The 60948-nt window shown below is 38.1% G+C and overlaps 1 protein-coding gene across 2 annotated transcripts; it reads left to right on the forward strand.

Moving 5' to 3' along the window:
• The first annotated feature begins 25915 nt into the window (after positions 1-25915).
• KIF5B (kinesin family member 5B) lies at positions 25916-59650 on the forward strand. 2 transcript variants are annotated; one of them, XM_058831536.1, is made up of 26 exons: positions 25916-26281; positions 33631-33718; positions 35276-35349; positions 35777-35881; positions 36279-36327; positions 36627-36682; positions 36796-36883; positions 38293-38417; positions 39912-40016; positions 40409-40554; positions 42116-42264; positions 43604-43797; positions 44701-44769; positions 45861-46067; positions 47804-47947; positions 48615-48803; positions 49659-49776; positions 50108-50169; positions 50279-50388; positions 50572-50673; positions 52706-52766; positions 52871-52942; positions 53120-53224; positions 53716-53932; positions 55608-55737; positions 57106-59650. In XM_058831536.1, exons 1-26 carry the CDS (start codon positions 26156-26158, stop codon positions 57110-57112), a joined length of 2898 nt encoding a protein of 965 aa, XP_058687519.1. In that variant the 5' UTR covers positions 25916-26155; the 3' UTR covers positions 57113-59650. The 2 variants fall into 2 exon arrangements, with proteins under 2 accessions (XP_058687519.1, XP_058687520.1); XM_058831537.1 differs by having other exon boundaries at positions 48618-48803.
• The last annotated feature ends 1298 nt before the right edge of the window (positions 59651-60948 follow it).

Consider the following 60948-nt stretch of genomic DNA (forward strand, 5'->3'; position numbering starts at 1 on the left):
CACACCTCTGTAGTGCAGCTGACTGTCTTTAGCATTTGAGTGCCAAATTCTATAGTGGATAAAGAATAGAAGTTCTGGAACTCTGGGAACACTGGAGTTTAGAGCCCAGGCATTCTGCATGGTACTGATTTCTGTCAGTATTTTACTGCCCTGAGCTAGGAATGGTTCACAGTGCTGCAGATCAACCTATTCTAAGTATAAACATAGCTGTAAATTAAAACAGTTTATTAAAAATAAAAAAAGGAGAATGAGAAGGAACACAACAAAAAGCAAGGTGGGAGCAGGAGTCTGAAAGTAAAGTGATCTTCAAACCCAAGAGGCTGAGGAGAGTCACACGGCATCCATCAGCATCAGCCCAGCCTCAGCAGCAGAGAAAGGGACAAAAATAGGGGTTAGCACCCACATCCCCCTCTTGCTGAAGACAGGGGATGAGCATGGATTGCTGGCAACACCATGGGAATATCAGCTCACAGATATTCCATATCTGTGCAGGGTGGTGCTGAGGATGTTTTGCTCTGGAGCAGCCCACAACTAACACAACAAAGGGTTGGTGCTTCCTGTTAGAGCTCTCCTGACTTCTGCTGCAGCTCCATGGCTAAAGATGCAAAGCCCTTTGCCTCTTACAGTGCAAGCAGGATTTGGTTTCTACACCTGACAAACAGCTGATATGAGAGGGTTCACTATGACTCTAGCAAAGGAACTGCATTGTACAGTAAACTGAAGTAGTTTAAAAATTACTTAAACACTTCAGAGCTACACACAGATAAATAATATAAATTGATAATAAGATAAAAATGTTTAAAATTGGGCTATACTTCATTCCTTTGTTCACAAGTTAAGAGCTTCTTGTAATTCTTAGTAATATCTGCAGTGCACTTTGAGGGAAAAAAAAATCTTTCTGACCTACCTTTCCCCTTTAGCTGTCATAGTCTTCAAGCCCCCTGGAATTGTAAATGTTCTGAGTCCTGAAAATTGCTCCATCACTGCTTTTAATTTGCCTCATCTCTTACTGTGTTGGGCTTGAATCACAGTTGAATAATTGGTCTCAGTACAGAGCATGAAAAACAGAATCCTAGGGAAAGTAAATTAATGCATCCACTACTGCAGGTACAGTTCACTAATGAAATTATGGACTAGAAGCTCATGTCCTTGTATCTGCCCTTAATCAGCAACATAAATGTTCATTGAGAACAAGGCAAAATTCAGCTTTTTATTCAACTGAGTCTGTATCTTTGAACAAATGTCACTTCCAAAACTAATTCTTTTGATTGCTAAAGTGAAAGATAACTGAAAAAGCATTCAGAAAATGCTTTTATATTTTAACTGTCAAATTGGAAGTATTTACTATTTCAAGCTTAGTAGGATATATTGCTCTTACAGAAATTCATAATTCATTAATTTGGTGAAGTTGAATCTACCCAGAAACTAGACATTTCCATACAAGTTATAGAAATAAAAATAAAAAGTTTAAATGTAATATTAAATATCTTTTTAATTTATTAAATTTAAAAAAGGAAAGTGTACAACAGCAAAGATACAACAATTTCTGAGCTATTCAACAAGTATGCTTTGCTTGGAGGAAGGTTATATCTGTTATGGAACTGACAGTGACATGCTGACCTGGCTGCAGGGTTTGTTTTCATTTAAGGGGAAGTTGAGAAGGTCTCTTCAGTGAGTGACCATAGACCCCACTGAAAAACTCAGGGTACCTTTTATTCTCCCTTAAACCCCTTACAACATAAACTCACTGTGTTAGGAAATGCCACATTCCCTAGGTCCCAGTGGGTAAGTTCGAGCTGAGCATGGAGCAGCCCTAGTACCACCAGAAGGAGAAGGAAGGATTAACTCAGGGGCACAGGCAGTTCAGGTTCAGGCTGCAGTGGGTGCAGAGAAATCCAAACTTCTTGGAGGCAAAAGAGAATTTCTCCACCACCACTGAATCAAAATCACTCTGGCCACTGTCTCCAAAGCAAATTTCTTGTACTCCTCCAGTACAATGTGGCTTTTACTGGAACCTCAAATGTGAGCGCTAGCACCAGTCTATCTGAGGAGCAGGCCTTTGAAACTGTGGTTGTAAATAATTTTGGCAAGATTTTGAAGTGAATTTCACTGAATGTGTAATCTAAAATCTTAACAGTCTGGCCCTGACTGATGTAATGGAAGTGAACAACTATTCCGAGGTAAAATTAATGCTGTGCAAGACACAAACACAAGGTCTAGGAGCCAGAATGAAATTTGCTGCTCAAGAAAGTGATTTGTCTCCATAAAAGCCTGAGATGATGACATACACACAAATGGACCGGGATATGTCTTTTTGGCAATAGAAACTGGTTCTCCAGGTTACCGCTTTCTTCAGACACCAACAACCAGCCAAATCCCAGATTTGCAACAGAAATTATCATGGTCTAGTTTCTTGATAGTGTGTTAGAAATCATGCTTTCCAAATTGGCCTTCTGGTTTAATAAGTTTCTGGGATAAAACAGCTTTTATCCTCAAATAATTCAAGTTGAAAAAAAGAATTGGTTTAATGTGTTTGATTACATAATTGAGACTATGGATAAAATGGGATCAAACCACCTGAACAAATGCACTTCTATGTTCAATAGTGTTCTCTAAGAACAAAGATGGCATCATCTTAAGAGTAATATTAGTTTTGATATATGCACATATTTGAGATATGTATTTCATAAGGCTTGAAAGTTTTCATTCTGTTTATAATTGCACAGCTCAGTGTGATAAACCTTTCTCTCAAAGTATGCTTGCGCACAGACAAAGGAAACCAGCCACATAAAAAATCTGGACAGAGATAGCATAGCACAGCATAGATAAAACTGAATCTTGGTATCTGCTGGGAGTTCAGAGCTTGTTTAATTCTTTAGATTAAGTAGTTTGTGATTCATTGATGTCATCAGGAGAGCAGGCATAACTTTCAGTCTCAAAAAATGCCTGATTTAAAGCTCAAAGCATATGGCAATAGCTCTTGCTTTAGACCAGGAGACTGCCACACATAGCTGGAATCTGTGGTGTGCTTTAGTATTTTGTCAGCAATATGATCAAAATGAAGAGTTTTGGAAGAAAAACCTTCTGAGTTTTGGTTGATTTAACATTTTGCTTGTGGTCCAGAGATAATCAGTATCATTTGTATCTTAGAAAGTAAGGCTCAGGAAGGGTAACAAAGTGTGTCCACCAAGAAATCATCTATTCCATTCTTCCTTTCCATAACTATCCTCTTTATTTGTAGGAGCTGTCAGCAGCAAATGCTTCTGCACGTTTGTGTGGGTGTGCCCCAGCACAGCCTTGCTGGCCAGGATAATCACTGTCCCTTGGGATCGCGGCTGGCCAGAGGGCAGGGTCCTTTCTGCAGAAGGCTTGTGTCAGTCTCTGTGGGTTGGAAAGAAGGGTGGGGGGAGAAGGTTGCCCAGGAAGAGGAGACGGATGTGGGTAAACACTGAACAAACCTGGAGAATGAAAATTAGCAGCCTCCTTTGCAGTTTCCTTGGCGCCGGCACTTCCTGCTGGAGCGCAGCCTTTGGCAGGCGCCGGGATAAGCAGTTTGTCAGATGCCTTGTCTTGGTGCTTTGGAGGAATGCCTGACTCTGGCTGCAGAGAGCAATCAGATGCCATCAGCCAAACCCACTTTTTTTATATCTCGTATTTCCAACTGTTTGTCCCTGTTTCTCTCCTGGTGTATGGCTCAGAGATCTGCCCTCCCAAGCTGCTCATCAACCACTGACTTTTCTCCCGCTGTTCCTTGAGATTTGGCCACTGTCCCTGGTTGTCTCTTGGCCTTCTGCTTTACCTTATTGTTTCTCTTGTTACAGACAACATTGATAAGTATTCTGGTTTGGAGACTTAAGATTCAAAAGCATTGCAGGAGGGTAACAGGGGTTTGTCCTGAGGGCGTTTGTCTGCTTGCAGCACAGGCCAGAGCTCATCAAAGGGCATCTTTTAGCTCTTTGGTAGCAAAAAAGTGCACAGTTTGTCTCAAGTCAGGTCCTGACAGACATGGATCATCATAATCATTAAACCAATTACCACAACTGCAATAAATTTGGACCTCTGTAAGCAGACATGTGAGTTTTGGTGATACAATCTCAGTCCTGAAAAAATAATGTAAATGTACTTCAGTGCTCTGCATTGAAGATTCAGCTTTTAACAGAGCCAACACTGACATACCAGCTCCCTTTCACTAGGAATCTACATTTTCATTTCCCACGTCAGATTTAGCAGTACTAAAGTAATGCTGCACCTTTGCATCAGGCAGGTGTAGGAAACAAGAACTGTTTTATGTAAGTAAAAGCACCAAAAAGATGGGTTAGGGATGATACACTAAATACTATGTTATTATCTCCTTGCTGATGATCTCAAAAAAACCTTCCCTCAGAATGAGTCAAGTGATGACAAACATTATTTCTCAGGGATTTACTACTTTCTTTCATTCCCTGTAAATCAGGGTGACAAGATAATTATATGGAACACTCTATAGAGAAGAAGTACATTCAGCAAAGATCCACAGAAAGAGGCAAGCAACAAGGCAAAGCAGCAAGGAAGATAACATGCACAAAAACTCTACTGAATATTGACATACTAGAAAACCAAATAATCAAATTGGAATTAGGACCAACTTTGTATAAAATGTAATGCTGAAATTATAGCAAGAACAGGAGAAATCTTGCTGACACTTGGGCACCTGATACTGTTGTTTCTGATGATCCCAGGGTAGACCTGAAAGAACTCTCAGCAGCAAGAACAATTTGGTTGAAGGTGGTCTTCATATACTGCCTATTCTAACAGGATTCTACATTGCACCTGGAAGTTTCAGGGAGGCATCTCATAATCTATTTTTCTATAATACATCCAGCTCTGCCAGATCAGCTGAACAACTTTTAGTGATGAGATTATTTGTATAAAAATACCATTAAAATTGCACTCACTGAAGTATGGAGACCTGTCAAGATTTTGTGCCTTTTTAGATACATTAGACATTATAATGAAAATATTTGATTGAATGAGATGCAGAAGATAACCCAGCTGGTGACTTTCCATCTTGTCAGGAACATTAAGCCTATTCCTTGAAATAAATTGCTAGTTCAGTTTCATTTGTCTGCTGGGGCTAAACAGCCTGTTACTGTAGGATGGAAAAAGACAGATTGAGCAGCAACCACAGAAACCTGGCCCAAAATAATTTGGCAGAGATCAGGCCTTGGGTTGGCGCAGTGCCTGGGAGTGAATTACATCCATGCCACCAGACTTAGTGGCCTTTCTCATATGGTCATTGCTATATGCTCCTACAGTGACTTAGCATCTGCCTCCATTTAGGTACTTACTTCCTCAAGTATCTTCAAAACACAATTCCATAACTATCAGAAGATTTCTAGTGATTACGTGCTTGGCACCCGGAAGTCTCATCTCTCTAACCTAGTTTGATTTCTATGCCTCCCTTTGATGGTAATTTTGGATAAATTTTGCTGTTCTCTGTCCTTCCCACTACATTTCCTGGTACATATTTCTATCGATTCTCTGTGAATATGGGTTTTTCCAGGTCTCAGGCATGAGAAAGCTTCAGTGAAAGTACAGCAGAATTCTAGTCAGAAAAGCACAGAGATTAGGGGAAAGAATCCAGAAACCCAGAACAGAAGTCTGACTTTCTGCCAGGAGACTGACTTTGCACTGGCTGGCAATGGAGCTGTACTGTCTGATAGCAGCTGTCACTCTTTGCAAAGAAAAGGATTGGGCATCTTCAAGGATGTGCAGCAGGCCCTCCTGGGTCACCATTCCCTGTTGAGGGAATATCACAAGGGATATCAGGACACTTCAAAGAGAGGAGCTGTCTCACCAGCCAGCACTAAACTGGGTTGTTTTCAGTACTGGTGAAGCATCACAAGTACCTTTTTTTCTTTTTTTTTTTTTGTTTCATCTTGAGGCTTTTATTCAGGATATGGCAAATGGGATCATTGTGACCTCAGCTCAGCTCCATCTGCTGATAAAGACTTTATTTTTGGCCGTAATGTCACAATTGCCTTAAATAATTGAGACTGAAAACCTCCAGGATGATACCTGCAATGGAAAACATAATGCTTCTCGTGGCATCCTGCTCTGGGACAAAGTGGAGGTGGAAGTTGAAAACCTGAGCTGAGCCTGCACATAGGGAAAGGCTGTGCATGGAAACTCAGCTGCTGTCTGCAATGCAGAGCAAGTTCTTGAGCTGGCCCTGGGTTAGCTGGCCAGGACCCCACTGTTTCTCAGGAGGTGGATTTGTCCTGGCACAGCAGCTGCTCTGTGCTGTGCTGGGAGACACAGAGCAGTGTCAAGATCCTGAGGGCATGTGCTCAGAGGGGAGAGAAAATAGAGAGACGAGGCAGGGCAGCACAGAGGTGCAAAGCTTACAGGAATCAGACCAAGGATTCGTCTGGTTGTCTAAATTTGCCTCCTGCTTTAGTTAATTTAGAATCAACCCCTTACATTTTTGAAGGATAGATCTGACCACATACTTCTACTTCCTTAGGCTGAACTCAAGTTAGCAAAAGAATTATGACTGGCTGAAAACAAATAAAACACACACACTGTGCCTTTTGGCTCTGAGCCAGTGGGGTGTACATTCAGTAGTTTTTTCAAAGATTTGAGACATGCTTCTTATCAAGAAAATCCCTGAAAGCGAAAATTCCCACAAGACTATCAGACTGGATGGGTTAGGCAAAAAATACCTGATGTTCCAAATGGTGCTGTGGACTAAAGGCAGCTGAGAACACCAAGCTGCAGGAACACAGGACTCCATCAAGTCTGGATTAATTTGCTTATTTGTGCTACGGACAAGGATCACAACAGCCAATGTCTATCCCGTCTCCATCCACACACAGTACAACATGACTACAGTTACAAGTCTGCAATGGTGTCTTTCTGTGTCAGCTTACAGGCAGGTTTCTTGAAACACAGCTGGTTTTGTCTTTTGAACAACAGCCAGCACTCACTGAAAGCTGTACAAAGTTTTTTAGGGCTTTAAGAGTTGCCTGTCCTGTTCCCAGTGCATGTTGTCCCTGCCACTGATGGCAGAGTCACATGGGCAGTATAAGTAAGTTTCAACAGAAAAAGACTGAAGGGGCATAGACATTAAATTCACATCCCTCTCTTGGAAATTATTTCTGTCTAGTGTAGTGAAGCTGGAAATAATAGTTTTGATGTGCATTGATAAAGAAACTTCATAGACACTACCCATGTTAAACATTTCAGTGGAGGAAACCTCACTCTGTAAAAGCTACTCATGTCCTAAGCAGCTTTTTCAATAAGGAACTCTCACTGAAATTGCTGAAGTGGAAAAAACAGTCTTGGTTAAGGCAAGGTATATATTTCATTGGAAGTAATTCTAGATACATTTAAATTACTTGCAAATTTAGTTTATTTCAACAGGATGGGACTTTGGCCACTTTTGATGTAGCAGAGATTAACTCCATAGGATGGCAAGTCATGTAACTTTTCACATGTTTTAGTGCAGGAATTCAAAGTAAGGCATCCCTCCTAACATGTATGTAATGAAGCACAGTCACTGTTCTGGTGTTCCCAGTCTCTTTACAGTCACAAGCTAGGCAGAAATCAGCTGCTATCTGATCTCACATATTGTCTTTGATGCCAAAGTTGTATTACATGACCAAAGAACTCATGAGCAGTTATAAATTAATTAACACAGACACAATTCAACACTAAGCAAATGGGGTATTATGTCAGTCTAAAAATATCTTAAATTCCAAAAATCCCAGGTGACTCTCCACAGCAACATATCTGGAAAACTCAGTTTTTGCTCTCTCCAGTTACAGCTCACAGAGCTGGATCCCAGTCCTTAGTCTAGTCACTCTTCCTAAGCAGATGTCCTCACCTACGCCTTCTGAAGCCAGCAGGCCCCTGTACAAGCATCAACAACTCTTTTCCTCAACAGCAGAACTGAGCCAAAGCAAGAAAGAAGGAAAGAAAGATGGAAAGAAAACACCTCATTTCTGATAAATCAAATAGGCTAATCAAATATCGTGAGGAAAGGCCCTGCAGAAATGTATTAATAACACACAGGATGTCAAAAAAATCAGTGACAGAGGGAGAATGACTTGAGCAAGTTAAGTGTCCAAATAATCCACCAGGCTTTGAGTTGGCAAGAATGCTACAGGACCAGATGTAGGCTGTGAATCAGCAACTTTGGAATGCCAGCACAGAAAAAATGGCAAGAGTGATCCAAGGGGGGACAGAGGCATGCAGAAACTGCTCCAAGACCATTTTAGCAAAGCATGTATTTCTAACATATATTTATGTCCCTATGATGGTAAAGTAATGGCTCAAATGCTTACTAGCTTAGCTCTTCAAAGCATTAATTGAAATCAAAAAGACTTCCTGATGTCTAAGGCAAACTTTACAACTTAAAATTAAAAAATATGCTTTAGAAAGCATCTATTTGCTGGAGAGTGGAAGTAAAAAATGCTGAATTACTGCTTCTTAGTTTCCAAAATCTTCATTCCATAGACTGACTTCTGTCTTGGCTGTCACCAGAGCAGGATGAAGAACAAATGGAGAAGAGCTGTCCCATGCTTTTGGCAATGTGGTGCCAAGGGCAGGATTCCTTTCAGTGGGTGGGGAGGAATGACATGCTGAGGGCATTTGTTCCCAGCTAACTTTGGCCCTGTGCTAAACAGCCTCAGGATAGATGTGGGTCCAACAGGAGGGCTGGGTGGGTATCACCCTACCCACTGCTCTCTCTCCTTACCCATGGGGGATGCAGGATTATTGCGCTACCCAGACTTCATTACTAAAGATCTTTTGCACTCTGTGAAAAGATACTTCACAGCTCACTGGGAGTCCTTATACCATTTTCTTTTTGGCAGTATCACTCCTTTCTTTAACCCTATGAGAGGTGAGCAATACTAAAACAATTTTTGTCCTCTTTGTTCCATTGGAACTCATAGTCCATGTGTCCTTCTAGAGAAAAATCAGACTACGTTCACTAGAGAAAGCAAATGAAGTGTCTTTTTCTAGAAACAGGAAGAACACATGATACTGCTGGAAGAATTATCTTTATTTTCTTGAATTAAGCCATACTTCAGGATATTTTGCAAGGGTTAGAATATATCTATTTCACTTCAAATGTCTCTTACTGATTTTATGATTAATTTTTCTTTTCTTTCCTTTTTTGTCTTGAATGGGAAAATAGTAATTAATTTCTAAAATTTTAACAATAACTTCTCCAACTTTCAACCTGAGGAAAAACCTTTAAAGTAATTTCTCTATCAGCTGACTGACTGTGAGTATACCCTGGTGTGTTCAACATACAAAGACAGCATTGTCAACAGTCAGAAAACACCTCTGCACTTCAAACAGAAATCACATGAGAGGACCTTCCTGATGCCCAGATGGGTCAGTTGGCAGGAGGAGGACTGATAGCAATGAGAACCCTACTTTGCATGTGTTTATAATTACCACACAGGCTGCTTAGGATATTTTTATTTTTTTCTCCTGACTCTGCTGTCAACAAAGTCAAAAGTCTTTATGGCTTCCATAATGTACCCAAAGATGCATCTTCCTTGAAATCCATTTCAGCATTACAGGCAGGAATATTCCTGTCACCAAGAAGGCAGGAACTGTTTTCTTCTTTCAAATAGAAATTAGTTCTAGCCCTGACTAGTTTCTCAAATTACTTTGATCTAGTCCAGAATAGCAATACTGAGTTCTTTTCAGACAGCAGGATAGCAACACTCCTTTTTCTATGCTAGTGAATTCTCTGGATGGAATTTGGAGGAAGACAGGACAAGGAAAAAGAAAATTAACAAGAAAAGGGAATTTCAAGTGTTCTGTTCTGCTTCTCAGGCAAAAGATGGTAATGCACTGGACCATGGGCTGTGGTCAGGAGGAGAACATTGCTTTGAGATGACAATTGCAAAGCTCCATTCCTTAGACTGGAGCTGTGCTGTGCTCTGGAGCATTTGGATCAATGACATTCATTTCAGTCCCACTGTGCCCCAACTGAGACCTGGGGAAATTTAGTAACAGTCTCTGTGGGCCCTCTGCTCACTGCATCCTGCAGCAGCCTGAATGGAGAAGCAGCAGAAGCATTTTCCCCCACTTCTAATGTATCTCAAACCTAACTTGAAAAGACCACAGGTAGGATGAGGAATTTATGTCACTCTTGTGTTCAGGCTTCACTTGCTGCTGCCCAGGTTGCTGCCATGTGTGACAAAAGTGACAGTTTGGCTTCTGAGGACACCTCTGTGCTGGGAACTGGCCCATGGCTCATTGCAGAGCACCAAACAAATACCTGGCAGCAACGTGCTGCTGCCAATGGGAGAATTGATCCAAACTGTTTGTCAGAAGCATAAACTGTGCCTCCCATTGCAAAGCACCTGGGCATTTAGAACTCTGGAAGTGGTTTTTTTTGTACTGTTTAAACATGAAAGGAAGCTCCTCAAGTGAAATTTTCAGTTTCAGTTACTGTATGGTGAAACAAATCCTGACCTTATTAAAAAAAAAAAAAAAGCTGGCTCCTGTTCAACACTTCTCCTTTAATAAAAGAACTTGAAATAATGTAAATAAAACTAAATAAATCAGAATAAAAAACGACAGTGTATATTTCACATGAAGTGAACCTGCTATGCCTGCTAAATACTTACAGGCAATATGTGATCTGCTTTTGATTCATCACTTCTTTAAGTAATGCACATATTTTGCTCTCCAAAGTAATAGGCAGAAAAGACAAAGTAAAACAAAATGTAAAAAACCCAACCAGGTCTATGCCTAATGGCTTGTGTTTTCAGGTCAAATAAAGAAGAACCCTTTACAACCGTTTCTGAAAAGCTTATGGGTTTGGATATTACCTCACCTAGCAGAAAATCACTGAGAAATGTTAAATTTAAGAAAGACTTCATCAGCAAAAGTGTGACACCTCGATAAATTGATTAAAATAAGTTGATCTGCATCTTGAACTAGAGATCAGCAGTGTGACTCTGGGTTTGATCCTTTGCCATTTGTGCCACTGGGAATTTGTTTTTGCACTTGTAACCCAGGCAGAGAAATGGCATGCAAGGGAGAAAAGTTCTGGAAAGGCTCATTAATGCTTCTGTAAATAGCTGTTCTTGCCTTGTAAAGGCACTGGGAAATTTTTTTTTCATGAAGATTGGGTGAATACCCAAGCAGTCTCAACACTGATGGGCCTTGAATTGCTTTACAAACTTTATACAGACATAAAAGGGAAGAGGAAAATGTATCTGTAAAGTATCTCAGTTGACCTGCAGGTAGACTTACGTTATTAATTAACATTTTGATATCAACAGGTTTTTTTACCTTCATCCTGTGGTAGCCACTAGCTAAATTAAAAACCCAACTCTTGGGTCTGCTGGTACAAAAGAGAGTGGATGCAAGGCACACAGAATGATTATGAGTTTGACTGAGTCTACACTTCTTTCTGTTGCATTCCCAGCCTGAATTGCAATATCAGAGATGACAATCATAATTTCACTTTGAGAAGTTGAAATACATGCCCTAAGAAAAGAAAAGAGAACAAAACAGTTTGTACATTCCAGATTGAATGAACGATCACTGACTCATGGCAGTTTGTGCAGAATTGCCGTGGTAGATTGTCAGACATCTGGCAATCAGCATATTGCCAAAACAATATAATACAGTCAGTTGTACAGACCTGAAGTTTGTGACTTGAAATTATATAGCTTGCTAGAGCAAATGTTTCAAGTTTTGTCAGTGATATATTTGTCCTTCTGACAAAATAATTAAGCATTCTGTTAAATAGAGTATTTTATTGTGGAAACCTCAGAAATAACAGAACATCTATGACACAGTTCCATCACATTCATTTGCGCAGTTGGAAGGCAAATCATCTGTCATCTGATTGATTATCTCCGTGACACAGAGCTCCATTAACATTATTTAAAAATATAAGTTAGTGTAATGCAGTCAAGGAGTTTGAATTTTGGCAGTGTCATCATATGCATGTAATGTTAAGAGATGATACTTATTAATCAGTCATCAATCTGACTCATTTAAAAACATCATATTCCAAAGCAGAAAAAAATAAAGGAAACAAACAAAATAATTATTTTATCTTTTGATTTCAGTAAATTAAACTTCCATAGTCTTATTCATCAACTTTCTTTGATTTTTTAGGAAATCAAAAGCATTGCTGCAGGGTTAAAATTGGACAAAAAAATTCATAGAGAAGGTTTGAATGAGGACTATTGCATTTAGATGTATCAGACTGTGAGCACTTGTTTAGGAAGCCTGGAATAAAAATACTAAACAATTTCCTGTCTTCAAATCCTGTATCTTGAATGATGTGGAATTCATTATTTTCACTTACAACCCAGCAGTGAAAACATTCTCTTACTGGGAAAAATGAACTTGAAAAGACTGTAGAAATTTTAAAAATATTGATATTGCCCTTCTATTTAAATTTAATTTTGATTGCATATGCTAAGAATTTTATGATTTGGTTTTAAACTCTTGCAATACTTTAAATTATAGTAAGGACCATTTTATAAGCTCCATTTTATGAAAATTAACTGTGTATTTAAAGAGAAAGAAAAGAGCAAAAATACCCTCTAACGTAAGATGTGGTAACTTATTTTTCATGCAATTATCTTTATTTTCCCTTCCAAAAAAGCTGATCACTTTGATAATCACATAAAACAGTATATAAATTAAAACGAAAAGTGCATGCTGTGCCCTGCCAGTGGAACTTCTGATTTTGATCATTGCAAAATGTCAATTAAATACTTATAATGCACTGGCAGATCCATTTTTTTTAACGCTGTGTAAGTAGATAACTTCACCACACTATTCTGTCCTTAGGGTTTGTTTCCACTCAATCTGACATGCATTCATTGGTACTGATGTTTCTGTTCCCACCTGGTGGGGAAAGCACAGAGTAGGCCACTAGTGGCAGGCTGGTTAGTTAATCTTTAAAGGATTCCATTTTGAATCTGATTGCTCCTTACTTTTCTTTCAAATATACCACAGGCACCTGCCAAATTTATCTCTTTGACATAAAAATAGAAGGCTTCTTTAAAATATTTAAAAATCTAGTTTCAGTTGGGCTTTTTCTTTCATAGAGAAAATGCAATGATAGGGTGGGAAAAGCAATTGATAACTCAGGCACAGGGAAAAGGGGACAGATGTACTTGAATGCCAGAAGTGCAGTTATCCCAGAATCATGGAATAGCTGAGGCTGGAAGCGAGCCCTGGAGAGGATCTAGTCCTGCCCCCTGCTAATGCCCAGTGCCTTTCACTATGCACACTAATACCATTTGGTAGCTTCTCTCTGCTCATAACTCATGTCAGAGTCTAATCAGCCCTTTCAGAGGGCTAATGACAGAGCTCTCACAGACAGTACTTCAGCACAAAGTTTGAATCAATAATGTTTTAATGGATTCTATTTGATCTTTGCAAGATACAGAGAACCAATCCAATTCTGCGTCATTTGAATGCTTTCCTTCAAGTGAATGCCAAATACAGCCTCTGCTTTGGAAAAGACTGCTCTGAGGAGTGTACTAAATGTGTTCAGAACATCTGAGACTCTTGTGTGGTTAGAAATGTTCTGAGACTGATGCATTGCTGTTACCAATATATTGCATATTGCTGCATATCTTATCACTGTTTTCTGGAAGTCTACTTAAGGTGGGTCCAAATTTACATTTAAGGGTTCTGTAGGTAAACTTAAGCACCTGACTAAAATTACCCCACTAAGGAGTCCAACTCAGTCCTCATCTGCTCTGAGTTGTAGGCATCTAGGACTTGCATATCCAAAGCTAAGTTAGATTACTTGGGCTCTTTGGCAGTCAATAGAAGGTACATGGGCCTCTCCAGAGGACAATTCATCTGACCTACCTTGCAGTGACATAAATCACCTTCTGGGCCATTTAAATTTGTTCATAGACTACAAGAGGAGACTAAGAACACTAGATTATCTGCTAGCTTAAAGATGATTGAACAGGTTAGATGAAATCTGCTCTATGTTTTAATTGGTTTGGTTGTTTAACACTCTAGAAATCCTCCTGACCAAGACAAGGTCAAAAAAAGAACATAACACCTCTCTGGCAGACAAAACTTCAGCTTTCCTTGGTCAGAATGCTGAAGAGACTTTCCTGGACACCAACCAGACTGCAGAACATGAATACCGAGGTTCCTGTATACTGTGGTATATGATGTTTCCTTAGACAATCTGTTTTCCCTTGCTATTTCTTAAAAAAAAGTTATTAGCAGAGGAACGGTGTTTCCACAGATAAAAGATTACTATTTTGGCTGTTTTTTCTTTGCAGGAGCAAAGTAATCTCAAAAAATTAATAATCAATTAACCAGTTGACAGCAACTTTAAAGTCTTGTTTAAGTGATTTTTGCCTCTTTTAATGTTGAACATTGAGAAAAGATCAAGGCAATAAATATTGGTAATCTCACGGGAAGCCTGTCTGAAGCAAACCAAACCTTTGCTCCTTTTTCTGTGTACTCATTAAGTTACATAAATATCCTTGCTAGCAATGCAGTAAGTTCTGTTGGCTATATATAAAAAGGAACAGAATTCAGCTTATTACCTAAGATGTAGTTACACTGTCTAGCAGGAATAAAAAACAAAGCAAAATTACTTTTTTTGCTTGTGTGTACAGATAAAATCCTTACAGAACAAATAAATGGGTTTGCTAAGTAAAAGTCTGTCAGGTTCGTATAATTTTTTTCTTGGAGCAGAAATACTCTTTAAAGCAAAAATCTTCTACACATCAGAACACACTGGTGTGAGAACTCTGCTGTACTTTCATTCATGCACATGAGATTTTCTGGAAGGGTTTCCTCTACAATCTTGTATATCTCATAAAATCTTCAATGATCTTAATGAAGACTTATATCACATTGGACTTCTTAGTTAATTTTAACGTGATGTGACCAACGTGCCCGTACTTGTCTTTTTTAAAGACAAGTCATGCTGCTGAGCTGGGAAGTACAAGCAAGGGAATGCCTGTCTCTTGGGGAAAGAGCTGCGCCACTACCTACATCTAGATACAAAAAAGAGAAAGGAAAAATGTACTTTGCACTTGAAGTCAAAACCAGCTCTTGTGGCATATTCAACATCCACAAAACGCTCAGTAGGGATTTCTGGAGAAATCTTTAATTTGGCCAAGAAGAAGAGCCCTAAGCAGGTCAGAGGCACAAATAACAGCATTCCAAGCTTACAGGCACTGCTTCTTATTCTCTGGGTTCAGGTCTCAGCACAGTCTAGAACATAGTAACAGAGGATTGAAAAAGACTACTTAGGTCACTGAAAGATATCCCAGGCAGTCCAAGAACAACTGCAACAGATATTTAGTCTTTAAAGATCCATACAACTCCTCCCCACACTTCAGCTTGAATGCTACTCCTGATTCCCTGTGATACTGAGACACAAAGGAAAAGGAGTAAAGCTGTACATCTGGGGTACCATGAGAAGAAAGTAGGAGTGGCCATTTCCAAACACCCTAACAGCAGGAAGAATTGGAGATCCTAAATGGTCCAAGAACTCCTAACACCAGAAACAACAGCAGTGCCTGTCACTGATCACTCAGCCCAGGATCCACTTGACTGCCAGAGCTAAGAACAGAAGTCCTGTAATGGGAGGCTTAAGCATTGTAAACACACACAATCTCCTCTCTAACAAGCATTTGGGTACCAGCCCTACCAATAAATTGATACAAAAGAGCCATGATCTCAAGCTTTAATTCTAACTCCACAGTCAATCTTATCTTGTTTTGGGATCCCCATCCATAAACTTATCAACCTCCATCTTAAACACTTTGAGTTTCTTATAACAATGTACCATTGTTGTCTACCTTTTCCCAGGGAAAGCTAGCCTTGGGGAATACAACAGGAATGTGTTGCATTTTTTTTTTATTTAAACAGCATGAACTTCTGTGTTAACCCCTTCATCGTTCTGCTAAATATTATACATTTAAAATAATAGTGAGCACTGCTGTTTTCTGTAGACCAGGCTGTACCTTTGAGCAATGGAAGTAGGGCTGATGTACCTGTAATCAGTGTGATCTGTAATCTTTACACGGAAAGGACAGATGCTCCAGATAATCAATTCATACATAAAATACTGCTACAATTGAATTCATAAGTCCTAGATTAAATGCAGAACACATACAAGCATAATTTTTTTCAAGACATACTAGGTACCCACCTAAGCCACTGTGACCCATGAGATGATGATAAAGAGGGAGGATTTTCAGAAACAGTGACAGGATTGAAGAGGCATTCCTTCCTCCTCCATTTTTAAATTAATTTGAGGAATTATATCTGCTCTGGATACTTGATCATCAATTTTATTAACAGTGAGAAGTTTATATATTATTTTAATATCACACATAATAGTATATTATAGTATATTTATATGAGGCTGATCTGCCAAATTGTAATGACCAATGTACCACATGCTAAAACTTCAGCCACCTCCCTCTAAGCTCCCAACCCTCCTCTTACATTTTAACCCTCACACACCCTGCAAGGTAAACTTTTAATCCCATGGCATTGAACTGGATTCAGAGGAATTCCTTGTGTGCTGCCTGTTAAATGCTGGGCCAGAGCAAAGGGCACAAAGAAAATTTAAGTTTTACTCACACTATGTTACTAAGTTCCAGCCATTGCAAGGGGCACTGTTTTCCATTCAAACAGAACATAAAACCATTAAACATAATAAACCCTACTGAAAAGTTTATTATGAGTTCTTCCCTTTTACCTGGTGACAAGTGTAATGCTTTTGGGGGGCTCCAAAATTGAAGACTACACCAACCAAGGAATAAATTTCCTTGTTTTTCTATCCAAGTACAAGTGCTCTCTTCTGAGCTATAACCAAGGAAGGAAGAATTCTTTGCCAGGAATAATGATACTATTGTTTCTGAAAGAGATGCATATGGACAAATCAGAATATAATTATTCAAGATGTGTGGGAATCACAAACACAATTTCAGTTTCGGTATTCCATTTTTCCTCTGTATTTTTGGAAATGTCTTAAAATTTTCTACAAACAATTAGGAAAACAACAAGGTTGTTGATGTCTGTGGAAAAAGAACAACTCAGAGTACCACAGTCAAAAGGATTAATAGCTTTTAAGATGAATCCATGTTATCTTAACATCAGAAATATAAGGGTTTCGTAAATTCTCACTGTTCTCACTGTTCTTTTGTCTTTGCCCATATTATTCACCATTTTGTAGGCATCATGAGAGAAGTCATTCTTCCAGATTATTTAATTGCTAGGATGATGCAGTAGAAAGCATTGCTGCAACTCTGGGAGACAAACTGTACCCTATGCTCTACATCGAAGAAAAGAGAACAGGAAATTATGACCAGAGGCAAGGACAGAAAAAAAAGAGCAGCAAAGTCATACAAATCATGAACCAATGAAACAAATGATCTTTAGTGTTGTGAAGGTACTTGAGAAAGACTGAATTAAATATGTGGGGGCAAGAAAGATTTTATTAGTAGCTATACTTTTTTTTTTTAATTGTTTGAGGTGCCTGATGGATATTGGGGAAACAACAATGTATCACGGAAAACCATTACAAGGCTGGATAGAGAGAGTAGAGCTGTATTAAAGTTGAAAAGTGACCACCTTCATGAATGAAATAGGGATGAGACAGAAGTTTACTTAGGATAACAAAAGCTCTTTAGATGTTGCCAAAAAAGGTGATTAGTAGCTGTCTCATCCCTTACCTGATTTTCTTTTCTTTACTCAGCCACTCCTTAGTGTGCTAAATCAGCAGTTTAGCACCAAAGCTCCTGAATAACCACTAAGAACTGTTGCTTTCCCACATACTAAATCCATGTTGTAAGAGCTGGCAAACATCCCGAGTAGGAAGAGAAAAAAAAAAAAAGATTTTTACTAAACAGTTTGAAAATCTGGTGTAACCCCTCTACTGTTTCCTGTAGGCAGCATGGTAAATGAGCATGATAAAAATGTGACTGAGATGGAGAAAACAGTATGAACTGACACACACATGTGCATGCAAGCACACACTCCCCCACTCCCCCTCACTGCCTCCACCTAGGGCAACACACATCCATTTATGGGAGGATTGGAAGTCAGGATGGTGAGTCTGTGTGAGGTCAGCAGGAACTTCACAGGAAAGGTTGTTTTTTGAGGTGCAGTTGTTCCACCCTCCCACTCCTCATGAATGGTGCGTTCACCATTACCAGAGAAGTTTGTTCTGCATGCAACTTGAAAAAGCACTCTCAGCCTGGCAGTTTTAAATTGAATTCTGAAAGTCCTGTTGTGACTATTGCATGTACTGTCACCAATGATAAATGTCAGAATAGAGAAATTTCTGTTGATAAAAGAACTAGAAAAAATGCTCGATTCTTCTTTTCCAGTATTGTTTCTTCAAAGCTTTAAAGAAATTCATAAAATATCATTTTGCCAAGAGATTTTAGATATGAATTTGAGTATAAGCATATTTCAAACTTGCTGAGTGAAAAGCTATGTATGTTCATCTTTTTAAAAAGAATTATCCCTACAAAATAAATATGAATTTTAGTCACTCTGTGTGTGCGTGCATGCGTGTGTGTGTGTGTGTGTGTGTGTATAATGACTGTGAAAAACACACTTCACTTCAACAGTCACAGCCTCTGATGTTTGATGTTTTTTGATGCATGAATTGGACAAAAAGATCTAGTCAGGTACAATTTTTCAGAACAATATCAGTGAGAGACAAATCCCATTGATCTTAAACTGGTTCTGACTTTAATTTTTACTGGCTAATAGAAGCATGTCAAGCTTGGCTGGTTAGCTGCAAGAATAAAGAAACAAGAAGGGCACTATGGGATCTCTGTTCAAGCACACTTTTTAGGTCCTCCCCGAAGAAAACAATAAGGCCTTCCCAAATATTACTGTCTTTTGAGCTTTAGATTTTAAAGAATCATATAAAGAGATGGGCTTTAACTGCTACATTCAGGAGCTTTTTATTCCTTTGATACTTCTAAATTCAAATTCAGAAAACATAAAAATTTAGATTTTTTTTTTCACAAGTGCCCAGTAAAATACCCTCAATGACAATGGAGAAAAGTGTCAGAGAGAACTCCTCAAACTCCATCAAAAGCCTTTTTTCAATCACTGAAAATAAGATCTTGCTGAATTACCTGCACAATCTCAAGATAGAAACTTAAAAAAAAAAAAAACAAAAACAAACAAACAAAAAGAAATAGACCTAGGGGCCTTGGGGGATTTTTTTTCACTCAAAATGGGACATTGCATATCATTTCTGACATCCTTATAGACAGTTATATAAGATCACTGGACAGACTCTGATGTGCTTGGAAGTGCACAGGATATATGACTAATGTATTTTGATAGATAATACATGTCATGCAGATTTATGGTCATAAAATACATAGCTTGATATTTCCTTATCATTCAACCTACTTTTTGTACTCTTCTTTCTCCAAGTTTGGGGTCTGAAGGACTGCAAATTAGCTATGACCTAAACCAAATTATATTAGAGTGGCAGGGGGTTTTTGGCACATGAAAGCACTTACATTAATAAAGCAAGGTTATCCATAGACCATACCAATGAGGAGCTGTGACTGGCACTTTAAAATCAAGAATAGATCCAAAGATTGATCATCCTTTAATGTTCACTATGTAACTTGTGCTCCCTAAATTTTTGTTTGCCATTTAAATGTTGAGAAAAAAAGCAAGGCTGCATTTTGAAGAACAAGGCTTCAGTTTCAAATGTAGATCTTTTAGCCATAATTTTGCTGCTTCCAGGCAAGGTTATCAAGATATGCTCCTTCAGAAGAAAAACACTGCAGTGAAGAGAAGGAGGAAACAAAATTGAGAACAAATGCGGAGAAAAAAGAAGAGCAAATCCAAAATGGAATCAAAGAAAAAGTTGCATTCAGAACACACTGGTGTTACATAGTTAAGGCTGACTTTCATTTCACATTTCAGGTAAGGCTGTAGTATCTGCTTCCTGTGAAATAGTAGTTTCCCCACCAGCTAAGTATGTAACAGAATGATCATCTCAGTGGGATTTCTTGCCATTTCTGTATGCAACCTGAGGTGCAAAGCAATGATGTTCATAGTCACCGGTGGTTTAAAATCAGGTCATTGTGAGACCACTACTCCTGTCAATACCAGATCTTTACATGTGGATCAGCCAAGAACAATTTTATGCTCTTTTGAACTCTTTGGATACTAATTTTTGCAAAGTTTGTTCAGTGTATAATTTTTTTGTCCTTTAAAAAGCATGGAAATTCCTCTCTATTTCTATATATTGCTATATTATAATACTGGCATACATTTTGTTCTGCAGTGCCTGAGCCAGTTCTTTTCTGGAGTGCCTCAATAAACCACAGACACTCTCATTATCACACTTTGCCCCTGCCCTTTCCACTAACAAAGCCTATGGCAGCTATAGGATGGTGTCCTTCTGAGTGTACAAAGCTTCGCTTGCTTGCTCCATGTTTCTTTGCCGACAGTAGAAAATGAGGACTCATAAATCCCATTCCTGATGCTGGAAGAGCTCCTGCAGACATTACAGGAATTTTTGCATGGTTCTTCTGTGTTCCCAAACTGTTTTCTGCTTTGCCTCTTCTATCCCAACCAGTTTTCTTGTTTCCTTCTCTAAATAAAGCATCTTCCTGAATTCAAGACAATCCTGCTCCTTGCCTTCAGCTCTGGCTCCTGGATCAAACAGACAGACTGAAAAAGCAAAGGCTGCTAAACCTTCATTGCTGAGACATGGAGTGAGATCATTTGTTCAGTGATTCACAGACAGCAGTGGGCATGGGCTGGGGGTTTTAATTCCAATAAAAGATTCTTCAGAACTCTAAAGAAAATGCTCACATGAGGTTTTTCCCCCAATGTCAGCCTTCAGTGTTTTCTGACAATCAAAAGCAGAGACCTACAGAAATCTCCCCATTGAATTTCAGTCTTTAAGTTTATAATTCCCACATGAAATAATTCTAAGAGTTGTCTTTCAACAACAATGGAAAACAGGGCATTTCTAATTTTTTTTTTTTTTTTAAATAAAGAAATAATCAGTTTTGCACAACTATAAAAAGAGTTGGTTCAGGCAGGCACCCAGTAAGCTAAGATACAATCCAGTGGTCAGTTTAGTAAGGATTATAAACAATGAAAAGCAACTGAGAATAGAGATTTGTGACAGGATGTTTCAGACAACATATGCTGGATGCTTTTAATGGTTAAGAATATAAGGTCCAAAAGTGGGTTTCTTCTTCAAAGAGAATTGGAGTCAATGCTTTAGGTAGTGAGCCAACAGATTTTTTTGCATGAATTTGCACAAATTAACTGAAATAAACATCTAAAATGTGACATTATTCCCAGAGCTTGCTTTTGCTTTTAATTAGTCCATCACTATCAGAATATTAAATATGATCTTGCCGATTAGGAACAAATTAGAGGGTTTTTGGGGTTTATGCATTTCCAGCTAAAAACATGAAATAAAACAGATTTTTAAATTAATTACATTTTTTCCAAGAAGAAATTACTATGTATCACTAGAAGCACTCTCAACACGTTTCATTCTTCTAGCTCACATAAAATCCAAAATTTGATTTTGACAAATAGATACATTCCATATCATATTTTTTACTGGAATGAAAAGAAACTTGTGTTTTGCAACCAGATAAGAGCTTCAGATGATCTGGTTGGACTCCAACAGTATCTTACACCATTGAACTTCATCCACCAACCTTCCAATTTCAAGAAATCAGTTACTGAGTTCCTCAGGTTGAGTTGACCAGACACAGTCTCTTGGTAAAGTGTCTTAAAATCTATTTATATTATTTAAAATATATTTCTGCAAGCTCTTTGAACCATAACACTTTGTTATTTTTAATTACACTGTTCCAGTGTCAGATGATGTTGCTAGACTTCATAAGTCATCTTAACAGCATTTATTTACAAAGTGCTCTACAAGCAACAAAGAATTTTGTTTGAGGTACACTATATCTGGCAGATTAATCGCTCTTTTGTCCTGAAAGTTGACTTGCAAATTTGGAATAAATTTGACCTGGAATACACCTCAAATTCTCAGAAGTCATGTCGTATATTTCCCCAGCACACTGCAAATTAAAATGAGAAGAGTACTTGTGTTTGCATTAGGCACACTGAATGTCAACAAGCGCTGTCAACGGATGAATCTCAGAATTTAATTCTTGAAAGGGCAGGAGGAAGCTGTTTTAATTTGCTTCTCCACAAACACCTGGTTTAAAGATTTATTCAAATATGTAATGTTCTTTTTAAACCAAATCAAGATCACTTTTGCTCTGCTGGAACAATTTTGATGGTTAATTACATCATTATCCCAATATAGCTTCCCTGTAAGGCTTAGGTTTGCCAATTCCCTTTGCTTAACATGTTTTTATTGCTGGGAAAGACTGAAGATCTAAAAGAGCCAAAATCATAAAAGAATTTGTAAGGGTTTATTGTACAGACCATAAAGGGAAAGAAACATGGTTAGTGAACTAACAACACAAATTCCTTACATAAATTACTTCAATAAAACATGTTGGTCTTTACTGAGAAACTTTACCAAACTTATTGTGAGCTACATGGGGCATAGTAGGCTTAAACACCAAACAGAACAGTTTACTTTTTATGACAACTGATATATAATTTTTTTCTCATTACAATATATTACTTTTAAACAGAGTCTCTTATGCTATGTGTCAAAAAAATGTTACAAACATTACATATGTTTGTAAAAATGCTACAGACATTACATAACAACACAGTAGACAGCAAATATATTCTCAATTGGCAAAGAAAGCACATTCTGTTATTGCCACAAAATGGGAAACTTTCCAGGACATTTGGTTTCTGCCATGTTCTCATGAGACCACATCTTTAAACACAAGTCCTCAAGGCTGCTCTTTTGATAGATCTTGGCGCCAGTAGCGATAACACAGTGCCCTCTTTGAGCACACGTCTTTGTTGTGGCAGCCTTTAAGTAGGTCATGCCAAAGAGCAGTTGCTATTTCAAACAACAGATCAGAGAAGAGAAACTTCATGACAGAGTCCCTGACAGGGATCTGAGTGCACAAGCATGGTTCAGCAGAGCTCTTTTACCAAGGGCTCCAACAGCTGGGATGGGACACCACGCACCAATTCTCCTATGAGCTCTCACAGAACCAACAGCTTCAGAGTGGCCAGTTCCTACTACAGAGTTCACACATGCTGACGTTTTATGTTTCAACATAATTAAAATGAGCAATTATCTACTCGTATCTGTGTTGTCTTTGTGGAGTGTCTGCTCTGTCAAACATTCAACAGGTAAGCAAGGCTAAGCACCTATTTTCCTGCGAATCATGTCATTATGAGGTTTCTTTTTGACTGAGATGTTCTTACACCGGGCACCACTTGTCAATAAATGTGGCTAAAGATACAGCCCCTTTGCTCATGGATAACAAGAGCTAGAAGTTTTTCAATACATTAGAATAAAGGATGTTCTGCAGGTGAAACATACTTTTGTGAGTAACAATCACAAAGTTGTTTATCATGCAGCTGACATTTCTTTTTCCTTATGTGCAAAAGTAAATGGATTGAAAAAGGAATAAATAATTCACACTCCTTTCATAAAAGTAAATAATAATTACTTCATAAAAGTAATAATTACTTCATAAAAGTAATAATCTTCTGTCACAGGAAATCCTTGAGGTTTCAAATCCTGCAGCTGCATAAGAATATTCCTTGCCATTAGCTTGTGAATAATTCCAGAAATAGATGAGATAGAAGCATTAATACATCTTGCTGCTTGAGATACAATATAATTTCTATATATATTATATAAAAATATATTTCTATAATAGAATAGCAAACAACTAAAACAGGTTTTCTGACATGTAAAACCTATAACAATTATGTTTAAAACATGTTATTGAAAACTGTAGACAGATATCTCTGTATATCTCATATGCTAGAGGCTGTGGACTAGTATTGCACCTTCTACAGACTGTACCTTGGTTTTCCAAACAACTATTTCCACATATCCTCATAGGTGTGTACATGTCATTGTTGCTGCCCTGCATAAGACAGCACAGTCCTGCTGCATTTTTAATCACAGTGGAAAAATAAACTTGTTACAACATGAACATAGTTTAGAAGACTTAGATTGCCTCATAAGATAAACTAGGCACAGAAATATTTTTTGTATTACTCTGTGAAAAGAACCTATAAATGCAACTAGATTATTAGGTTATTCTTCTGTCATGTGGAACAATTTTAAAGTGTTTACTTTGCACACCTATCCTAAGTAAAAACACATCACTGAAACCCCTAAACAGAGAAGTCTTAAAAATGGTGGATGCCTGACTACAGATGGTCCCTATTAAAATTCACAGTAGTTCCCCCTTTTATATAAAATGAGTACTTCTTGGGAAGCACATTGCTCTTCTGGGTCATTCTGGCCTACTAAAATATACTAATTTAAGAGAAAGGCTCCTTATTACTTTTTCTGTTGCTTTTTTTTTTATTACTTCAAGACTATTTGAAAAATTTCCAGTACAAATCATGATTTCTGTCAGGAAACTGACTGAACCCAGCCAAGCTGTGAGTTTGTACTTTGTTCCAATCTGAAAGTTCATGCCTGAATGTAAAAGACACAGTTGTAAAAGTGTGAGGCTCTTGTGGTTCTCTATCAGAATGGTTTACCTGATGTTTTTTTCTAGATACAGTCCCTAAAGTTTGGTCAACTAGATTTAGAACCCCTGTAATAAATACATAAACAAAACTTGCAATGAGACTCATGGGCATACTGGCAACTCCCTGGCATCTGTGAACAGCTCACAGATGTGGATTTTCCCCCTTTTAGCTAGCAGAGGAAAATAAATGTAACAAATAAATAAAAATCTCAAATATCATAGGTTCCTATTTCAGCTACCTGCTTTAAGCCTTTTTTTCATCCTCGGCCCCTCAGTTTCGTCACACATACAGTGCTGTCCCCAGCAGTGCCATGCCCAGCATCCTGCTGGTGACAGGGCCATGTCACGGCCCCTGTCCAACACCAGCTGCCCCCAGAGCTGAGGTGGCAGCGCGGATCAGTGCCCAACACTCTTCACCAGGGTGGCCAGCGAGGCCTCATCCCTGCAGCCCTTGGCCGATTCCTGCTGAGGGAGCTGGGGGTGTTCAGCCTGGAGAAAAGGAGGCACAGCGGTGGTTTTATTGCTCTCTATAACTGCCTGAAATGAGGTTGTAGCCAGCTGTGGGTTAGCCTTGTCTCCCAGCAACTAGAGAAAGGGCAAGAGAACTTAGCCTTAAAATGGCCCAAGGGAGGTTCAGGTTGGACAGTAGAAAGAATTTCTTCACAGAAATGGTTTTTAGACATTGGAATGAGCTGCTCAGGGAAGCTGTGGTGGCTGTCTCTGGATGTGTTTAAGGACAGACTGGATGTGGCATTTAGTTTAAATGATGATATTTGGTTGTATGTTGTACTCAATGATCTCATGGCTTCTCCTAGCTAATTGATTCTGCGATTCTGTGTGGATGGTGCCAAGTTGCCCATGAACATGATGTAGTCACCATCCCTAGAGGTGTTTAAGAGGCATCTGGATCTGGCCCTGGGTGGTATGGTTTAGCGCTTTAGGGGTCACAGGGGTAGTGCTGGGTTGACGGTTGGACATGGTGATCTTAAGGGTCTCTTCTAGCCTTGATGATTCCATGATTCTGTGGTTCCTTAATTCTATGATTCCATAGTTCCAACTCCAGGCGCGTCGAGACGCGCGCAGCAGCCGCAGGCGGTGCCATGGCACCCCGCCCGCCTCAGGCAGCCCCGCCCCTGCCAGCGCCCCCGGCGGCCCCGCGGGAGCGCCCCCTCCCGCCTGAGGGCAGTGCCGCGCCTGCGCACAGGGCGGGGCTGGGGGCGGGGCGGACGCTGCGGCGGGTGACGTCACCCGCCCGCCCCACCGGCGGGGCGGGAGCCGCGGCCGCAGCCGCCATGGCCGGTGCCATGTTGGGGAGGAAGTGAGAGCGGGAGGCGGCGGCGGCGGCCAGGAAGAAGCCCTTCCCTTTTCCCTCCTGCCGGGGCGGGCGCGGGTTTCCCGGCCACGGCGGCTTGCGAGACCCCCGGTGCAGGCGGTGCGGCGGCGGCAGCTGGCGGCGGCGGAGCTGAGCGCCCCGGAGGCGGCGGTGGCCTAAGATGGCGGACCCGGCGGAGTGTAACATCAAAGTGATGTGTCGCTTCAGGCCCCTCAACGAGTCGGAAGTGGCCCGAGGCGACAAGTACATCGCGAAGTTCCAGGGCGAAGACACCGTCGTCATCGCGGTGAGGGGCCGCCCCGGGCGGGAGAGGCGGGAAGCGCCGCGGGGGAGGGAGGGAGTGAGGGAGGGGGTGTCAGGGGTCGGCGGGGTCAGACGCCGCGGGATGGGCGCGCTGTGAGGCGGGAGGGCTTGGGAGCGCCCGCGGGTGGGGACGCCTCGGGAAGGGGAGCGGCCTCTTTGGAGACCGAGGGAAAGGGGAAAGGGGGCAGGCACAGCTGCGGACAGGGTGGGCTGGTCTGGGTGTGGGCATGGCGGGGCAAGGGGCGGGAGGCGGTGGGGGCAGAGGGGCGTGGGTCTGTGGGGACGGGGCGGTGGGGGCAGGTCAGGAGACCTTTGACAAAGGCTCCAGCAAGAGGCCCAAGTGCCGAGGTGCGGAGTGGGGGTGAGTCCGCACTGTGTCTGCCGGCCGGGCGCTCCCCGGGCCGTCCGGCCGTGCTGTGTGACTGCTAAATACTCGCTCGAAATGCACGCGTGGGAGCTGCCGCCCGATAATTGCGGAGAGTTTTGGGGAAGAAATGCGAAACGACAGTGCAGGCTCCAGAGAATTAGTGCTCAAGAGCTCTACATCAGACTTCAGCTGACAACTTTTCGTTGTTGTTAAATCCGAATAAACAGACCTTTTGCCTTATTACATGTTCGTGAATGTATTTTAACTGGACACTCCTTGCAAGGTATGAGGCCTGTTAAAACCAGTATGGATGTTGCTGGGGAAAAGATAATCCTTTCCTTTCTCTTCAGTGGATCATATTTAGCTACAAAGTGGAACTGGAATATAAAAATAAAGTACGGTAGCTTATTGCCGGGTTTGGTTGGTGTTGTACAAACACACTTTAGCCCCAGTGTTTGTTTTATTTTTGTTAACTTTTATGTTTTCATGTCAGTATATTTCTTGAGAGACTGCTGATTCTTGCCGTAACTTAGATGCCAGTTATCTGTCTAAAAATGTTGGGGGTTTATGTTTTGTTTCTTGAGGCTGCTAATAATAGCTTTTTTGCACAGTATCTGAAGTTGCGGGAGGCAGTTTAATAAAATATTTTTTTTAAGAGGAGCTACTAAATACTCGTTCTTTAGTCTGTTATTATTCAGCTGAATTTGTCAATAAAATATGGAATCCCATGAGTGTGGAGTGACATGAACAATAGCATGCTTGTGAAATGAGGTAATTTGGGCCTACTTCAGCTGGCAAGTTACTATCTCGGAGTACATCACTTCTAAGGTTGTACAGGTAAACTCAGAGTAGGAAACCAGTCCTGGAAAATGGAAAATTTAACTAGAGTGAATAATCTCACTTTCATCAGTGAATACCCATTCATTGTGACACTGCATAGTCTGTTTATAATCCACGGTTTATTGTAGAAACCTTGATGTGTTCTAACTTAAAAAATGAATTTTCTAAATTTTCTTTCAGGAGCCCTAGTATTAATGAAAGCTTATATTTTTAAAATACTTTTTAAGTGCACTTTAAGATGACTTAAAATGTAGATTGTGGTGAGGTGGTTCTGTATCTGAGTAGAACAGTTTGATGGTGTGCTCCTGAGGGATCATGTGTGGCTTTCTGCTCAGGACTGATGTTTACTGCTGCCAACTGTACCTGGGTGATTTCCGCTTGGTAAAAATGACAACGAATTTTCCAGTTGTCCTGGATCCAGGACTTGTCTGATCTGGGGGAAAATTCCCCCAAAATTATTAAACTGGGTAGCAGTGACAATATTTGTGTCTTGTTTCACAGAATTTGAATAAAGGTTTGATACTCTCTGATTTTGTCTTTGTAATGGTGACTATAGGAAAAAATTGATATCCTCTAAATTATGACTTGAATCTCTAAAACTGTTGACAATAACTTGTATATGGTGGTTTTGTTTTTAATAGCTTGACTGAGTTTTTACAAATTTAGGGACCCTCTAACCTGAGCCTGTAGCCAGGCACCACTTGTTTCTGTGTGTTGCAGAATTGCCGAAGGGAGGATAACAGAAGCAATGCTCATGAAACAGTGTATAAAAGGCTTCCTCCACAGGCTGTGTGTTTGTTACTTCAGCTCTTCGGTTCCTGTCCTTGTTGCTGCCTGTCACGTTGGCTGCCTGTAGAGCAGTAATAGAGCCACCGTTGGTTTTTTATAGCTGCTTTCCTCAGCTGCCTGAGGGACTTGCACCTCTTGTGGGCACCTGGCTCGTGCTGGAACCGTGGAGGCTGCTTTAATAATGCTTGGGAGTTGCCTGTAATAGTCGACGGGAGGTAAAGACTGGGCGGCAGCGGAAGCAGAGCTGATCCCAGACTGCAGATTTGACTCCTCTGGAGGAGAGTGGGGAGGAAAATCAGTGACTATAGCCAAACCCTCCTCCTTCCTTGAGTCCCCTATCATCTCTGAGCTACCCATCTTCCCTTCTTTTCCTAGCTCCTATGTAATTAATGTCATCGTTGTCTTTCTAGACAAGGGAGTCATTTTGATTTGTGTTAGATAAAAAATGAAAGTTTTAACTGTAGCTAGTGTGTAGCAGTAGTTTGAGCTGATATGTGATGTTTGTCTGCTTTAAAGAGCAGACTCTGAAACAAAGTATTTTCTTTCCACAGGATGAAACTTTTTAACTAGTAAAAAGCTTTTAATTGTTTAATTACAGGTGGCTTCTTTCCATCCTAATATTCTAGTAATTCTTTTCTCCTAATGGCTTCCCCTGTTAATTAAATATAAGGATTTTGTTAAAACAGATGATAGGATGACTCATTATATGACTTGTATGTTAAACATTAGAAAGATATCAGTATTTGAAAATTGATAGCAGTTTGCTTGTGGATTTCAGGATTTTTGTGGATTTTTGCTTTTGAATAAGATAGAACAGGAGGAAGAGCAGTTTGATATGGGATTATGTCCTTTGTTTTATCAAATACAAAACTACTTCAACTGAGTAGCTTTATAGTACTGCATAATGTATCTATACATCTTCTTTAAAAAACGTTCTATACCTAGTGTTGTTCATCTTAAAACTGCCAAAAAGATGCATTTCTGAATACAGTGATACTCAGGGGTTTGGAACTGAAGCCTGAACCAAAATCAGCACTACCCAGTGGCTGAAGTGTTGAGGCATTATGGGTCTGCACAGAAATGGGCAGCATGCCTCTGTTGTCCAAATGGTTTTTAGTAACGATCATTGTCTATTCCTTTTTCATGTGGCTTTTAGGAAAGAATCATGGCTACTTGTCTGTATTTTCATATTTATTTAAGTACTATTTTTATTTAGTGTAAGATGTACCCCTGTGATCCTGGAAAAGCTTGAGACATTTGACTTTCTTTTTCATTACCTTTTAAACTAGTGTTGGATCGTAAATGAGAGAAGGCTAGGTTATAAAGTTGTTGGAATCATGTAATGAAGGTCACTTGCTTCTACTGTGGCTTTTACTAGTAGGTTTTTCAAAGGAAATGGTGCTGAAGCCTGTACTGGACTGTATAAATTCAAGAAGTGATATGCATTCTTAAAGTAACTTTATTATTATTTGCTAATGTGAAAAAAGGCAATGTTTAATTAGAGACACAAAAAAGGCATCAGGTCTACAGTGAAACTTTAAATATGAATCAGGAATTGCAATGTGTAGCAGAAGTAATACTATTCTTCCAGTGTTACTATTTCTTTTTCTTGCTTTATTCCATTAAATGCTGAGTAACAAAGATGCTTTTCAGGTGACACTGGTGTGATGATTTAACAGAAAGCAAATATTCTGTTTTACAGGAATATGTAAAAGGAGAGCTTTTCTCCCTGGCTGCAGTGCCACTTGCTTAGGAACACCTCGCTCATATTTGCTGGGGCTTTTTGTTCTGAAATTCAGTGACTGTTTTTATAAACAACATTGCTTGCTTTTCTCTTTAGAAGAACCTTTCTACTGAAGTAAATTTTGGCTGAAACATTGTTCAAAAAATATTCTGTTTCCATTCTGGAAACTGAGTTTCTAGTCACAGTGTTTTAAGCCACATATTTTAGTCATTCTATAGCAAGAATTAACTGCTGTAAAAGTTCGTACTTGGGTTGCAGTATTTGCACAGAAATAAGAAAAAGAAGACAAAAAAAGCTGAGATTTACGGACGGTTCTGTATCAGCTGCACTTTTGTGTGCATGGGGCTAAGGCAAGAAGAAAATCCTCGTTCTTTATCCTAAAATTAAAATAATAATTTTTAGCTGTGCCTTTTCATCCACTGGCAGTGCTGGATTTGATTAGGTGTGTCAAAGCAGCAATACCTTAGCTTAGTAATAGGAAGAAGTGAGTCAGGTGTCTGACATCATATTTTCCAGAAATTATTCCATTTTGGATTATTCTTTTAATGTATTTTGTGTTGATGGGAAGAACATTCTTTACTATAGATGCAGATCTTAAAGGCAAAGTAAGCCCATTGTGTGCTACTTTAACCTTTCACCAAGAATAGTCTAAGCATGGGTACGTATTGTACCACTGTTTTAACTGCCTATTCTAGCAAAAAACACTAAAGAGCGTCTGGATGTGTTGTGGTAGAAAAGTATGCTACTGATTTTTCAAGTGAATTTTCAGTGCTGACTTTGCTTCAGATATCAGTGCATAAAAAGGTGAACTCAGGTGATCTTACGAATAACCAGTTCTGTACTTGATGGAAAGTTGCAATAGTAATAAGGGTTGTTTTGCTTGTGTTTTTTTTTAATTATACTTATAAATATAAATCTTAATGATGTAGCCTTTTGATATAAGTTTTAGTGTAGTTGTGATTGCAGATTTTTTTGTAATCCTCACTGGACATATGGACAAAAAAACTTTTCCACAGAAACTCACATGTAGTCCAAATTTTGTATAAGTTAGATTGGCTCAGCATCCTTTTATATAATGGGTAACTAGTCTTTAAGTTAGCTATGGAACTGTACTTCAGTGTAATCCCTTTATTAAGATTCAGTTTAACTACTGCTAAGTCATGTGGGCAGCTGCACCTTTCTGAAGTCTGTGAGTGCACTTGGAAAATTCTGCTGTGAGACCACATCCCTCCAAGTACAAAGCAACTGCAGGAGCTGAGGTTGTCTTGTGGTTGACTACAGACTAAAGAAATGCTAGGCAGGGAACTAAGATTATGAGAGGAAGTCAGAAGTTCTGCTTATTTGCTTGGTATTTTATGTCTTGCTTATGAGGCCATGTGTATAAAAATTTTAATAGAATTTGAGCACCAGTTTCTGAAAGTTTCTGGAGTGTGTAAAGAAACCTCCTATTGTGTTAGTGATGCTGCTACTACCCCTGTTAGGGATTCCATGCAGTAATGCTGCTTGGGCCTTTTGTGTCTTTGGTTCATCATTAGATCTGATTGTTTACTACTTAGGAAAGAAAAGGCATCTGGTGCAAAAAAAAATATCTGACACTTTAATCTTTCTTGATTAATCTCTTAAAGGTAATGAGACTTTCTAGGGCATGGTAATCTGTGTAATACTGTTTTAGCTTTGTTTACGGCAGAAAGTAGACTGTAAAGAGAAGTGATAAGACATAGCATTGTAGATGTCAAGGATGTGAAACCATACTGAGTGGGAGTAATTTGCATTCTTAAAGCATAATTATCCTGGAACCTGCTTGTCTAAACCTACTTGATTAGATACTGATTCAGTGATGATGGAGCAGAGGGACATGCCACTAATATGGGTTTTCATAGGTGTGATAAAAAAATGAGGGCATATGTGCAAATATTCCATTTTCTACCTGCAAAGGATGGAGAAGTGACAAATGACAAGACCCCATGTGAGGATTCTCTTGGCCAAAATTAAGTTTTGTATATTGGTAGCAATTGTTAACTTGAGGGAAATTGAAATTGGTCACGTGCTTAGCAGCTTTTACTGTATAAATAAACAAGTTCAATTAAAGGCAATACTGCCAAAGTGAAGGCCTTGCAGCTTGATTTTCTGTTCCACAATGGAATTATTTCAGTGCATATAAATACGCACTTGAGCACAAAACAGAGCTGATTAATGTTTTGTGATGTAGCTGACTTGTAGTGTGTAGTGTAGCTGATTGATATCTGTGAAATTGGAGACTTTTTGAAGCTACAGCTGCTAGTGAGTTCTTTTCTGCAGGATCTTCCTTTTTATGTAATGTGTTTTCAGTCTTTATTTTCTTACCTCAGGGTTACTTAACTTGTTAGTTGTCTTCCTCCTGGTGTACCTAATGGCCTCAATTCTACCTGTAGAACATAGGGATTTGAGGTGTCTTTGAAGGTGAAATGAGTAATGGAGAAGGGTGGTGTTTTCCCTGCTGTGAAACAAGTGTTCTGACAAACTTCAGCCCCTTAGGGACAGTTTCTGCCTACTGAGTCTTGTGGTTTCTTGAACATATTTATACAGTGAACACTGTAATTATTTTTCTGAGAGGGCGCTCATCCGCCTGATTTCAAGGCCTCAGATAAATATGTTTAGTCTAAAAAAGCTTTGTTTGATACACTAGATATTATTAAAAGACAAACGGAAGATCAGGCCAGGGAAGGGAAATGTGGGTGGGTGAAAGATGGAAGCCATACTTGTTTCTTTGCCAGAATGTCCTTGTGGGAGGATGATAATGAATTAAATTTAGGCAGAATGGAACACTTAACAGTTGCAGGGAGTTTAACAATAGTAACTGACCTAGGTTCTTTGTAAATGTCACCCATCTGCTTGGTTACCTACAAATTCAAGCTCTAAAAGTGCTACAAAAATTTGAGCTTTGTAAGATGAGCATAATCATTTATATCCTAATGGATTGTCAGCTGCTTAGAACTATTATGAAAATCTCTTCTCTAAAACAAAGCAATAACCAGCATTCCTCTCAAAATTCAATCAGATCTTCTTTGTGTAGTCTTTTCCAAAATTACTCTTGTCAAAGGTTCCCTTTTCTTCTGCTTGGGGAGCTTTATTTTAAAGATATCTTATATGGCACAATAGTTTGTGTTGAATGTTTCTTTTTTGTTTGATTTTTTTCAATAAATACTATCAAGATAGATAGTGTGTCATGGGGTGTTTTTGATGATTTGAGTTTACCAGAGTAAACCTACTACCAGGGTAGATGAGAATTGGGAGTTCTCAGATGTACAGGCAGATTGGCTTACTTTTTAAATCAAGTAACTTGAGGTCACGTGGCAGAGTAGTTATGCAGAACTATGTAGATAACACTTTGAAACCAAACATATTTAATTCAAGGCCTTCCTTGTAAGTAAGCGTGTGAAGATTTAGGCAGCACTGTTTAAGCTGATTTCCTCGCTACAGTCTTCAAGTGCTTAAAATAGAAGATTGGGCTGGGACAGTATTGAATATTTATAAACTGTTAACAAACACCTTCCAGTTCCACTTCCAGCATTTTTTGATAACTCTTCTGTTTTCTTTTTTTTGTTTTTTACAGTCCAAGCCATATATATTTGACCGTGTATTCCAGTCAAACACATCACAAGAACAAGTATACAATGACTGTGCTAAAAAGATTGTCAAAGGTAAGGTGGAAGAGCAAATTTACCATAAGAAAATCTCATATTCCTGTGGATTTCAGTGTTGAAAACTAATACTTCTATTGCTACTTTTTATCTTTGGAATGTTTAGTAAGTGCCAACATGGATTGTAGCACCATACAGTCATTCTGTAATTGAGCTAATAAGTTATGTCAGTACTTAACCTTCTGTTTCAGTTGATTGCAACATTTGGGAACCTGTTACATTTTAGGGTTTTTTTTACAGCTCTCTGCAGTGACAATTTAAAACAATTTGTCAGAAATTAATCATAGTAAGTGTTATTAATAAGTTTGAGGTGTGTCATCTACCCTCCCATGTCCCCCCAGATTTACTGGTGAAAAAGATGATACAGAAATTTGTTTAGAGGAATGCAAGAGGAAATGAAAATTGTGAAATATGAGTTATTGCGGTGCATGCCAGGGTACATGTATGTACCCTTATATGTACATTTTCTCCATAGTTGAATTCTCAGATTTGGCCTAGTAACTTCAAAAAATCAAGCCTTGTCACAAAGAAGGATATGCCACAGTAAGTTTTTCTAGTAAGCAATTAGCTAGTTCCCTGAAAATAAAATTGATTCATTTCTTGAGGGCATCAATAAGTTCTAATTGACCCAGCTTTCAAAACAGCTTTACAAAGCCTTGTCAGAAATCCCTGAAATGCCAACTGTTAGTGACAACAGAATATTAGGTAAATATACTGTGGTTTTTATTATTAGAAAAGTAAATTGCTGTGGCAAATTCATGCTGCTACAAGTATTTAACCCTTTAATGAGTTAAATGATAATCAGGCTCAGATCAGAAGTTTGCTCCTTGAAGACAATTTAGCTAAGAATTGTAATGCGGCCCCTTTTCACCATGTAAAATTCTGAGCTCTGTGTGGCATTTCTCAACTGTGCAGCATCAAGTGACAAATGAACTCTAGTGGTGAGACGAATGGATTTATGAGTGTGATGGAGTGGCAGAGACTTCCCCATTTGGAGCATCTCCTCATGCTTGTTTTTGGAAAATGAAAGTTTGCTTGCAGGATGTGATTCTACAGTAACTTATATTTAAACAAACCAACCCACGTGCCCCTCACCCCTCAATCTAAAACTTTGCTTGGTTCATTCATAATTTGAAATAGAACCTTATGGCCTAAGAGTAAGATGCTCGACACTTAGGGCATTGCCCATTCTCATTACAATTGGACAATTAAAGTTTTCTGAAGGCAGAAAATATGATGGTGTTGTCATGTTTGGTTTCTTCTGAGATATCAAAGACTATCTGTTCAGCCTGGCAATTGCACTGATTTCCTTTTTGTTCCTAACTGTGAAGTTCTGATTTTTCTGGTTGAAGGAACAGTTGCTTCTAATCAGCCAACTTCTGAGATACAGTCAGTGATGGCAAAATGTGTTAAAAGATGTAGAGAGGAACACCCTTCCTCTCCCTAACTCTAGCACAAGGTTCCCAGACATTGAGTGATTTAACTTGCCAGACATTTTAGGACCTGCCTGCTTGCATGAAGGAAGTGAACGCTAATGAAAATACTCTTTCCCTTTAGATGTACTTGAGGGATACAATGGTACCATATTTGCTTATGGGCAAACATCATCTGGAAAGACACACACTATGGAAGTAAGAAATGTTAAAATAATTTTCTCTTGCTGTCCCTGTCGTGTCTTTTTCAACACAATTGTCTTTGCTTTGTAGAAATAAGATGTCTGCTTGTTTTCTTCTTGCAACATTTTGATACCCCATTGTGTTTTTTAGGCACTGAGAATGGCAATTAGGGTGGGTTTTTTTCACCCTCAGTAGCAGGATGAGAAGCACAAGAATAGTATCAGTATTTTGGGATTGTAGTAGTTTGGGAGAGTTCTGAGGCTGTTTTTTCCACTTTTGGGGAATTCTAGGGCTAAATGGATAGTTCACTTTACTTCATAGAGTAAGTGCATCATACCTGTCAGCATTTTGTCTGTCAACCTGAACCAGATGTTTTGTGTTTGAATACTGTTTGTAATGCTGGATTGAGTATGAATTTTTTGTTATATCTTGTTCTGTCAAGGGGAAGCTTCATGACCCAGATGGAATGGGTATTATTCCAAGAATAGTGCAAGATATTTTTAATTATATTTACTCCATGGATGAGAATCTTGAGTTTCATATTAAGGTAAACTTTTCTTCGTTTTTTCTTTAATCTGTATTAAAGCTCAGAGGTAGTCTGTGGGTAAATGGATTTTTTTGTATGTGTTTCAAATGCCTTGGAATAACTTGGAAACCTGATAACCTGAGTTATTACTGAAGTAACTGATCTTTTCCTAAAGAAGAATTGTGTTAACACTTTAATTTTGTTCCACTGAACATTGATGGAACCTATGCTGATAACCTGTGGCAGTGAAGATAGTGTTTGAAACTTCTGATCAAAACAGTAACTTTTTAAAGGTGTATTTCAGTTCAGCCTTAAGAACTTGAGCTGGATGTAGTGTTATGTGGGAGGTTTGTTCTGAATCTTTGTTATCAAGAAGAATTTTTGCCTTCTGATGTATCTCTTTTCCTCTTACTTATAGGTGTCATATTTTGAAATATACTTGGATAAAATAAGGGACCTTTTGGATGGTAAGACTTATTTATATCAAACGTATAAAATAAATTATTCTGGAGGGACATATTAAAAACACTTCTATGTTATTTAGGTATTTATTATGCTAATAGCCTTTGTATGATAAAGGTACATAATAATGGGAAAGCATGGAGCTCATCTATATGATATTACTAAAGCTGCAGTGGTGGTGCTTTCTTACATGTTAAGTTTTTGTCAAGTGTTGTTGAGAGGTAACAGTTATGACTTGGGCATGCATTGTACGCAGTATTTTTCATTCAGTTTTGCCTTAGCTTTGGAATGTTTTCTCTTCCAGTTTCAAAGACCAATCTTTCTGTTCATGAGGACAAAAATAGAGTTCCCTATGTAAAGGTGAGCATCAGTTTGATGGATTTTCATCTTGCACTCCTCTAGTGTGCACCATTTACTTGTGCCTTGTTGATGTGGTGTTATTTTTCACAACCCGCCCCTTTTTTATTCCAAAGGGTTGCACAGAGCGTTTTGTATGTAGTCCGGAAGAAGTTATGGATACTATAGATGAAGGAAAATCAAATCGTCATGTAGCAGTTACAAGTAAGTATCATCTTCTGTTTCCTTTTAGTGATTTATCTATTTGCTTCTGGTGTACCTTAAAAAAGTAGGGAAGACACAAATAATGAGCTGAATCATTCAGATTTTTGAAAGGGTCTGGCATAAGCAGTTTCAGGATGTCTCAGAAACAAGTTAATTTCTAGTTAGATCATGTTTCTTGGACTAGGATTGAAAGGAGAAAGTCATCAGTGAGGAACTATGCATAACTAGGAGAAAGAGGTGTAGTTCTGCTTTAGGAATAGTGCAAAATCCCAGTATGTGGAATTTGTTTCAATTAACCTGGAAATCTGTAATGTGGCTTGTCCACAGTTTGATCATACTGTTGCATATTCTAAGAGCAGCTGATCAGAATTCAGACCTGCTGCAGATTTAAGCAACATCCCAAGATCCCAAGATTTTTGGCTGTAGCATGCAACTGGGTTGCAAGGAACCATGTCATAGGTTTCCAAATTCCCACAAAAAGCTGGACTTGGAAATGACAGAGGTCTTAAAGAAGACAAGGGAAGATGTAGGTGCATGCAAAGTAAGACTTGAGCTCTTAGCAACTGAGGTGATTGTCAGAAGTCTCAGTGCCAACTTGAGCATGTTTCACAGTCTTCCTGTGTCTAGTTCTTTATTCAGGAAGAGTGACTATACAGTCCTTAAAAAAATATAAGTGTTCTCTTCTAATTTCTTTGGTTAAGGATCAAAACCAAAAATATGGTGTTCCTTTTAAGGAATCTTTCAGTCTTGCAATTTTGTTTCATTGCTCCTAAGTAAGAAGGATCAAGTGTGAACTGCACTAAAAAAATTTGGATAGAATATTATTTTGTGTTTTTTGCTTCTTTAACATCAGTAAGCTGGTACTTTTAGAACTGAGAGATTTATAGTTAAAAGGAAGAAGAAATGGGCAGATGTTCTCATTCCGATTGCAGTTTGCTTAAATTTTGTTACTTGATTAAAATACTTTAAATTCAACAAGTCTTGTTTTCTCTTAATGTTTCAAAGGAGAGGGGGGAGTACAAGACAGGGATGAAAGGCTGTGGATAGTTAAAATTTTCACAGAAGGATAAAATGGGGTACACTGGAAGTCTACAAAAGACTCTCCTATCAAGACCTAAATATACTTTTTGTTCTAATAAAGTAAATTAATGTGTGAAATCAATGGTTGACAAGCTAGCAAACCTGTTGAGTGAACTTATGTGATATTAATAGGAGCACAAGGGAAAATTGGATCATTCTTACCCAGTTAGGTGATACCAATGGTTTTGCTGCCTCTAGGTCTGCTATCATTGAGAGATTGCACTATACAGCTTCATTAGCTTTGGATCTCTCACTGCACTGTGGGAAGGTGTTGTTTTAAGTGAGAGTGGTTGTAAAAATCTTTTTGACATGTTTGTTTTGAATTATAGATATGAATGAACACAGCTCCCGAAGTCATAGTATTTTTCTTATTAATGTAAAACAAGAGAATACTCAAACAGAACAGAAACTAAGTGGAAAACTTTACCTTGTGGACTTGGCAGGTAGTGAGAAGGTAATTATAAGTTTCTTTTTCTGCTCTGAAATTGTGGTTTTTTTCTTTACAGTCAAGTATTTTACATTTGTGTAATACTGATAGTTCAGTTGTCATCTGAGGTGTGTTAATTTTCACTTGGAAACATGGTTTCTGAATCCTAGGCTGGCTTGGCTGTTAGATACTACCACTTGAAGCTGATCTGCATTTCTGCAAGTGAGGGTTTCTAAATATGGACTAGGATGGAGAAAGAGAGCAGAGTTCAGTTTCAGTATCTGGGAGTGTAAAAAAAGAGCGTTACAGATGTGTGGGTTAGCCAGGTACAGGAATAAAGTTTCATGGTTGTCAAATATCTGGGTTTTCTTATGTAGTGATACCAAGCTTGTTAATTTGAATTCTGATTAACATTGGTTGACAACTTGCTTTCCTATATCGGTAGCTTAAAGCAGGGAAGGAAATAGATACTGTAATTAGTCTTCTAAGAGCTGGATTTCTGACATTCTTTTCATCTTTGCTTCTGTGTTTATCCCTGTCTTTGTCTCCAGTTTTTTCAGTCATTTCTGCTTGCTGTTATTTTTCCTTACATCATTGTTCTATGACCTTGTTGTTGTCTCTGATCCTATGTTTATTCTGAAATGTGTTTCTTTAGTCAGTCTTTTTTTCTTTCAAAGAAAAGGGCTGGGTTGCAGGTCTCCTTTCTCTGTAGTTCCTTTACATGTTTGTTTCAAACTTTACTTTGGTGCATTTCCCCAGTCGCTTTGAAATACATGGAGTTTCTAATGCCTTGTGTTAGTTTAAACACAGGAAAGTAGAATTGTTTAATTGTAGTTATGGTCATATCTTGGTGGAAACAGTAAAGGGAGGATTATAGAGCTGTAATTCAAATTCAGTCTTTGAGGCAAAAGAGGTAAGGTAACTTGAATAGCATCAGGTCACATTTTTTTGTGTTTCTGCTGATACCTATTTAAGTTCCTAGAGCATTCATGTAGGTCAGATTCAGCCTCTAAAATCTGTTCTCACAGATTTCTGCTTGTGAAGATTTTCTGCTGTGTTTTCCAGGAATAGTAGTGGTATGTGGTTTGGTTGTATGGTTTGTTTTGTTAGGGTTTTTAACCGGGAGAGGTAGTTTGGTTTTAAGGATGATCTCTGGACAAACTATGCATAATGCTTATTTACTTTTAAGGAGTTCAGTCTTTTTTTACAGACTTCAAAAAACTTTTGTAGTTGTTAATTTGACAGAAGTTATTAACTATACATTTATCTGCTACAAAAAGGTGTACTTTGCTGGGAGAATATTTAGTTCTGTTAAAAAAATGAGAAATGTCTTGAGATACCGAGTTTTGAATAAGAAATTGATAATGAGTTGGGAGAAGAGTCTGAGAAAGAGTTTGCTTGTGTGTACCTCATAAAGCTGTGGAGAATGATTTGTAAGTGGAGAAATTCCCTAAGTTTTCTCTGAAATGTTGAAGGTATTTTTTGAAGATGCATTTAGTAATGTCCTGAAATATTCTATAGGTTAGTAAAACTGGAGCAGAAGGTGCTGTGCTGGATGAGGCCAAGAACATCAACAAGTCTTTGTCTGCTCTTGGAAATGTCATCTCAGCATTGGCTGAAAGCAGTGTAAGTGTTCTCTTTTGTCTTTTTATACTTAAAGGTTAAAAGTTTGCATCTCTGAACATACTACGCAGAAATTTGTACCAATCTCAGTGATATGACCCAGTGCATTGCAGTTGGCCATTACTCTTGTACTGTATCGACAGTAAAGATTAGTAAGTTACATTTAATGCTGAGGGACCCAAACATCATACTGAAAGTTTCCTTGTGCTCTAAAGGTTACCAAACCTAGAAATACAATTTTGTCATCCCATGCATCTTCAGTCTTACGATTTATGAATTAAAGTAGAATTTAATGTCTTTCTAATAAGGTCATACCTAGCAAAAGTGTAGTTCATATTTCAACAAATTAAATTTCTGGAAACCTGTGACTGATCATTTAACTTTTTTCTTGGTAGACATATGTTCCATATCGTGATAGCAAAATGACCAGAATCCTTCAAGATTCACTAGGGGGTAATTGCAGAACCACTATTGTTATTTGCTGTTCTCCATCTTCTTACAATGAATCTGAAACTAAATCCACTCTTCTGTTTGGCCAAAGGTAAGTAAATGACTTAATAGGAATAAGTGCAGAATGAGAAATTGTAAAGTACTCTGTTAAGATTCCTGAACCAAATTAATTAGAATGATCGCTGTTTCTGTAATTCTTCAGTGTATATATGGGTGTATATATATATATATGTATATATATAGAAGAAGGTAGGAAGGAGCTTTCCCCTGCTAAGTTGAATCCCTTATTTGCTAGGACAGCCTGTCCTCTGGTCTGTATCTAACAGTCCAGTAAACTTAGAAATGATACTTGTAAATTCCTGTGACATTTGTAACTGAGTTTATACATTCTCATTTCCAGTTAGGTATTTAGTTAAGTAGCTCTTCTTTACCACTTCTGTTATTGTTGTTGTTTTGTAATACTCCAGTTCCTGACCACTAGGTTGAATCACATCATTTAGTGGAGCTTATTACAAAAACAATCAAGGTTTTGCTAGTCCATCTGGTCTTTGATGTTAGTGTACTTCTTCCACTTCAATTCAACAAGATAGTTTCCTACTGGTCTTCTCTGAGAAGTTGCGTATTATGGAAAATAGACCAGATTAGAAATCTGGCAGAATATGAATAGTTAATGAGAGTGGAATAAAGACTCCAGTCTGCAACAGTGGAGGTTTTTGGTTTCCTTTTAGAAGGTAGGTCTTTTATTATTTAGTGAATGAGCTACTAGAAAATGTCTTCTAACTGCAGCTATGTAGTTTCACTGCCTTGTGTTCTTGATGCCTTCAGGAGTTAAAAGAGTGCATTCCTATCTCAGCCACCACAGTTAATCCAGTATAATAATTCACCTTTCTAGGGATGTCAAATTTATGCTGAAGCCCTCAGCAGTAGTAACTGAAGGGTATATAATAGTCATATAATATAGTAGAAAATCATATCTCTTTTAGTAATAACGTCTCCCTAAGATTTTGAAGTCAGTACAGGGCAAGGGAGATGTTTAACTGCCACTGAGTTTTTCCCTGTTCTGAATTTTGGAGTGAGATAAGTGAGGTATGGAAGGAGCACCATACATTGCTTCATGAATATGTTACCAGTGCCTGTAGTTTTGTCTCCAAGCTTAACTTAATGGCATTTACCTGAACATAAAGACTCATCTGCCATTATCTAAGCTGCTTGTAACACCTTTTTGGTTAGTGGAGATACAGTAACTGGACTTCTAGGTTGAAATGAGCTGTTTCTTAGATAAGCTGGATGGTTTGCATGCTACAAGTGTTATCATCTCCACTGGACAGTGTTTGCTAGATGTGGAATCCTATCCTTTGTTCAAAACTGCACAACTGTCCTGACCTCAATTCTTTCAGGTGAAGAGGTGCAGCTTAATTTTGCCAACTCAGCTTGAGATTTCTCAGCTTTCCAAAAGTTGTGTTGCTCCGTCCTTTTTAAAGTTGTATCAATACAATTCAAAGAATAGTAACTTGACAGGGAATAGAAATAAGGTTTTGGAAGAGATGGGAAAGTTTATGCTTTCACTAGTGATATGTGAACATATTATGTAGTAACCTTTAATTCCTTTCTTTGAAAATGAAGTTTCAGAGCTTTTTGATTTCTCTGTGTAGAGCAAAGACCATTAAGAACACAGTCTGTGTCAATGTGGAGCTCACTGCAGAACAGTGGAAGAAAAAGTATGAGAAGGAAAAAGAGAAAAACAAGACTCTGCGTAACACCATACAGTGGCTGGAAAATGAGCTCAACAGATGGAGGAATGGTGAGAAGCAGTAATACTATTATTCTGCAAACTTTAGGCAAGACAACACACACTGAGTTAGTCTTCAGGCTACCAGAAATAGTTAAGAGCACTACTCAAGGCCATAATAAGGATATTAAAGCTATACTATTAAGTCAACTTTGGAATACGATATTTTCCATTTTATTGCAACTGAAATAACTTCTAATAATCATGTTATGACAAAGGTGTCTGAAAGTGTATTCCTGTTAGATTGTTCAAAACTTGGTTTTCTAGCAGGACTAGAGTTACATTCATTGTAAAAAATTTATTTTGGGGGACAAAAAACTGGTATTGTTTGTAAGTGCAGAAACTATGTAGAATGTTTCCTCTGCTTTTGGTGTGGCTTGTGATATCAAAATGATATCACAAGATCTTGCCCTCATTTAAACATGTGAACAGGCAAAAAACCCACCCAAACCCCAAAGTTGCTGACAGTACAAAACGTCTGCCTGTTAATTCTTCCTGAATGATTAACTTCTTATCAGTTCAAGCTGCTGGCAAAATGCAAGTTAATAACGAAGCCATAAATTCAGGAAAAGAGAACATAGGTCATACAGATATATTTTGGAGTTTGGCAGCTGTAGAGGATGATTTTGCAATCTCGTAGACAACTGCGCCACATCCTGATACAAATCTGAAAAAAATGGATTTGCTGAAATAGGTTTGGTAGGATGTGGGGGTTTGTTTTGTTTTGTTGGGTTTTTTTATTGTTTCCTAGAGCTGGTATGAGGCCACACCTGAAATGTCAATATCCTGAAAGAACTAGACTTAGCATGAGATACTGGACAGTTGGAAGGACCCTGTACCTTCCAAGGACTGCATAAAATGTTTTGAATAAAACACTAAGGAATTTAGTTTAATTTACCAGAGAAGTACCTTGGCAAGTGTCTTCTTCTCTGTGAAGTTAGTGTTCTCATCAGAAAAAGCTTTATGAACATAAAAGGATAAAAGTGTAACTGAAAATATTTTAGATCAGAAGCAAAGCAATGTAAAAGTAAATATGGCTGCCTAGTAAAACAGTGCCAAGGGGAAGAGAGATTTTTTTTGTCTTCTGGGAAAGTAAGGTGACTTTTTAGAAGATAAGATTTGATGTGTAATTTTGAGCTCATAGCAGAGTAATTGGACGAAATAGTGTTTTGTGGTAAGCAGGAAATAGTTTGGATGATCTAGTGGTCTTTTTTTTTTACCAAGTAATCAGCTGAACTCAACTGCTTATTAACTGTAATATTTTTAGTAGAAAATATGTAATACTTCTCAAGGGTAATTTTGTGGGAAATATGTCATGGTGAACTATACTAAATTTAAGTGTACTTTTAAGGGGAGACTGTACCAGTTGATGAACAGTTTGACAAGGAGAAGGCCAACTTAGAAGCTTTTGCAGTGGACAAGGATATTACTGTTATTAATGATAAACCAGCTACCACAATTGGAGTAACTGGAAATTTCACTGATGCTGAGAGAAGGAAATGTGAGGAAGAAATTGCCAAACTTTACAAACAACTGGATGACAAGGTATGCCATTCTTACTTAATGTAAGATCTCTTGAAAATATGTTTTGAGCTATATTACTGTGTAATATGTCTTCAGCATCCTCAGGAGGAGAAGCCATGGGGCAGATACAAATCTCTTCACTCTTGTGACCCGAGGGAATGGCCTGAAGTTGTGTCAGGAGAGGTTTAGTTTGTATATTAGAAAAGGTTCTTCATCCAGAGGGAGGTTGAGCACTGGAACAGGCTCCCCAGGGAAGTGGTCACTGCACTGAGCCTGACAGAGTTACAAAAGCCTTTGGACAATGTTCTCAGGCACAGGGTGTGACTCTTGGGGTGTCCTGCACAGGGCTGAGAATTGGACTTGATGATCCTGATGGGTCCCTTCCAACTCAGTTTATTCTGTGACTCTGGATTTAATTTGCCAGTGTTCATTTGTTAGCTCAGTTTAAGTATTTACTGAGAGTGCTTCCTCTTAATTCTGATTAAGAGAAATCAAAGTTGCCTTATCTAGTGCAAAGGGAGTATCGTTTGTTAGCTGGAAAAAATGGATGTGGGAAAATGAGTTATTTTAAGAAAATTTTTTTTTCTTTCCATGTTTTGGATGTTATATTTGAAATAAATAATCTCAATTTTAAGCAGTATTACTGTATTTGAATAGAAAAATCTTTTCATTATTGTTTCTTGGAAGCTGTAACAACTTGGAGAAGACTTGCAAAAGCGCAGGTATAAGACCTTTATCTCTGAAGTGTAGTGTATTACAAGTACATGGCAGGTTAAGAGCCTAATGAATCAACCAGTGAAATGAAAATGTTTGGTTTTTACTTTTATTGCTTTGCTATATAATTATCTCAGAATAGGGAAAAGTTAGATTATTTTTTGTGAGTGGTATTTGTCAGTTTAATAATCAGTCTTATTTCTACTGCAGGATGAAGAAATTAATCAGCAGAGTCAACTAGTAGAAAAACTGAAGACACAGATGTTGGATCAGGAAGAGGTGAGTTTTGCTCTTGCACCTTTATTTTATTTTCGTTTGTCTTTCCTTTAAAGAAATTGAAGGTATTTGGAATAGGTCACAGTTTTGACAAAGGAGTAGAATGACAGCTTACTACTGCACAACAGTTCTTTTCTATGCCTTATCTAAATGCTCTGCCTGTTCATTCCTCTCACACTGTGCTGATGGCCAAACTGAAACCATTTTACTTGGATCTTAAGTATCCATGAAGATTGAAAATATTTTTTGCAAAGACAGCAGAAATTGTCTTCCCTATGCAAAGTTAGCTGATTGTCAAAACGGAAGGTAACTTGATTTAATGTAAAAAATCTTTTTTAAAGTCTACTTCGGGTCAGTTGCTATACTGAGAGACATGAGAGAGGAGGGGAATATATTGGCCCATAATGAAAAAAAGGAAGTATGTGTAAATTCAGACCATACTTGCTAGAATATTCAAATTATTTGCATGTACATGTTGCCAGGGATATAAAATAATGGGGGAAAATTCCTATTAATAATGAAAATTTCATTTAGCTAAAACATAAGAAAAATTATTTCTCTATAACACAAAGATTTAAAGAAATGGTTATCTTTGTGTACGTGTTCAGAAAGAAATGGGCCAAGGACTAGGAAGTTGGAGCTACCGTTGAATCTAATTTAAATAAATAAATCTGCTTTTTTAGCAATTGTACCCTTTGTCTAGTTATTCTTAAGCAGCTAACAGAGTTAAAATGCTGGAAGTTTAGTTCCTAGACTGTTGACAATTTCAGACTCATGAGTAGTGTTCAGTGGCTTTCTTGTGAACTTGCAATATTCAATGTGCATTTCTAGTTTCTATCCTTATATGTCTTCGTTTGTAATCTCTTCCATTTTGAAGATATTTAAAAACTTAAAGGCCTGTGAATATGGATGGTAAATTTAGCTGTTCATTGTATTCTATTCTTAGTATTCTTATTGCATGAAGCTAGCCACTAGGAATGCAGATATAAGCTATTGTAGTAGCTAGAAGCATTAATAAAATTCAAGATATGCGTGGAATTTTCTTCATGTTTATTTATTGTTGCATTTTTATTAAATCGCTACCAATATTGCAGCTTCTGGCATCAACCAGACGGGACCAAGACAACCTGCAAGCAGAGTTGAATCGCCTTCAGGCTGAAAATGATGCTTCTAAAGAGGAAGTGAAAGAGGTGTTACAAGCCCTTGAAGAATTAGCTGTCAACTATGATCAGAAGTCTCAGGAAGTAGAAGATAAGGCAAAGGAATATGAGCTGCTTAGTGACGAACTCAATCAAAAATCGGTATGAAATTGGGATAAGAAATTACTGACAATCTTCAGTGTGACTTGGCTTCCCTTGCTCATATTTCTTAGTCATTTGAAAATATTTCACAAGGGAAAATGAGAGCCAAGTCTAAAACTCACCTCATTTTTTGGGGAATGATTTTCTAAAACCTGTAAATTTAAGAAAACATACAGTGATTATTGACCTGGATAGCACTTGTCTTTTTAGTGCCTGCAGCATTTTTACTACCTGAAGAGTGTTCAGAAATATCCTGGGTGGCAAAACATAGCACTTTCATTACATTCTGGTTTCGTTTGTCTTTCTGGTGCAGTTGGGGAAATCCTGACTTAAGAATCTGCTTCTCCTGATCTTGAAGTTGCAATCAGCATGCTACAGCTTTTCTTGAAAGGAGTGTGTATTTGCCTGTTGTGTGTATGGAGTGAGAGATAACTTACCTTGATGCCTGCAAAAATAAGCATTTTGGTTTACTTTCTGAAAGGAATAGTTGAGGATGTATTCCAAAAGATAACTGGTTAAAATACAGATGCAGCAACAGTCTCACAGAATACTGTGCACCTCGTTACATACTTGCAAAGTTTCTGAACTGACTGACAGGTTTGGTAGCCAGTTATTTGGCAGGCCTCAATCAGTTGTGGGCAGTTAATACTCTACCCAGTACCCTAAAATTCTAAGTGCTGGAAAGGATCAGCATGTTTGCTGGCATTGCAGACAATACTAACAGCACAAGTCTCACTGTTCTCTGTTCTTGAAGATGGTAATATGAGGGTCTGGGTCTTCTAGTGACTGTGGCTTTCAGTTTTCAGCTACTAAGATATGACTTGGTAGAACACTAGTAATAGAAGTTCACAAGATCATGAAACTTCTTATTAAACTTCTGAGTATTCTGAGCTGAGTAGTCTTTACTGGTAACTTGTATCACTTGAAGGTTGGCCAAAAGTCAGAGAATCTATGGTCTTATAAGTGGCATTTCAAATCTGTTGGAGTGTATGTGGAAGTGTATGGTTTGTTTTTTGCTGGGCTTTTTTGTTTGCTTTATTGATGTACTTTTTAATTATAGGTAGTGATTCTAGATAGTATAACTAACATCCATTGAATGTCATGAATAACTCAATTTGAAAGCAACTGTTCAGAGGTGTCATAAAATTAAGACATCTCAATCTGGCACTGCTAACTCATGCAATAACCATCCTTTGGCATCTCTGCCTGAATCTTTCCTGCTGTAAAACTGCTGGTGTTTTTTTAAAACTGGACAACAAATAAGCAGACTCTTGAGTATGTGTGCTGCTGAGCTGCAGCCACTACAACCACAGCAGCTCAAACCAGCTGAAAAAGTGCTCAAGAATGTTGTGCTTGTGAAATCTCAGTACTGGGAGAGTACTCCCATTTTTTGATTTGCAAGTAGGGAAGAGTTAAGAGCTCTGCAGATAAAGGTGAAATTGTTTTCATTTATCGAAATGTGGTGAGAACTGTTGAACTTGCTGTCCATGTACCCTTTTTCTATAAATGTGATTCCCTGCAATATTCTATTGCATATAACTCTAAATGCTGTTTAACAATGTTAACACAATGTTAATTTTGCTGCAGAGTTTTAAGATGGTATTTTGCGAGTTGAAGGTCTCTGTCCCCAGTACTTTTTAGTTCTTTCAGAAGAAATGTTAGTGCTCTGTAAATAATATGAAACTAGTTCCAAGAACAAGAGTGTTTTGTTTAATCAAGGGTAACTTTTACTATAGGTCACTTTAGCCAGTATAGATGCAGAGCTTCAGAAACTTAAGGAAATGACCAACCATCAGAAGAAACGAGCAACAGAAATGATGGCCTCCTTACTAAAAGATCTTGCAGAGATTGGAATTGCAGTAGGAAATAATGATGTCAAGGTAAGAGTTAATCACTGCTGTCTTCAGTGCCATGTATTAAACACATACATTGTGGATAGGTGGGGGCATTTTCTTCGTATGGTAAAAATTATCACCATAGGAAGCTTTATTCATGTTAATAATTTGGACACAAGTTTCTCCATTTCTTATATTGTGAATTAATCAGGTCCCAGATAGAATTTGATTACGCATAGACAAGGAAGAGCAGGCATGATTTTTTTGTCTGAAGCAATGTTCTCATTTGTATTATCAAACTGCTGTATGAAGTGGTCTTAATCAACAGTATTGTCTTGGAAATCTAATATTGACCTACAGTGACGATTGGGATGATACTTGTATTAAAAACAGGATGAGGACATGAAATAAAAGGTAAGTCTAGAAGATGGCCATAGGGCAAGAATGTAAGCAGTATTAGAAATCAGTAGTGAATTGTATTTCCTTCTTCAAGCAACTCATTGTCTTTGTGCAAACTTCTAAATAATCAATCAGAAAACCTAGATACCAAAATGTATCTAACGCCAAAAGATGTTTTTGTTTTGTTTTCTTTTTAAGTTCTGTGGTTATCAGTTGAGGCTGGGGATGTGTTCTAGCCATTAAGATGCTCCAGTGCACTGTTAGTTCACTTTTGTTATCTGAGGTTTCTAATGTGCTATTCCACCCTTTTCAGCAGCCTGAGGGAACTGGCATGATAGATGAAGAATTCACAGTTGCAAGACTGTACATTAGCAAAATGAAATCAGAAGTAAAAACAATGGTGAAACGCTGCAAACAGTTAGAAGGCACACAAGCTGAAAGCAATAAGAAAATGGAAGAAAATGAAAAGGAGTTGGCTGCCTGCCAGCTCAGAATCTCACAGGTAAATATTTCTCTATGGTGTACAGTGTTCTTTATAAATTAAATTCATTAACCTATCGGGGGAAAAAAAGTTGCAGGGTTTTTTTGGCACCTAACAAAGCACACTGTGAGTGAACAGCCATAAGACTCGGCTGTTTCTTTAGTACTCTCATCAGATTGGATGCTTCTAAGTAATTCAGTGTGACAGGATATCAGAATTTCTGCAATATATCTGTAGCCTGCTAATGCTTTTGTAGCACTTGTATTAAATACTGGAGCTCATGTGTTCTCCATCACAGGGTTCTTTACAAATACAAGTCTTACAGAAGCAGTTGCTAGTGGCCACTCTGCCTGCTAATGCCCCAAGCTGGAAGTGGGAGAGGTAATAGAGTAAAATTTCAGGAGGTTTGCATAGCAGAATTTATTTAGAATAAATTTATTTCTAATGTGAGAAAGGCCATTTTAATGTGATTGTTAGAAAAGATAAGTTATACGATTTCTAGCACTTCTGAAAACTGTAATCTAGATATGTAGTTTAATATTTCTGTATTTTGTTTTTCATACACATCATAATCTTTAAAATCAGGAGATGCACATTTCAGGAAAATCTTCTAAATACAGGGGCCTCTTTTGCCTCTGTTAGTCAAAACATCTCCCAGCCAAAAATGCATTTCATTCCAATCCAGATAAAGACATTGTCTTAAAGGCTATGTTACAGATCTACTTGAGTAGTCATATTCTTCTCAGAGTCTAGTTGACACCATTTTTGTTTTGAGATGAGGTTACTTGTTGTGTGAAAAATAAGTATGAACTGTTTATGCAGATGTAATTCCATGGTACCTAGTTCCAAAGCAAATGAATCTTTTCATTCCACAAGCATGAAGCCAAGATCAAGTCACTGACTGAATATCTTCAGAACGTGGAACAGAAAAAGAGGCAGCTGGAAGAATCTGTGGACTCCCTTAATGAAGAATTAGTTCAACTCCGAGCCCAGGGTAGGACTTGCCTCCCTATACCACCACCATTTTAACAATACAGTGATAAATAGGGACTTGCTCTGTTCTGTTTAGGTTGAAAGATAGAGCTATAGGAAAGCTTTTTGCTACTGAACATGTGGAATTAATCCGTGGTAAAACATGTTGACTGTTTGAAAGAACTGTTATTAATAGGATTAAAGATGTTACTAATTTAATTCATCTTTGTGGTGGGAGGGGACTTTTTCCAAATTGTAAGGTGCTGGCAAGGGAAAGGGGAATTACTGCCATCATGCATGTGATTGTGTAGATAGCTGGCTGAAATGTGTTTTTTGTTCTCTGTCCTTTCTAGAAAAAGTCCATGAGATGGAGAAAGAGCACTTAAATAAGGTTCAAACTGCAAATGAAGTTAAGGTAAGTCAATTTTATTAAAAAATAAGAAAACCCTAACAATCCAAATCCCTACAGAGTGTAGTCTGGTGGTAACTCAGAGCATTTAATATGTTCTGGTTTCTTCTTATAGCAAGCTGTGGAGCAGCAAATTCAGAGCCATCGTGAGACACATCAGAAACAAATCAGTAGCCTGAGAGATGAAGTTGATGCAAAAGAGAAGCTCATCACTGAGCTTCAAGAGTAAGTACTTGTCATTATTTTAGTGGTGCCAAAAGTTCTCTGGACTGTGCAAGTACAGGAGTACAGTACAGTGGAAGGATGTGGTGAGAGTTTCCTCCAGAACCATCCTGCTGTCTTCCATTTTGTTACTGAGAATGCTGTCTGAGCGTTTCAGCTGAGAAAATATTTGCTTTCTGTGTTTAGCCAAAACCAGAAGATGATGCTTGAACAGGAGCGTCTGAGAGTCGAGCATGAGAAGCTGAAGGCAACTGATCAGGAAAAAAGCAGAAAACTTCATGAGCTTACGTAAGTGATAAGGATGCATTACAAATGTGTGTGGGGAAGACATACTTTATAAACTAGTGGCCTAATATGTTGCAGTGCATCTCACTTTATTGTATGTTTGTTGAAGAGGCCTTCTTGAACCTTTTTTAAAACCTTTGCACTGTGTGAATACTTAAAATAGGAAGTGAAATTATGAAAGATATGAAGGCCACAACTGTCTTTTTGTTATTATGCTATGGATTGGAGTAATTAACTTTTAAATTTGCAGCTAAGTATTGCATTCTGTAAGACTGCAAGAGCCTTCTAACAATTCCCTTTAACACTTTTTCTGCTTCTTCTGTTCCCTTTTTCTTTTTATAGTTCTTACGTGATTTAACTTGTTAGGTGGCTCTAATTGGTTTATTCTTAAAATTAAACAGTTGCATGCTTCATTGATTAACAAAATACAATGCGTTAGTGAATTAGAGACTCAAAACTTAGTGTAAAAATGGAATTGCATTCTGATTGCAGGTAAGTATTCAAGTCAAGCTTGAAAACAGTTCTCAGCCTCTAGAAATCTGACCTTAATCTCCTGGAAATCTTTCTAAGTGTATAAGTTGTAACCCCTTCCTGGCACATAGAAATTTATCTTTACAGAAGCTAAAAATACATTATACTTAAAAGTACTTTTTAAAAAGTGATTTTTGGCTACGTTTAAAACACACACAGTGGTTTTCAGGGGCTTTTATCGTGGAATTTCAAGTAATCAGAGGGACCTGACTGGTAACTAAGAAGCAATGTTTGCCTTTTTTATTTTTTTTAACCTTTTTTTTTTATTTATCCTGTTTAACTGACTAAAGTTTTAACAGTGCTCTGGTCTTGTGAATCCAACTTATTTTGATTTATTTATATACCACAATGATTATAAAACTTACATTAGCTACAATAGATTTTCTTGTCTTGTAAAATTTACTATATGTAACACGTTATTGCTTTCTATTTCAGTTTGCAGGCACAGGTACATCTAGCATTGGCCACTTTAAAGCACTTGCTGTATAGGAATGTTCCTCTTCAAAGGATTTGCAGAGAAATTTTAAAAATTAGTTTTTTGTTCTGCATCCTCCCCTAGCCTTTTTGAATCCAGTCATTTTCCACTGAATATCATAAATGTGCATGGCAAATGACAGACCAGGAGCAATGCAGATTATTCAGTATAATTTTTTTTCAGTTTGAAGTTCTATAAGATGCCTGGAACTACTTATCCAGAGACATCTGGAAAATGGATAGGATATAACATTATTTAGAATATTTTATTAGATCAAATCTTATTTAACTGTGAACTACTAGGGGAAACTAGTAGGAGAAATTTCAAGAGGAAAAGATGCTTCTTGTAACTACTTAACAGGAACACTTCATTTTCGTGCAGTCCTTGGCCTCTCTGTTCTAATTTCAGGTCATAAAAAGAAAAGTCCACATTCCTTTCCTATATTCTGTCATCTTGATAACTGCACTGACTTAGAGTTCTGCAAACATTTCCTGTGCAGAAAATGCTTTCACATTAACTGGCAAGACAGCAGCTCTGTACACTGATAATGATCAGGTTATATTCCTGTACATTGTTGTTCATGATGCTGGTTTTGCCAACGTGTTGAGGCTAAGGTGTTAAAGAAAACAAAGAGAAAATTTTTAATCTGACAAATGATACTTGTCTTCTTGGCTGGTCAGAGCTAAGAACATTTGTAGGATAAGATGTCCCCAAATATTCACTCCAAAGCTGACTCTGAGTCTTGTCTTTTACTAATCTAGAAACTTCTATAATTTATTCATCTGAATATATTGTTTCATATTCAATATTAAAAGTATGTCCCTCTTTTCCTTTTTTAAGTCTCCTGATTCCACCACCCTCATGCTGTACAGATTTCTGAGTGTCATCTACTGGTTATATCTTTAATTTAAGACTTCAACAAAAAGATTTTTTTTTTATTTGTACCATACAGTGTTTATTACTCTAGTCCTCTAGAACAGAATTTCTAATTTTTCTAGGATATTTCAGGAATAATTCATTCTTTTTTAGGGTTATGCAGGACAGACGGGAACAAGCGAGGCAAGATTTAAAGGGTTTGGAAGAGACTGTGGTAAGATAGAATATATTCCAAGGCAAATGTCAATATTTGTCTCTTTTTTTTTTCTTTCAGAGTTTGTTTGGGTTGTTTTGTTAATTTCTTGTCGTTAACTGTAGGCAAAAGAACTTCAGACTCTTCACAATCTTCGGAAGCTGTTTGTTCAAGATCTGGCTACTAGAGTGAAAAAGGTAATTGTAAAGTAAAAACTTGTTGTTTCTGAGAATACTGTGTGAATTTCAGTTCAGAACTAAATTAGGGACTACAGGATTGTTTATTTGGTTTAATTTTTCTGGCTTGATCTTAATATTCAAGTTCAGGTTTGTACTCATCCTCCTGTCTCCCTCCCCATGCCTTTGTTACTGCAGAGTGCTGAGATCGACTCAGATGATACAGGAGGCAGTGCTGCACAGAAACAGAAGATTTCCTTCCTTGAGAATAATCTTGAACAGCTTACAAAGGTTCACAAGCAGGTACAATGAGACTTCATTTCAAATTTTAATAAAACTACTTCAAATCCATTATTACAGAAGCAATTGCCTATTGGTCATAAAGTAACTTTTATAAGTAAATACTTCTACATCTTAAGTGTGTCTCTTGATACAGGAAAACTTTAGTCTATTATTTTGTAACATAAATTAATTAGCTGTTTTATGTGGGGGTATAACAAAATAGCTGCACTTAAACTGAAAGGGATCCAAGTTTGTGTTTAGACTTCATATATGAGTCTAGGGGCTGCTTGCCTGTCTGATGGAAGAGGTGCCTCTGTTGGGTAGCGGGTTCTTCCCCAGTAACTGATTTTCAAATGACAGTCTCAATGTCACTGACCTCCAGAGATTTACTAAAAGCTTAAACAAAACTATAGTAACCCTACTGCTTTACCTCTTTAGGGGTGGGGAGGATATTTAGTTAGCTCTCCCTATGAAGAGAGATACCAAGAAAATAATCACTTCTGATTTTGTAGCTGGTACGTGATAATGCTGATCTTCGCTGTGAGCTTCCTAAACTGGAGAAGCGACTGAGAGCTACAGCTGAAAGAGTGAAAGCCTTGGAATCTGCACTGAAGGAAGCCAAAGAGAACGCTTCTCGTGATCGCAAGCGGTATCAGCAAGAAGTGGATCGTATAAAGGAAGCTGTGAGATCCAAGAATATGGCCAGAAGAGGACATTCGGCTCAAATTGGTAAGTAAAGACTCCCTTGCCCCCTAAACTTCATCTGTCTCCTACTTTGTTTTGTTTTTGTGTATGTGCATTTTTCCGCCCTCATTGAAGCTGCACATACCAATGTGATCTGTTTTCTACTGTGAGGTATATTCTGGTTAACAGACTGTGTTTGGAGGTGGTACTTAATGGTTGTTTGGCTTTTTATTTATTATAAATGGCTTTGGAAAAGGCTTACCAAGCTAGAAGTCTGGCCTGAATATGTTAGATTTCCTAGAAGAAACAGCACACTGCATGTGAGTCTTAATTTCTTAGATCATTCAAATTTCGAAGACTGAATGGGTATTTCAAGGCAACAAGAAAGACCAAGCCGTCACCTTCAACAACAGCATTGACCTGATCTCCTGGGGCAGAGGGGCAGACAGAAACACACAATTTCCAAAGGTCTTTAGTTACCTTTTCAGTTATTGGTTCCAAAACATACAGTATCCACAGCCCTCTCTAGGGGAAAATAACAGAAAAACAGGAGTGGGAAGGTGGGGACAAAATAGTCATATTCCTTTGCTCCTCCACCTGCCATTACTCTGTTGGGTGCTGAGGATTGAGAAGGTGTGTGACCTGTGGAGGACTGTGCACATTACACTACAGCTGTAGAACCGAAGGAGTTCAGTCATCAATAGACTTCTCTTAAATGTTAATGTGGCTGAAATGAGCATTGCAGTTAAATTTTGCTCATACTCTGCAGGTCTGCAAAGAGCTGTTGCAAAATAGTTACAATTTTTTGGTCCCATGAAGTGGCAGCTTGCAGGCAGGCACTTTTCTGTCTTCATTTTCTCTCAAGCGGTCTTCAAGAAAACAAACAATTCTCTGGTGAGCTCACCTGAGGTATACAGCCACTTGTGATTAAATGTCTAAATGAACTAGTCATGTCTTCCTGGAGATCAGCTTCCTGTAAGGCAGTAATTGAGAAGTGTTTCTCTGCTGCAGCTGCTGCCTGTAGGTTCTTTTTTGCCTACTGAAACTTTAAGTGCTTCTCTTTAATATTACAGAAGTTTGTGAAGTCCTACAGATACATTATGCATGTTCTGTTAAGAGCTAAGTGCAAAACTGATTGAAAATACAGTTTATTCAGTATATGCAGTTTATGAACAACCTGTCGAAACTGCCGAATTTTTTCTTTGGCTGTAGAGCAAGGTTTATATTTATGTGGTGGTTGGTTGATGAAGTAGTGTTATCTCTGGAGTGTTGGTACACAGAACCACCTGCAGAGAGTAACTAGTGACTTCATCCATCAAGTAGATGTGGGAAGGACAGCAAGCATAATGATTCCTTACTGATACGTAACTCTCAGGGAACTGTCTAGTGTTGTCTTATTTGAGTTCTTATTGCCAAAAATAGGATTCATAGAAGGCAATGCATTAGGTGGGCCAGGTAATTGTTTTGAAGATAGTCTTTATCAGAAATGTTGTGAGCTTTAACAGGGAACAATAAAAGCAAAACCTTGTCTATTTTCTAGGGTTTGTTGTTGTTGACACTAACCTGTTATGTTCTCAGAATGCCATCCCCTATAAACTTGTTTTCTTATTCAAAGTGCATTCAGTTGTGATTATTACATTTGGTTAGTGATATCAGTAAATTTTAATAATCCAAGGTATTGTTGTGTATATATTTGTAAGTCACATTTCTTGTCATGCAGCTAAGCCTATCCGCCCTGGCCAGCATCCAGCGGCTTCTCCAACTCATCCAAGTGCAATTCGTGGTGGAGGTGCGTTCACTCAGAACAGCCAGCCAGTTGCGCTGCGTGGAGGTGGACGGCAAGACAAAGTGTAAGCTTATCTTGTAGCATTTTTTAAAATGTGTGATCAAACTACTTTGTATTAGGTTTGTTACAGTTCATTCTGTGGCATAAAGTCACTTGAATAGTGAGATTAACTCCTCTTTACAGAATTTTATAGCCAATGGAATGGTATAATGTACACTTGACTAAAGATGCTGCTGCTTTTCTTCTAAAACTGTAAAATGGTAATTCCTGTGATGTTCTGCAGGAGTAGAACAAAATGTGGGAACAATCAATTGGAGATTGTTACCAGTCAAAGACAGTACCCACCGTCTGGGAAAGGAGTGGACATTTGAAATTATTTTGGCTTGCTAGTATCTTTTAAAATATGGTTTTCTTCAGGAAAACATTCAGTGATGAAATAAAATTAATGGAATTTTTACATGTTATTTATTTACTTTTCTTACTGTGCTTGCACACTGCTTCATGCATCAGTGATTTGGAACTATTTAACAGAAGAATTCATGTCCTCATCCAGTAAACTTAAAATGTTAACCTTGCTAAAATGTAGTTACAGTAATTGAAATTAAATGTGCACGCACTTTAAAATATCTCTGATCTCCAAAGTAATTACATATTGCGTATGTTTAAGTTGCTTCATGGAATCATCTCTCTTTTTAGTTAATATGTGCTTTATAGTTGGTTGAGCTGTTGTTCACCTAATAGTTTTGCTTTAGTTTATATTCTCTCTTGTCATCTTCACTTTTAAATGTGTCTGTAAATGTCTTTGAGAGATTCCCTTAGTTAATTATCTTTATCTTCAGTTTGAAATGGGATTCTAAAATGGGATGGGGTGCCTGAAATCTGGGTGCTCCTCTTCTGAAGAGCTTCAGAATGGCTTATGTGAATCTTGTTTCTATTTGATTCTTTTTGTTAGCTGACTGACTTTTCCAAGCTTTCTCTCCAATTCAGAGAAAACTGAACTGTAGTACTTGTCAATGTACCTCATTCAGTAATGTCTTTTAGTAAATAAGAGATTGAACTCATGGGTACCTTAACCTTGAATAACATTTGCCTTGAATGACCAAGGAGTTGCCACTAGCCAGGAAAAGCAGCAACAGTCATGGGAAATGGAGCTGGGCTATAAGTGGTTTCTGTCTGTAATGTTTACTCCATTACTGCAGTCAAGATTGCATACCCAGTCAGTTTGTTGTGCTGTAAATTTGTTGGTAGCAGACAGCATTACTTAAATACTTTGTGTTGTGATTTCTTATTTTAAAGTGGGTTTTTTATTAGCACTTACCTCAGTGGTTTAAAGAACTGGGCTCTTAAAGGACATGTAAATAGTGATATGGTCTACTGTAATTGTAAGTAACTTTGCATTTTTTGGCTTAACTCTGATTTTTTTCATTTGCAGTTGCTGAAAAGTAAATGCAGCGTTGAGGAGGATTGGATATTGTGTAGAGGGAGTCATTCCATGACAATAATCTCTCCTTTTGTGGGGACTGTAGGATTATTTTTTGAAAATTGTATAAATTATACCTGGCCTGTACAGCTCTTCCCCCTTCTACAAATTCTGCTAACTGATTCCCAAAAAAAACCAACTAGAGTGCAATTTTGGCGTCTTGAAAAATGACATGTTACTTAAAGTGTAGCTCTGCTTATTACACAGTTTGTCTTTCATGTCTTAAATTTAGTCTGCACTGTGCCAAGCTGAATGTACGTTGAGAAAATCTTAGTTCAAATTTTCTAGCTTAATTTGTGTACATCTTGTTGTCTTAGGGAATGTGCAACAGTGTTTAAGTATACTTTGATTTTTATCACTTCACATAACACTACATGTCCCACAGAATTAGGGCGGCACTCTACATTACAGTTTCTTTTGGAATGCTGCATAGAGCATTGGAACTAACTGTGTTTGTACAGTGTGAGGATCCTGAAGTGCCGATGACAGCTGCCACAAGGCGCCGTGACACCACCGACCTAAAGAGTTCAGTGTGACCGAGGCTCTGTAACTGTTACCGAATGCCCAGCCACCGGGTGACTTAGAATTAAATACTGTGCAGTAATAAGAGCAAACCTGAGTTTACAAAAAAGACTTGGCAATGGATTATCCTATCTGTCCTGTTCCTGGTTTTGCACAAAGTACAGTCTGGTGGAGTGAAAACATTCTGCTTCATTCTGATGAGCCTGTCTGTCCATTTGTCTGCATCTGTGATGGTTCACTTTCACTATTTTGTAATAGTGAAATGAGGGCAGTCTGAGTTGTAACTTTATATTCCACTACATACAATACTGGAATTTTTGGCTAAAATTTTAATTTTCAGTTTAAAATTTTTCAGCAACAGGCCAATGAATTCAGATACATAAATAAAAGACACAACTTTTTAAAACTGATGTATCCAGAAATGCCAGAGGCATGTTTAAAATAACAATAAAGCGCTACCCTGAATTGTATTTGTAATCCATTTGTAAGTAGGTATATGAAATGTCCAAAGTAGTAGTTGTTGAATATTTTTCTTCTCTTTGCAATAAAGTCCTGTGAAGTGGCTAACAAAATGAAACACGGGGTTTTGATTGATTTTTATTTTAATTTTTTTTTCTTTCTTTTTGTTGTTGTTGTTTTGAGCTCCGGTACTGTCACTGAGCTGAATCCGGGGTTTAAAGTTTTATAGTATAATTTACTTAACTTATTCATAGGATTTAGCCACTATAATTTTTAGAACAGCCTTCTTCTGTATAGAAACTAGTTACCAGGTCTTCAAGAAAGAAGAAACTTAGTATTGCTGGAAAAATTCAATGAGTTTCTCAGACCTGGTTGATACAACTTTTTGTTCTGGCTTGAGTTTTTTGCTGGGTATTCAGTTATTGTGGAAACAGTAGAAACTGTGGCTGTTCAGACAGCAAATCACTTTCAATTTTTATATTTTAAAATAGGCAAAATATTTATATTATGATGAAGTATAGCAAAATTTTAGACCTTGAACCACTTTTTTTCTATATCTGCAGTAGTCTGAATTTTTAATAGTTTGATTTTTAAAAGTTGAGTGTATCAGTTGGAAATCCCACTATTTTGGAGTTTTCAGCTTTTAAGAGTTTTCTTCACTAAGGTCGCCAAACACTCCAAACTTGCAGTTGTTTTAGAGCACAGTTGAAGGCAGCATACTGAGGGGAAAAAAAATAAACAACAAATATTTTGAATTAAATTTCTCATCATGGAATCAGCACTGTCCATTATCTTTCTCAAAGTTAACTACAGGTTTTCAGGCCTTCATTTGTTAATGTGCAATCATAAAAACAAAACAACACACTCAAATGAAGCAGGATTTTTTTCTCATGCCTGTGAATGGGGGTTTCATTCCTGTAGGTAATTGTCATGGGTTTTGGTGCTGAAAATTGCTGTGTTTAAAAAGTTAGATTAAATAGTAACTAGTATGTAGCTCAGTGTACATCACCTTTTTATATTTAAACTTTTTTTTATTTTAAACCTTTTATGAAGTTTACCAAGAACTGCCTCTTAAAATGTAAAAAAAGAGAAAAAACACACAACTTTCTTTGCTTTCTGGTTTGGCAGAAAGGACAATTACTGTATTTTGTAAATGAAAATAGTCTATACAGGGAATGTTCAACACTGCTATTTCAACTTGCAGTCTTTGAATGGTTCTTATTTTTATGTTCCTCTAGATCATATTTTTAAAACATGGTTTAGGATAGGAACTTGGTGAAATAATATTTATTTCTGGTGAACAACTAAATTATTTACATAACTTAAATGCTGACTCACTACTGTGTGTAACTCTAAATTTGACATGAGGACAAGTCTACCTGTGGAATCTGATTTAACTTCAGTACACTTAAGATGCATTAAAACAATTGGTTTGGGGAAGACGCCATATAGTTTTAACTTACCTGCATGCTGTAAATGTATTTGTGTTTAAATAAAGAGGAGAAAAACCTTTGAACTTCTTTGTGCATTTATTATCTCTACGTGTGGTCAAATGTGATGATGCAACAATCTTCTCTAGGTGTGCTGTGTTGTGCTTGGGGTCTCCCGAGTGTGGTGCCAGTTGCCTGTATGGCGATGCTCAAAGTTCTCATTTTATCCACATGCTTGGACAGTTGTTTCCAGAATCTGTCAGCTTGGTTGGAAAGAAATTAGCATGAGTTATCACTTGCTTTGTGAATCTCTCTTTTTTCAAACTTGGTGTCTGCTGATTTGGTGGCCCCTCATTCTTATTGAGACAGATTAATAATCTGTTTCAAGTATTTCTGTGCCTTCTAGACTCTTGTAGGCTTCTTTTCCTTTCCAAGGACTCATTTTCCTTTACCAGTATCTGTAATAGCTGATTCTACTTTTTCTTAGTGCTATTGAACTGATGGGTTTTTTTTTTATGAAGTGGTGTAGTTATGCAAGGCTGCAGTCAACTTCTGGATAATTTTCATAGAAAAAGATTTAACTAGATGTATAGAACTTTGATATATACATACATACATATGTATCTGTATATCTATATATATAAATATCACATAAAGGAGGTCATGATTTAAGTCAGCCAGTACAGTTATGTAAAAGCAAAGATCTCAGGAGAGGGAAATTGCATCTGTACAACTGTGCAGCAGTGAGCTGATCTACACTGTAAAATACTCCATAGTGTATCCTGTTAATAGAAGATGGCTCAGTCACAGAGCTCCCTTTTTGAACAGATCTCTCTAGCTGCTAGGGGATGATCAACTCTGACCTCTTTAATTGCAGAAAACCCCTAAGGGATGCCCAGAAAGGAAAGGAAATATTTCACTCTAAAGTTTCTTATGAGCAATGGAATGGTCCAAAATTACTTTCGAAAGTGAGCAAAAGATATTACTGCATCTCTGCCAGGGGAAAGCTGTGGTTACCTGCGCTGTGCAACTGAAGGAATTCATTGGCTGGCCTAGGTGCCTTCCCCCTTGAATGCACTCAGGAGTTCTAACACCCATTTAGGAAGTGTCAACATGAATCACTATTTAACATATGCTATGTGGAACTAAACTGCCACTTACTGCCTAGTAAGGACGTAATAAAACCTTGCTAAACGACAAAGAAAACACCTCTGGAGGATGATTACTGAGGACTGAGGGCTATGTCAGAATTTTTGCCTGGGGAGTTTTGAGCTCTTGAGTCTTCCTGAAGTCCACACTGTGCTGTTCATTGTTTTATGTTTAACCAGCCCTTGCTGGGGGCAATGCTGGGGGAGCAATTTGAGCCGCTGACTCCTCTGAGTGT

The sequence above is a fragment of the Poecile atricapillus genome, chromosome 2, assembly GCF_030490865.1.
Source record: "Poecile atricapillus isolate bPoeAtr1 chromosome 2, bPoeAtr1.hap1, whole genome shotgun sequence".
Lineage (NCBI taxonomy): Eukaryota > Metazoa > Chordata > Aves > Passeriformes > Paridae > Poecile > Poecile atricapillus.

Bases quoted from the DNA above. Each gene is read 5' to 3' on its own strand.
- KIF5B (XM_058831536.1), top strand. From the start codon at position 26,156: ATGGCGGACCCGGCGGAGTGTAACATCAAAGTGATGTGTCGCTTCAGG. The intron at 40,017-40,408 runs GTAAGTGTTCTC...TTTTCTTGGTAG, and splicing joins CAGCATTGGCTGAAAGCAGT to ACATATGTTCCATATCGTGA. The intron at 46,068-47,803 runs GTATGAAATTGG...CTTTTACTATAG, and splicing joins ACGAACTCAATCAAAAATCG to GTCACTTTAGCCAGTATAGA.